Source organism: Heterocephalus glaber, unplaced genomic scaffold (genome assembly GCF_053883595.1).
Source record: "Heterocephalus glaber isolate CG9 unplaced genomic scaffold, H.glaber_assembly_v1.0 deba00000122, whole genome shotgun sequence".
In the NCBI taxonomy this organism is placed as follows: Eukaryota; Metazoa; Chordata; class Mammalia; order Rodentia; family Bathyergidae; genus Heterocephalus; species Heterocephalus glaber.
The window spans coordinates 25,621,617-25,693,705 of NW_028258138.1; positions in this window are offsets into that span (position 1 = coordinate 25,621,617).

Below are 72,089 nucleotides of genomic sequence, written 5' to 3' on the forward strand. Positions count from 1 at the left end.
ATAAATGCATACTAATTACTTAAATTTTAAAATTGAGTTAGACTTCTTGAAGTTTTGTTTATCCATTATGGGTTCTAACTATTGCATTAGACTTAAATTTAGGTATGCCACCAAGAACAAGTTGAAGGAAGTTTTGTTTATAAACTAAGCAGCACAAAATATTGGACTTCTGAAGAAAATGCATTGCTTGCCCTATTCTCTCCTATTGTCTATTAATTGTTCTACTTATTCTCTGAGTCACTCAATATAGTAGCAATTCTCATTCTATTATTTTCTTAAGCAAGAAATTGGGTTTTTTTCCCCCTTAACTTTATTGGTACATTTTAGGTATAAAATACAGTTACATTCATAATTGGGATCTTGTACCATTACATGAGTATCTTGGTTCTTATTTTTTTCCCCATTCCCCTGCCCTCCCTTCACCCCCTCCACCCTTCTCTATTTGCAAAGACTTTATTTCCATTTTTTTCCTCTTCTCATATTTTTTCCTTTCCCTTTTTCCCCTTCCCCTACCCCTCTCAATTACCCTGCTCTTTTAGACCTTTTCTTCCTGTTACACAATATCAGTTATACAGCTTTTAAATTACAATATTAAGATCTAGGAGACATTACCACAGATTTTAAAGAATTTAAAAGGATATAGAAAACATATTACAAAAATCTTTTTTGAAATAAATTTGACAACTTCTAAGAAGTACCTTGGAAGACAAATTAATGAAACTAACTCTGGAGGAAATATAAAATTTGAATAGCACCTATTAAAGAAAGTATATTCCTAGCATGAAAACCTACCTATATGACAACAGCAGGCTCATAACCATTTTAACTGATAAATTATATCAAATATTTAAAGCAGAAAAAAGAAGGAATGCTTCTCCCCTCATTTTAGGAACTCAACATTGTGCTAATCCTAAAACTGGATAAAGATAATAGAAGAAAAAAGTGTGAACAGAGATAGAAATTTGTTTAACAAAACAAACTCTTAGAAGTCAGATCTGGCAGGATGTAGAAAGTGGTTTTCTTATAGGGATGGCAGTGTTGGTTTAGCACTGGAAGATCCACCCCCAAAAGTCATCATTTTAACAGAGGAAAGAAAAAAGCCATATGATCCTGTCACTAGTTACAGAAAAAGTATTGGACTAAATTCTACAGCTGTTCATGGTAAAGCCATCAGGAGACTAGAAGTAGAACAGAAACTTCTCAACAGATTAAAGACATGTACTCCATATTTCTAGAATGCCTTATATGAATGGAGAAGATACAATACTTTCTCCTTAAGGTGGGAAACAAGGGCAGATATGGTTACTCTTTATCTGTCCATTAAACTTTGAAACCTAGTCCTCACCAAAATAGTCTGGCAATAAAATGACACAACTAGGATAGGATTGGCAAGGTAGAAGCAAAATCTTTATATGTAGATGAAATGATCATCTACAGAGAAAATACTAAGAAATCTCTAGGGGCCCCTAGAACTTGTACTTGAATTTAGCAGGATTAGAAAACACAAGATATATATAAAAATTCAGGTCTGTGTATACTTGTTATAAATGAAGAATTGGATATTGAAATTTAAAAGTTATGTAGGAGTACAAAGGACCTAGAAAAGTTAAAAAAAAAAAACTAAAACAGTGTTGGAAGACGTTTAGTACCTAATTTTAAGACTTCTTCTAAAGCTACAGTAATTAAGGCAGTGTTGGTGTAAGGAAAGACATATAGATCATTGGAATAAAACAGAGAATCTAGAAATAGAATTACACATATATGGTCCACTGAGTTTTGAAAGATTATTTAACATTAGCATTTTATAGACTATACACTCAATTCAAGAGCCGAGGAAGAGATAGTGTTTTCAGCAAATCGCACTAGAACACCTGGTATCCGTATATAAAGAATTAACCTCAATCCTTTTTTTCCTACATGAAAATAACTTGAAGGGATCTATGAATCTAAATAAGAAAGCCTAAAAGTATGAAACTTTAAGAAGAAATTATAAGGGAAAATATTTATGAATTCAGGGTAGGCAAGAACTACCTAGGATACAAAAAACATGATGTATAAAAGAAAAAAATTGATAAATGAGATTCCATCAAAATTTAGAACTTTAAATGACATCATTAAAATGAAAAGTAGTCCTTAAACAGACCATATTTACAATGCATATAACCTATGACCAGAATATATAAAGAACTCTTACAGCTCATTAATAGACAACCCAATTAAAATGTAGACATAAAAAGATGATAAATAGCCAGTATAGCACAAGGAATGGTGTGCAACTCTAGAATCAGATAAATACTAATCAGTACAATAATAAGATTGAATTATATATTCATTAGAGAGATGAAGTTAAAAGTTTTAAAAGCCTTGTCATGACTTTTTCTTTTTTTGGATTCTCCCCCTTTGCATTTAATTTGTCATGCCCAATGGATTCATTCTGCTGGGTTTCCTGGGGTTGTGATCCTCATTGTCTTTTCCTAGGGTATTGTCTAAAATTTTTTGGAATGCCGGTTTGGAATTCATGAAGTTCCCGAGGTGCTCTTTATCATGAAAGTATCTTATTTCTCCATCAATTTTGAAAGATAGCTTTGCAGAGTACATCAATCTGGGTTGGAGGCTGTTTTCCTTTAGGGCTTGACATATATCACTCCAAGGTCTTCTTGCCTTGAGGGTTTGCATTGAGAAGTCTGCTGTGATTCTGATGGACTTTCCTTTGTATGTGATTTGTTTCTTTTCTCTCACTGCTTGTAGAATTTTGTTCTTCTGTTGGATTTCTGGAATCCTAACTATTATATGCCTATGTGTAGATTTTTTTTGATCAAGGCTCTTTGGAATCCTATATCCCTCACTTATCTGTATGTCAAGTTCTTTTCCCCTCCTTGGGAAGATTTTTGCCATCACTTCTGTGAAGAGCTTTTTTATGTCATCTGCACTCTCTCCTGTTTCTTCATTGACTCCAATCAGTCTTATGTTATTCTTCTTTGCATCGTCTAACAACTGCTGGATTGATTTCTTGTGTTTCCTTACAATTTTAGAGCAATTTTTCTTTCCCTCTTCACTGATTGCAATCTTATTTTCTATATGTGAAATTCTATCCTCACATTGGTTCATTCTGCTGTGCAGACTTTTGATGGAGTTTTTAATCTCTTGGAAATCTGTTTGTACCTGTTTTATGGATTCCATTTGTTTCCTATGTTGGAATTCCATCATGGTCCTCAGATCCTCTATTTTTTTTAATCTGTATCCTCTCTAGATTTATTAATCATGTCTTGCACCATGAGCACAATCTTTGCTCTTATCTGAGTAATTATTTCTGATTTCATTTTTCCCAGATCCTCTTTTGTTGCCAGTTCAGAGAGTCCAGGTGGTTGAGTATCAGAGTGTTCCATCTCATTTCCCTTTGTGGTTGCTGTAGGTGATCTGGAAGTCTGTTTTTGAGGCTTGTTTTTGTGTTTTCTCATTTCCATGGGAGGGGGTGCTTCTGGGCCCCACACAGCTCACCTTCTCTGCCCTAGGAACTTGAGATGGAAGCAGGGATCTTCCTTCTGAGTGCTGGGACCAGCTCAGCTTCTCTGCCCTAGGAACCTGGGATCAGACGGGGGAGCTTCCTTCTGGGTGCTGGGACCAGCTGAGCTTCTCTGCCCTAGGAGCCTGGGATGCAGGTGGGGAGCTTCCTTCTAGGTGCTGGGACCGGCTCTGACATTACTTCTGTGAACAGTTTTTTTACATCATGTGCACTCTCTCTTGTTTCTTTGTTGACTCCAATCAGTCTTATGTTATTCTTCTTTGCATCATCTAGCTGCTGCTGGATTGATTTCTCATGGTCCTTTACAATTTTGAAGCAATTTTTCTTTTCCTGGTCAGTAATTGCAATCTTGTCTTCTATATCTGAAATTCTGTCCTCACATTGGCTCATTCTGCTGTGTAATCTTTCAATGGAGTTGCTAATCTCCTGGAAATCTGTTTTTATGTTTTATAGATTTCACTTGTTTCCTATGTTGGGATTCCATCATGTTTCTCAGCTCCTGTATTTTTTTTGTCTGTGTTCTGTCTAAATTTATTAACCATGTCTTGCACTATGGCCACAATCCCTGCTGTTATCTGAGAAATTATTTCTGATTTCATTTTTTCCAGATCCTCTTTTGCTTCCAGTTCAGGGAGTCTAGTTTCTTGAGTAGCAGATTGTTGCATCTCATTTCTCTTTGGGCTTGCTTTAGGTGATCTGAAAGTCTGGTTTTGAGGCTTGTTTGCATGTCTTCTCATTTCAATGGGTGTGGGGAGGGATGTGTGCTGCTAGCTCCCAGGAAAGTTCATCTGCTCTGCACTGGGGGCAACTTTGCTCCTTGGTGCTGGGGGCAGTGGTACGGTGGCCCAGAAGTTTCACCTCCTCTGTGCTGGGGGCAGCTCTGCTCCTCAGTGCTGGGGCCATTCTTAATTTTTATATTGATCTTTATTTATGCCAATATCATATTATGTTGGTTCTATAGTTGTTTTTTTTTTGGTACCAGGGGTCAAACTTGGGACTTTATGCTTGTGAGGCAGGCATGGCTGTACTGAGCTAAATCACTGGCTCTTGGTTCTATAGTTTTGAATTAGGTAAGCATTAAATTCTTTAAATTTATTTTCTTTGAAACATTTTTGGAATGATTTTTATCTCTAATTTCTGAAATATTTGTTATTTCCATATAAATTTCAGAACAAGTTTGTCATTTAGTGCAAAATCTTGCTGGATTTTCATAGGGATTATGTTGAATCTGAAGATAAATTTTTGTAGTTGTTTGTGTATTCTACTTTTTTATTCTGTATTATTCTAGTAGATTTTGTGGATTTTTTAGGATTTTCCTCAAATAGGATCAGGTCATCACCAAATAAAGAGAGGTTTACTTTTTTATATCAATATGGAAGACTTAATTCTTATTTCTTATTTCTTTTTTTTTGTCTTATTGAATTAGATAGTACTTCTTCTACAATATTGAATAGAAGAAAGTATAGCAGATGTCCTTCTTTTTTTTTTTGGTACTAAGGATCAAACTCGGGTTCTTGCACTTTTGAGGCAGGTAGCAGAACCACTGAGCTAAAGCCCCGGCCCCAAGATGTCCTTATTTTGTTCCTTATGTTAAGAGAAAAGTAGGTAATCTTTCAGTAAACATACTAGCTGTAGGGCTTTTCTTCATGCCATTTATTATAGTGAGGAATTTCTCTTATTCCTTGTTCCTTTTTAAAAATGTGTACATATTAATGAAAATTGACTGGCCCTGGTGTTGCATGACTGTAATCATTACACTTTGGGAGACTAATGCAGGAGAATCCCAAGTTTGAGGCCAGCCTGAGCAATTTAACGTTTTGGCAAGACCCTGTCTTAGAAAAAAAAGAAAGAGAAATAAAAATATTCACCTTATTGACACTACTTTTTGTTTTGAGAAGATTTAGGATCTATTTTCTTGACAATTTTGGGTATAAATTTAGTACCATCAGAATTTTTTTAAACCACCTAAAATTTTTAAGAATGATTCCTTAGAATAATTGATCTATGTTCTGTTCACATTTTACTTCAAACAATTTTACAGTTGTTTTGTTTTTATTAAGATACAGCCAGGTGAGGTGGCTCACACCCAAATTCCAGCTACTCAGGAGACTAAGGCAGAAAGATGGCAAGGTGGAAGGCCACCTGGACAATTCAGTGAGACTCTCTCAACTTATGCTGGACTGGGAATGTAGAGTGATTGCCTAGCCTGTCAAGTATAAAGTTATTATTAACTGCAGTTATCATAGTCAGATCTGGAGAACTTAGTCATCTTATAACACAAATTATATCCTTTGACCAAAATCTTTCCATTTGTTTCACCACCTAGCCTCTTGTGGCCACTTTTTAAAAATCACCTTTTATTACTTCAACTTCTTTATATTATACATGTAAGTGAGATTATGTAGCACTTTTCTTTCTGTGTTTGGCTTATTTTACTTATCTAGCTTTTTCTTTGTTCCAAGTGACTAGACATTCTTCTTTTTTAAGACTGAATGTCATTTCATTATGCACACATGTCACATTTTCTTTATCTATTGACCCCTTGATGGATTCTTAGGTTGTTTCCATATCTTGGTTATTGTGAACAAAGCTTCAGTGAATATGAGAATGTTGTTACCTCATTGATAGAATGATTTCACTTTCTTTGTATGCATATTTAGATGTAAGATGGCTGGTTTTTACATTTCATTCCATTAACATGGTGCATCCTATTGACTGATTTTCATATGCTTAACTATCTTGTATTCCAAGAATAAATCATATCTCTTCATCATGTATAGTATTTTTAATATGTTGCTGAATTTGATTTATTAATATTTTATTCAGGAGTTTTGCATCAATATATTTAAGAGATTCTGGTCTGTAAGTTTTTTTCTTGTAGTGTTTTTTTTTCTTGCTTTGATATCAGCACAATACTGGCCTCATGGAATGAGTTTAGGAGCATTCTTCTCTCTTCATTTTTTATCTTTAGAAAAGTTTGAGAAAGACTGGTCTTTGTTCTCTCTGGAAAAATACACCAATGAAAATTATCAAATCTTTGACAACATATATGTATATATAAATATATGTTGTTGTTGTTATCAGTTTACCAATTTGATCACTTTATGAGGTAAAGTTGTATTCAGATTTTCCTATCTTTTCATGATCCCATCTTGATAAGATTTGTGTTTGGAGGTATTTGCCCATTTCACCTAGGTTATCTAATTTGTTGGCATAGAATCTCTTACAGTATTTTCTAATAATCATTTTTATTTTTATAAGATTGATGGGAATGTCCCCACATGGATTTCTGATCTTAGGGCTCTCTCTCTCTCTCTGTTATTTCTGACCCTTTCTCTCCTCTCTTTTTGGAATTTTTATCATGCATATGATTTGCTTGATGTTGTCCCAAAGATCTCTGAAGCTGTGTTCCCTATTTTTCCAACAGTTCAGAGTAGATCATTTCTATTACTAATTTTCAGATTATGGCATTTCTATTGATCTATTTTTAAGTTTGTTGATTCTTTTTTACTTTCATATTTTCTATTGAATAATGCTAGAGAATTTTACTTTTCAGCAATCTTACTTTTCAATTTCACAAATTTCCATTTAGTTCTTTTTTATAATTCCTAATTTTAAATTGGGACACTATTTGATAAACCATTGTCATTATACTTTCCTATAATTCTTTAAACATGGTTTTATTTTGTTCTTTGAACATATTTATTATTGTTTCTTTGAAGTTTTTGTCTATTAATTGTAATCTGGTACACTCAGAAACATTTTTTTATGAACTGTTGTTTCGTCCTCTTTATATGTCATTTTTCCTTTTCTTTATTATATCTGAATTTCTTGATGTTGTTGATAACTAGATGTTTTAGATAATATATTAATCATGAATTTTGTTTTTTCCTTGTAGATTGTTGGTGCCAGTGTGCATGTGTGGGTGTGTTTGTGTTCATGCACATGCAAATTTAGTAACTTGGCTGGCTTAAATACATGGAGTCTGCTTTCTTTCACAGCATGCATCCTCTGATGTTTCTTCTCAGTTTTAAAAAAATATTATCTGTATTCTTAAGGCTAGCTTCCAGGGGGTCACCTTTATGACAGCACAGGTTAGTGACTAGCTAATAATTATTCAGAAAATGTGCCCAAAACCTTTGGGCCAGTAAAACTTCCACTGTCTTTGTATTGCTGTGTCTTTGACGTGTGTCTCAATATTCAAAATTTGAACACTTCATAAGTCTGTCCCAGCTTTAGATTTCTTTTAGGACTTCACAGCTTTCAGTGCATGCATTGGTCTCATGTTCAGCCAAGGATACCTGGGGGCTAGGGCCCTTTCTGGTTTCTCCTGCACATATGCATCTGTATAGCCCACTGGATCTCTGGGGACTGGTAGGAACTCATCAAGTCCCATGATGGGCATCTCATTCATTCATCTTATTAATTTTCTAGTTTGTCTGACATTTTGTTGCTTACTTTGACCAGGACTACTATCCTAAGATAATTCTCAATGTCCTTTTCTCTGTCATGGAGATTGTTATAGTTCTGGGCAACAGAGTTACTCAGTGCTCTGCTCAAAACCAAGTGGGCCTTCTTCAACAGCAAAACTGCTGTTTCTCACAGCTTGTCCTGCACTCATGCATCACTGTGTCCTCAGAACTGGAGGACAATGGAAAGAAAGCAGCCTTGGATGAAAAGTTAAAAATGCTACAGACTCTCATTGTTTTCCTGAATAAATTCCTTTCAATTTCTTTGCATGCCTCTGGAATTCTGAAGTAGTTGTCTTTGACAGTCTTTATGTTTTTGGGGAGAGTGTTTTCTGAGCCTCTCTCTCATCATTTTGGAAGTTTGTTGGTATGAAATGTTTAATTATTGATAAACATGATTTCCTCTTTAGTTTTCAGTTATGTGGTAAGTAGTTGAGATGCTAGATATTAAGTATGCTTTAAGCATGGCCCCATAAATATTATAGAGATGGTCCTTAACTTATAGTGGGATTACATCCTGTTGAACATATTGTAAAATGAAAAGTATTTAATACACCTTACACTTAATCTAAAGAACATCACAGCTTTAGCCAACACCATAAATGATAGAATGTTCATTGTTTATTCTCAGGATTGTGACTGACTGGGAGGTGTGGCTCACTTCTCCTGCCCAGCATATGGGAGTGTAAAAATTAAAAGTAATGTAAATTGAATCATCATAACTTTGAGACTACATATATTCTGATTCCAAAATACATTTATGTACATATATGTGCTATATGAACAGGGTTGATTTTTTTCATGTATTGGAATGAATGTTATGCCTTTATTTTATTTAATTTTTAATTTTTTACTTTTTGGTACCAGGGATCAAACTTAGGACTTTGTGCTTGGGAGGCAAGCACAGTGCCACTTATCTAAATCCCCGGCCCCCTATGCATTTACTTTTGAATACTGTCCTAGGTTATTTTGTGCTGCCCTAACAAAATACTAAATAGTGAGTGATTTATAAAGGGCAGAAGCTTATTTCTCCAGATCTGGAGCTGAAAAGTTTCAGATCAAGGTGTCAACATCTAGTGTCTGATGAGGGTCTTCTTGCTGTATCTGCAAATGGCAGAAAAACAGAAAAGAGGAAACATCACCACAGAAGCCCCTTTAAAAGTGTGAGCCATTCCTAAACACTTCCACTAAGACCAGTTCTCAGTGCATTGGGGATTAAATTTCAACATGAATTTTGGAGAGGACAAATACTTTGAAACCACAGCAGTTTGCCTATTTCAACTCTACAACAGAAAAGGATGGAACAGGAGATAAAACTGAAAGCTCTTGAAATTTTCTATAAAGTAGAAAGGATATTTGTGGTAGAGTGGATATCTCCACTCTCTTACTTAGTGAGAGTTTAGTAGTATGACATAAACAAGGCCAGCTACTACCAACAGAATATATAAACATATTTGAAACCAAAAGTTTTGAGGCATTTCAAGAGCTGACCTGACAAGCTTTTGTGGGCCAAATGTACAACAGTCATTTAATGAGAATACCTGATACTTTATACTATACTGTATAAAACAGGGATGTCTGAAGTTTTATAGATTCAGGGGTTGTATAATAATTTTATACATATTCTGAAAAGAAAGATTTCTATTTTAGGACACTCATCAAATTTACCCTCTCCAGTAATGAGTGTGGGAAAATAAAATACATCTAGTTAAGGTGGAAAAGCCTAAAGAAAGTGTCTCTGTTTAGGTAAAAGGAAATTTCACTGTAACAATGGAATTTAAAATTTAAATGTCTTAAAAGCAGTTGTAATTATAATTATTTCCACTAAGGTGTGCTAGATCTCTAAATATTATTCATGCTTTTCTTGTGTTACCAGATGCACTGTGCTGAATTCAACAATATTCACTGGCTTCCCCAGGGCTGCCAAGCCCTCTACCACACAGGAGGTTTTTGAGGTACAGCACCAATATACTACACACAAATTCAGCTAAAACACAAAAGAGGACAAGAGACCATTTTAAAATGTCAAGTGAAAAGGACAAATAATTGCATTTTGAATTGATGATTTTTATAAACAGACTCAGATATTGCCTTTGATTTTCTGGAAATAATTTGGTTTGTCTGAGAAATTCTGGAAGATTAACCTGATAGAAGGAAGTTTTCTAGGCAATTTTTCTTCTTTAATGTCCTCTTATTATTTATAATTAGTACTGGAAATATCAGTTATCTTTGCTTGAATAGCACATCAATTTGGCTCTATCATTACACATGACAACTAAAGTCCCTAGAGGTTTCTTCAATCATTTTGTGAAATTTGAAAAACAATTAACACAAAAGAGCAATCCTACATAAGTGTTTCAGGCAGGAGGTGTCACATATCTGGAAGCATAATAAAATTTTTGTGAGTAGAATGAAAAAATAATTCTTTTTATTTGCAGTATTGATCTTATTTCTTTCCAGTCTTAAAGTTACCAACCATAATCTTAGCTACTTTGCTAAAAGCTGTGGGCGTATTTAGTAATTTAATGATGAACTCTAAAGGATTTGTCAGAGTAAGCAAATTTTTCCTGTAGTCTACATCCGGGTGTTTTATAATCAGTTCTACACATTTGCCTTAGTCTGGAAGCATTTTCATGTATGCAAACAACTTCTTTTGGTCAGATAATTTCATTTGGGATATGGTTTAGAGTTCCTTTTTTAAAAAAACTCACTGTTTTCAGTTAAAAAGACACCTTACAATTTATTATCTCCAAACCATTGTGATTGTTAGCTCAGCAGCTTCTCTACTTAACTTGTTTTCATGATTTTGATTATTTTGAATAATCACTGTGATCAATGACCATTTGAATAATACTATAATTTAAAAAGTATTAGCTATAAATTTAAATTAACCTTAAAAAAACTCAGGTACAATAGCAGTTTGTCTTATACTGTTGACATAGTTTATTTGTGTTGGCAAAAGTAGTTAGTATTCAGTTAAACAGCTGGAAATCATAATAAAATTGGTGTTTACTGATAAGTAATCACAATGTATAGATTGTCTTACAAATGATAATGGTACTGGACTGAACTAAAAATGTTCCCCCCAAAATATTTTTTCATAAGTACAGTTGTAGTTTTTTAGTTTATATCATTATAAAGTATTTTTTACATACTCCAGATTTAAAAATATTTGAAAATCTTTTTAGCTATTATTAACCATCTTTTGTTTTGAGGAATTTTCAAAATAATTATAATTAAAGTACATTTTCAAGTAAGTGAATTTTTACTTACATTTGAAAAATTTCATGAGTGTGGGGAAAATGACGTGCTGTCACTCTATTGTCTTCTCTTCTGTTTACTATGTTAATGAGTTGAATAAATGTGAAATGATGTCTATACTTTTACTGAGATATGTTGTTTAAACAATTGATAGAATAATCAGGAAACAATTAGGACAATAAAGTTTTTACAATATTAGCTCAGAAAACCCTTTCATTTGTGAGATCATTTGAGATGATTTATGGCAAATGTTGTCTCCATAATTATTGCTTGCTAAATAATGGTGATTAATGTTTTTTCCTAAAATCTTAAATAAGGGAATAAGATTCATTAAACTCATTTTGTGTATATCCAAATGTAAAGGGATATAGTTTATTTCCCAAAATAGAAGTTTAGAGGAATTATAAATATAAAACAAATAGAACTCTTTGTACTTCACATTAAGTTGTTTAAAAATACTTCTAGAAACAAAAAGGAGTAATTATTGCATATCACATAATGGTAAAAATTAATGAGAAATTAGGATATGTGGGAAGATATCTAACCATACTAATTACTTCTTTACATGACACAAAGAATAAAATGAACATCTTCAGCTTTCAAGACTGCAGCAGCTTCTGCTGAATGGAAAACTCTGGACAACCTGAGGGTGGATTGATGGAAATTTATAAGCTTGTCAGTGGTGCTTGACTTGCATTCAGATGCAGCATTTCATCTGGTTTAGTTTAGACTTAGGGCATTAAGAAGTGTATTTTCTAAAAAGTGAAGCCTGTTTGGAATTTAAATAAGAGGTGTAGAGACTCTGCAAGGAATATTTACACTAGTAATGCTCAATATTTAATATGTATCAAAATCAATGGAAGAAAACCACCTCAACTCCTTGACAACAAGTGACACTAGAAATGTTCCTTAGGAATACTTTCTCATCAGAAGTACTTAAAATGGGCTGGGGATTTAGCTCAGTGGTTCCGTTTCCTGCCTCACAAGTGCAAGGACCCAAGTTTGATCTGCAGTACCAAAAAACAAAACAAAACAAAACAAAAAAAACAAGAGGTACTTAAAATGAATACAATTAATATGAATTCAAAAGATATTTTTGGGGAAGAGGAAATGCATGTATTGCAAAAATAATCTTTTCTTAAACAAGTAGTTGAGGCAGTTTGCAAGACTTGAATGAATTAAAAATTACTACTTATCTGTATTTGCAGAGAAAATTGGCTTGGTTTAGTGCCAAGGTTATAGGAAGGGGTCAGTCAACTAAATAAACTTATATTAAACTTTGCTACAAAGCTATTTTATTATTGAAATGAGAAATCCAAGCCAGTTTTGGAGCACGAATGGAGAAGTTTGGTCATGTGGAGGCCACAAAGCTAAGGGAAAAAGGGGTTGCATACACAAAACCCATATAATAGAGGTCCCAAGCACCTGACCACAAAGACTCCAAGAAGCTCAGAGGGAAACATTTATCTCACAATTTTATTAATAAGGCAGAATTAAACTTTCTTCAAGTAGGGGACAGTGATACTGTACATATAAAAACTTAAATTTGGAAGGAGTACAGCTGGAAAGAGAAAACTCTCAAACTGTTGGTGTACATGTAGAATTAGGGGGAGCAATGGTGAGGACCAAATCTTGGAAGACACAGCCTAATTCCCCTGAAAACTAATTGGCTTAAAAAATTCAGGCTCAGAGAAAATGTAAATTACAATAGGTTAGGAATAGGAAAAGTATAGGATTTGAGAAAAGTAATGAAGGTAATCTATAAATTTTTCTATGTTTCTTAGTAGTCATTGCAACTTATTTGCATTATCTACAGAGAAAAATTATTACAAGTTTCTTGGGAGAAGCAATTTCCTTTCACTGTATTTTAAGAATCTAGGAGAGAGTTTGACAGTTAGTAGCTTATTACTTTGTATTAACCTTAACTTTTTCTTTAAAATGCAAATACCCAAGAAGAATATATGCCATATTAAGTCACAAATACCTGAAGATTGCAAATAACTTTTTGTAGCTGTTGGTGGGAGGATGGGCTTAATTTTGCCAAGGGTGAGTCATAGAATCAGTAAAAGAATGTTTTATAATTTAGATTTCCCATCTGCAGAGTATTAGTTCCAATTCTCTGAGTTTAAGTTTGCCTGTATTGGAAAAGGAATGGAATACATGTAACCTCTATAGAAAGTTAATGAAACTACAATATAACTAAATCATAATTTTAGACATTAGGCACTTTAGAACATGTTTACGGTTGTGGAATTAATCCCTGTGATCAATGTTGTCAATAAACCTCTTTTAACAAGAAAAATCTGTGGATAGCTTTTATGAGTGTACTTTTTAACTAGGTCATGTTCATTATTAGTTGACTCAGGGAAAGCATTTTTTAAGAGAAGAAGCATCCACAGAGAAGCTTCTAATTTGCCCTTTGGCTGATATTAAGGTAAGTTGGAAGGTAACTGTTATTTTTCTAAGAGACGAACATAATACACCTACAGTGAATAGTCTGTAGTTTTAGAAATGAATACTCAGTATTTGACAAAGCAGGTTACATCATTAACATTTTAAAATTTTCTTCCTCTCATGTTTATTGCCTATTATTTTTGAAAGTGCTGCTTGTCCACTTCATTAACATTTTAATCATTATAGCCAAAGAAAGTGTTCTCCTGCAGAATATTTCTTCATGTGTGTTTGTTTTCTTTAATATTCTTCTTGTTTTTTTAATAATGTAAAAATCAAGAAAAGATGAATTGCATTTAAAAAGCCAAACAAATTACATAACTCAATACCAAATTGAAGAGTTAGACTGAAATATAATGAGCCTTGGTAACACAAAATCATGTCAAAATATAATCCATTCTTTCTAGCTGTAAATATTACTTTCATATTAAATTTTAACATTGGAGACATACGTAAAAGAAGAGAAATATCAGCTTTAGTGGGCTATGCATTTTGTATGTGTTTTCTTTTTTGAAGTGAGTTTGAAGTTGTCAAATCTATAATTTTTACTGTGAATTTGGAGAACAGATTGCTAGGTCCTTTCTAAAATCCACAAATACTGCAAATGTACATAAAGCATGCCAATGTATTTCTTTTGTTTGGTCTTTGTTAGAGGGATGTTTAATGTCCCTGAGAAGCCTTGAAGATGTTCTTCATTTTCTCTCTATTTTATATCCTACTCAGAAAATCCTTTGTTGTGACCATCTTCCAGTTAGAGAAGAAAAGGCAGGGTTTCTTATTTTAAATGGTGAGTGGGGAAATCCCTGCTGTGTGACAAATTTCTCTTTCACTATTGAACAGAGTCTTTGCTTTTCTGTGCTTCTTATTCTCATATTTGGAGTGTGAGATATTTTATGAGGATGCAGCATAAAAGAGTCTAATAGTTCATTGAACAGGGTATTGATTAAACCTGTATTAAGTTTTCTAGATATCATCATGGGTACAGACTCAGACTCTTAAAACATGGATAGGAAAAAATATGTTTACATAAAATATGTCTATCTCCCCAAATCTTTATCCAAAATAATTACAAAAGTAAGAAAAAGGGTAGAGAGCTCTGAGTGTGTAGAATAGAGAGATCTAGAAGGTGTTTACATTAGATAATATATCACAAATTGCCAACATGATAATTCACCTCGACTATCAAGTAGAAGCTGAAATTCAATTTTACATGAGACAGAGAGATTGTTTCCTTTTAAATGAAGGTGTTTCAGAATTTAAATCAGTCAAAGGAGCTACCACCCATATAAACTTACAATAAATAAAAGTTGTATCATTAGCTATTTGCCCCTCATCATTTTTAGGAAGAACATTTTCCACTCATATTTTATTGTCAGCTGTGTAACATAAACCAATATAGCTTTCCACTTTTTAATAAGTCTTGAGCATGAATATCTACTGTTTCTAACAGTTTAATATGAAGCTAAATATAGTATTTTTGTAACTAATTAAAAGAATTCTTAGCTTTGGTAACAATTTTGGTAATTTAAAAACTTACTTATATTTTAACACAATATATGTCGAATTTAAATAATCTAGGTTTGATATACTCATTCTTGACTATAGCATTCAAAGTCAATTTAATATAAGTATCATTTATTATTTGCCTTTTCAATTGAAAATTAGTTCTTTCTGGCTTTTATATTTTTGGTAACTATACATATATGTAAACATTTTATTTTTCTTTGTTTCTTTTCTACCTATAGGTGTAATTTTCTAAGTTTTCCAAGTATTATTTCTGAAGAAAATATACTTTCAAATTTCCCTATGCAAATATGATAACATTATCATCGATTTATTCTCAACTGAAATACAGAACATCACACGGATAAATGTATAAGGATAGAAAGCCTGCTTTTTCTCCTTTCATGACTATAAAGGATTTCTGTCAGATAGTAAAAATCTGAAGTTAGGATTTATTGGACAGAAGATGAAGAGTAATTTGTGGTTTTGTTGGGATTTTCATTATTTTTCTATTTAAAAATTTACCACACATTTTATGTGGCATTTATAAAGAAAAATACCATCCTTTTCTGTATGAAGTCATGAATACTATTTTATAGTGTGTTGGAGGAATCATGATTTGAATTTTGAATTAATGCAGAAAAACTAAGGAAATCAACATAAAACAGTGTTATGTTCATAGACTTATTTTGTCAAAATATGGCATCTATCTGAGGTAATATTTACACAGCACAGCAGTCAGAAGAAAATTTTTTTTCTGTAAGATCTTAATAAAAGTGTCCTAAGAGACAACTATTAAGCTATGTACAAGCCCTGTTTAGTTTTAACTTTGTTTCTTATTAACTCACTCCTTAACACTGCTTACTTAGCATTCTAAAAAAGGCTAGAAAATATACTTTTTGCTCTAGTTTTCATTTAAATTTTATAAATCACCCATTTATAGAAGTGAATAATGTGTTCTTTAACCCATTTCAATGTGTAACTCTGGTCATAACTTTCAGGAATTTAGAAAGGAGATTTTATATAAGACCACTAAATAACTGAAAGTACATATTAGCTATTAGCAAATGGAGGAAAATGGTTTGCAGAGTTTTGTTACTAATGACTGTTAGACCTTTGATTTAATGAAAGATTTTAAATACATAAAATGACTATCAAGCTCCAAAATCTTAAATACAGTAAGAGCATATTCTGTATGTGCCACTAAAGTTGCTAACTTTAAAGTTCAGAGGCTGTCATAAAGCCATGTGAAATTATATTTGCCAGATTGATTAAAGATTTTAAAAGTAATAAAATAATACAGGGTCAATAGAAATTGACAAAATGCAGTTTTCATGGTGCTCCAACAGTGGTAATGATAATAATACATGCATTTTGTAAATCAATTATTTTTAGATGAGTAGTAGAAATAGGTAGTTGTGGAAATGTCAGGCATGTGTAACACAATATTTTCATTGTAATGTTCAAAAAAGATCTGTCATACTATAAAAGCTGGTTTCTATTTTGGGTACATTGTTTTTGTTTTATGCAAAGTCCTCAAAATATACACCAGATTGTATCACTGTGGATAGCAAACAGCCACTAAAAATGGGATCATGATTGGAATGAGAATGATCAGACAACATCTAAAAGCAACGTAGATTTAAAAATAATAAAATTATATCTTTAAACCTACAAAGATTTTTGTTCTACAAAATAAGATTTTAAATCTATCAGTTAAGACGTTGGTCTTACATGCCGGAAACTGATTTTGATTCAAGGAAGTATTGTCCTAACTACTTAGTTTAGATTTTTGGAAGTCTATAAAATAGAAATGATATTGCCCTTAAGAACTTTCAAAGAATCTTAGGGACAGAAAAGAGATATTAAATGAGTCAATTTTAATTCAGCAAGGCAGCTTAATTTGGACTTGTCTAAATTCATGAATAGTCTTCTAGTTCTAAAAACAGTTGTATTATTTTTACGTGCACAACCAGGCAAACCAAATTAAGTAAACCCAATGTTGTCTTTTTAAAGTTACTTAAACTATTAGTTAAGAATAATTTACAATTACTTAAGTGTACAAACATAACAATATGTGTTCATGTTTAGATAGCAATTACAGTACTTCTGTGTAGAGACTCGTGGATTTGTAAAATAATGGTATTCTTCTAAAAGAAATGTTTTTCTTTGGAATTAATGTGCTTAAGATGCTTCTTTCTCTCTGAGTAGTGTAATGGTGAGTTCACTTAACCTATGACTACAGAAAAAATAAATTCCATGTAAATCAACTTTGAAATAATAAACTGCATAGTCAGTGCATTTCTAAATAAGATCAATTTACATATTGCTTATCCATACATTCTTTTGAGAACATTTTATTTCTTCATAGTTCTGTTTATGTCATCCTGGTGTGTTATATGATAGGAAGTCCATCTATAAACTTTCACAACAAAGAAATTCAAATAATTTGTTGTAAAAGGAAATTTTTGCTTTATGAAAATGTTCATATCTGAATGATTTTGAAAAATAATATGATCTTGATGTCATTTAAACACACATCTTAGCTCTACACTTTTATGGTTAGAGGTTATTTTCAAGATCATTTAAAACAGTGTTTTTGAAACTTTAATGCACACAAAAACTACCTAAAGAGTATTGTTAAAATTCTGAATAATTCAGGAGCTCTAGGATGGGCCCTATGATTTTTACATTTCTAATAACTTCCACACATCTCTTGACTGTAGGTCTACAGTTTGAGTTATAAGGCCCTTAAACATCTATCTAAATGCAGTGATTCTGAGCACAAACTTTTCCTTATAAAGTGCTTATTTGTAGCAAGATACATACTGCCTGTCTGTAACAGAAGTTATCTTTCTATATTAATATTTCCTTAATGTGTCAGAAGAAGGAAACCCAATATACTGATAACTAGATTTCAACAGCCTTTGTTTTCATCGGCTCAAGACTACTTCTTTCTGTCTTTTAGGACAACTTTTTCCTGATTTGTAAGCTAGATTGCAACTTTTAACATCTCTAGATTTCAGTGTTTTCTGAGATGAACTGTGGAATAAAGGGCTGAGCCTCCAGTGAATGTTCGAACATCTGTTGTATGAATAAAAGAACCTCCTCCATCTTTTGATTTTATCAATTAGTGGTGGGGGTCTTATATTAAAAAATGAAATGTAAGTTTAGATATTATTAGTAAAGCAGAGTTGCATTCTCTCTTTTCTTGTATTTATTCTTCTATTTGTCTCTTATTTTTTCAAAATCTAAGCACTTTTAAGCATTCTATAAAGTTTGTTTTATGCTCTTAGGTATAAACTAGTGACTAAACTGGAGAGTGATGAAGATGAATTAAATACATGGCATAAGTGATTTGAATTTGTTATATCAGGATATACATTCAGGCTAACAGTAGCCAAAAAATTTTGTTCACTGAATAAGTTGTCCAAATTTATGACTTGTATGCATTTAAAACTTCAATTTATGTTCACAATAAATTTCTGAGTTATCTAACTCAGGAGCTTCTGAGGATAAGCTTTCAGGCTTTTTTGCTGTGGATACATTTTTAGAGTAAACAATGAGGGAAGCAAAACTGTTGAGAGGGCAAAATAATTAGCAAGGAAAGTGACACCATGGCTTGCTCCCATCTCCTTTTTCTGACTGGCCAGAGCTGAGTCCTGGGTTAGGTATGTGGCATCTCTGGTATGTTGAACTTGGCAGGTGGAGAAGGATATACAGAAAGCTTCTTGTGGGTTTTAACAATTAAGAGTTTGTGTTTAAGGGAAAGCAGTTTTAAAGAGGTTTGCTCATGGTGGCAATTCAGCTAGTAGGAACTCAGAAAAATACTGAAATATTGTTCTTATTAAATGGCAATTTTTGTAGCTTCCTAAAGAGCATCCCCATCCATTTGGCTGTCTTGGCTTTTCTCCCAGTCCCTGACCATTTAACTAGTTGTTAAATAACTTTTAATATCACCTTTAACTTTTCTCAATTTAATTTACTTTTATTTTCATACTCTCAAAAAAGGAAACAACATTTAAGGAAGGAGAAGATGCTCAAGCTCTTTCCAAAACAGAAACAAAAACAGAAACAAAAACAAATAAACAGTGCTATAGAGAAGCAAATGTAAGTCAGCCAGTTGTGTGAATGATAGCTGAAGTTTCTTTGTTTCTGTGAAAGGAGACTACTAGAAAAAATTGACAAAACATTTGCTTTCCCAATCTACAGAGAAAACTCTTGAAAATGGAAAGTGAAAAGATTCACTTTCTAGACTTTGTTGTTCCCTTGAGAGGGGTGATTCTGGGATTGGAATACTAACATAATAATATGGTTTTTAAAACTTTACAAAATAATTTTAATTGAACTTGACCAGTCACAATGTCAGTTTTAGGATAAGTTAAATTGGAGATTTCCTATGTGATGTTATTTAAGGGGCAGCTTTTCTTAAGTATGTCCCCAAATCAGTGCCATGATCTTTAGAAATCATTTGTTTGGATTTTTTTCTTTTCCATTTGATTTGAATTTCCCATTCCATATGCTTCTGAAATCTTAGCAGCTACAGCTCATCACTCTCTGTCAGCTTTCCCATTGCTGGGATACAATGACCACAATTTAAAGCAGGAGAAGTTTAAATTCAACTCATGATTTCAGAGGATTCAGTGCAGGGTCTACAGGCTCCAAAGAAGAACATCATGGTGGAAAGGCACGGCAGAGCAAAGCTGCTTATGTGTCTGCAAAACAGAGCAGCACCAGAGACTCTCTGAACTGGCAACAAAAGAGGATCTGGGAAAAATGAAATCAGAAATCATTTCTCAGATAACAGCAAAGATTGTGCCCATACTGCAAGGCATGATTAATAAATCTAGAGAGGACATAGATAAAAAAAATAGAACTGAGGAACACGATGGAATCTCAACATAGGAAACAAATGGAATCCATAAAACAGATGCAAATAGATTTCCAGGACATGAAGAACTCCATTGAAAGTCTACACAGCAGAATGAGTCAATGTGAGGACAGAATTTCAGATATAGAAGATAAGATTGCAATTAATGACCAGGAAAAGAAAAATTGCTTCAAAATTATAAGGGAACATGAGAAATCAATCCAGCAGCTGCTAGACGACGCAAAGAAAAATAACATAAGACTGATTGGAGTCAATGAAGAAACAGGAGAGAGTGCAGATGACATAAAAAAACTCTTTGCAGAAGTAATGACAGAAAACTTCCGAAGCAGGGGAAAAGAACTTGACATACAGATAAGTGAGGCATATAGGACTCCAAATAGCTTTGATCAAACAAAAAAAAATCTACACATAGGCATATGATTGTTAAGATTCCAGAAACTCAACAGAAGAACAAAGTTCTCCAAGCAGTTAGAGAAAAGAAACAAATCACATACAAAGGAAAGCCCATCAGAATCACAGCAGACTTCTTAAAACAAACCATCAAGGCAAGAAGAGCTTGGAGTGACATATTCCAAGCCCTCAAAGAAAACAGCCTCCAACCCAGATTGATGTAGCCTCCAAAATTATCTTTCAAAATGGATGGAGAAAGAAGATACTTTCATGACAAAGAACACCTTAGGAACTTCGTGAATACCAAACCAGCACTCCAAAGAATATTACACAATATCCTAGGAACAGACATTGAGGATCACAATCCCAAGAAGCAAAGGAGAAGGAACCCATCTGGCATGACAAGAAATTAAATGGAAAGGGGGAGAACCCAACAAAAAGAAAAAGTCATGGCAATGACAAGTCAATACCTTTCAGTTATAACCATCAACATTAATGGTCTCAATTCACCAATCAAAAGAAATAGACCAGCAGAATGGGTTAAGAAGCAAAATCCAACAATAGGCTGCATATAACAAATACACTTAATTCAAAACATAATTCATAGACTGAAAGTTAAAGGGTGGAAAACAATACTTCATGTGACAGGATCCCCCCTCCCCCAAAAAAGCAGGAGTAGCTATCCTCTTTGCTAATTAAGTAGATTTCAAAACAACACTGATTAAGAGAGATGAAGAAGAACACTACATCCTTGTAAAGGGAAGAATCCAAGAGGAAGAGATGACAATCATAAATATCTATGCACCAAACACGAGTGCACCCAACTATATAAAACAAATATGAACAGACATGAAAAGTCATATATGCACTAATACAATTGCAGTGGGGAACCTCAACACCCCACTGTCACAAACAGATAGATCAACTAGACAATAAATAACTAATGAAATACTAGAACTCAATTGAACTCTTGAACAAATGAACTTAACAGATGTTTCCAGAGTCTTCCACCCCACAAAATCAGAATACACATTCTTCTCAGCTGCACATGGGTCATTCTCCAAAATAGACCACATACTTACACATAGAACATGTTTAAGTAAGTGCAAAGGAATTGAAGTTATCCCCTGTATATTATCAGACCATAGGGCAATGAAATTGGAAATCCATAGCAAAAGAAACTCAAAAAATTTCATAAACACGTGGAAATTGAACAACACACTTCTGAATAACCAATGGGTCATAGAGGAAATTAAAGAAGAAATTAGACAATTCTTTCAATTAATTGACAATGACAATACAACCTATTGGAATCTATGGGACACAATGAAAGCAGTCTTACGAGGGAAATTCATAGCAGTGAATATGCATATTAGGAAAACAGAACGAGCCCAATTAAACAACCTGATGCTGAACCTCAAGCTTGTAGAAAAAGAAGAGCAGGACAACTCCAAAGCTCATACAAGGGAGGAAATTATAAAGATCAGGGCAGAAATCAATGCAATGGAGACTAAGAGAACAATACAAAAAAATCAATGAAACCAAGAGTTGATTCTTTGAAAGAATCAACAAAATTGACAAACCCTTAGCCAACCTTATCAGAAAAAGGAAAGAAAAGGCTCAAATCCATGCCATTAGGAATGAAAAGGGTGAAATGACAACAGACCCAGCAGAAATCCAGAGGATCATCAATATCCACTTCCAGAACCTATATGCCAACAAGGTGGAAAATAGAAGAAATGGTCAGATTCCTAGATATGTATGAATTATTAAAGTTGAATGAAGAAGACCTAAAAATTCTAAACAACCCAATATCAATCAATGAAATTGAAAACATAATTAAAATCTTACCAACCAAGAAGAGCCTGGGCCCTGATGGCTTCACTGCTGAATTCTGCAAGACATTTAGAGAGGAATTACTGCAACTAGTGTTTAAACTCTTCAATGAAATTGAAAGGGAAGCAATACTCCCAAATTCATTCCTGGAAGCAAGCATCACCTTGATCCCCAAAGCACAGAAAGACCCAATCAAAAAGGAGAACTATAGGCCAATCTCACTAATGAACATAGATGCAAAAAGCCTTAATAAGATGCTGGCAAACAGAATGCAGAAGATCATCAAGAAGATTATACACCCTGATCAAGTGGGATTCATCCCAGGTATGCAGGGATGGTTGAACATATGCAAATCAATCAATGTAATACACTATATCAATAGAGCCAAGGACAAAAACCATATGATTATATCCATAGATGCAAAAAAAGCATTTGACAAAATCTAACATGCATTTATGATAAAAACCCTACAAAAAATTGGAATAGATGGTCTGTATCTCAAACTGATAAAAGCCATCTATGAAAAACCAACAGTCAATATCATACTAAATGGTCAAAAACTGAAATCCTTCACACTAAAGTCAGGAACAAGACAAGGATGTCCACTATCACCACTCTTGTTCAATATAGTTTTGTAAATATTAGCCAGGTCAATTAGACAAGAGAAAGAAATAAAAGGAATAAAGATAGGAAATGAAGAAGTCAAATTGTCATTATTTGCAGATGACATGATATCACTTTATAGAAGTCCCCAAGAACTCCACCAAAAGTCTTCTAGACTCAATAACCAAATTCAGTCAAGTAGCTGGATACAAGGTCAACACACAAAAATCAATAGCTTTCCTCTACACCAATGACAGACTCACTGAGAAAGAAATAGGGCAAATAATTTCTTTCACAATAGCATCCAAAATACTGAAATTCCTAGGAATCCTCCTAACGAAAGAAATCAAAGACCTCTTCTCTGAAAAATATGGCACTCTGAAAAGAGAGATTGAAGATGATATCAGAAAATGGACAGACATCCCCTGCTCCTGGGTAGGAAGGATTAATATAGTGAAAATGGCCATACTTCCAGAACTGCTATATAGATTCAATGCAATTCTAATTGAGATCCCAGCAGCATACTTCACAGACCTTGAGAAAACAATCCAAAACTTCATTTGGAACAAGAAGAGACCCAGAATAGCAAAAGCAATTCTAGGTAACAGAGACATGGCAGGGGGGATCACAATCCCCAACCTGCAACTCTACTGCAAAGCTACTGTGATAAAAACAGCATGGTACTGGCAAAGAAACAGACCTGAGGACTAGTGGAACAGATTAGAAGATGCAGAAACAACGTCAGACACACTCAGCCATCTCATCTTTGATAAAGGAGCCAAACACCCTCACTGGAGGAAAGATATCCTCTTTAATAAATGGTGCTGGAAAAATTGGGCTTCAACTTTTCAAAGATTAAAACTAGACCTATATCTCTCTCTATGAACTAAAGTAAAATCTAAATGGATTAAAGATCTAAATATTAAAATAGAAATACTGAATTGGTTGGAACAGAGGTTAGGTAGAACTCTTGAAGACATTGGTGTAGGAAAAGATTTTATGAACAAAACCTCAGTTGCCCGTGAACTAGCACAAACAATCAACAAGTGGGATCTCTTCTTATTGAAAGGCTTCTGCACAGCAAGAGAAACCACCAGCAGTGTGAAGAGATAACCCACAATGTGGGAAAAAATCTTCACCTGCTCTTCCTCGGACAAAGGTCTACTATCTCAAATCTATAAAGAGCTTAAAAAGATCAGACCTACCAAATTGAAAGACCCAATCCAAAAATGGGCATCTGAAATGAACAGACATTTCTCAGACAAAGAAGTAGAAATAGCAAAGAAATACATGAAAAAATGTTCAACATCACTGGTAATTCAAGAGATGCAAATGAAAACAAGGCTGAGATTCCACCTCACTCCAGAAAGAACAGCTGCTATCATGAAATCAACCAATAACAAATGCTGGTGGGGCTGTGAGGAAAGAGGAACCCTGCTGCACTGCTGGTGGGAGTGTAGACTGGTGCAACCACTGTGGAAATCATATGGAGATACCTCAAAGAACTAGGACTGGAAGTCCCATTTGACCCCACTATTCCACTGCTGGGGATCTTCCCTAAAGAATTAAAGGAATCATACCACAGTGATATATGTGCACCCATGTTCATAGCAGCACAGTTTGTGACAGCTAAAACTTGGAAACACCCCAAATGCCCATCAACTTGAGACTGGATAAAGAAAATATATTTTTTTTATAAAATGGAGTACTACTCAGCCATAAAAAATAAGAAATTAGGGACATTTATTGCTAAATGGATGCACATTGAGGCATTACTCTGAAGTGAAATAAATAGGACACACATGTATAAATACCGAATAGTTTCTCTCATGTGAGAACCTGAAAGTGTAAATAAGGACTGAAATGTATAATAGTTAATGTGAAATAGGAAGAAAAGGGGCAAAGAGGAAGGAAGTGGGAGGGGTAGGGGAAAGGATAGAAGGGCATGGAATTAATATGAGATAATGGAAAATTAGAAAGAAAATCTTTGTAAATAGGGAGGAATGGAGGGGTTGAAGGGAGGGCTGTGCAAGGGTGAAAAATAGGAACCAAGAGAGATTATGTAAAGTTGCAAATTTCCAACAATGAATGTCATTATATTGTATACCTAAAATGTACCAATGATTAGAATGAATAATCGATAATGCAAAATAGGAAGAAAATGTTCAAAGTGATAGGGGTAGTGGGAGGGGAGGAGAAAGGAAAGAAGGGAAAGGACAAATGATGAGAAATGGAAAAAATGGAAATAAAGTCTTTGTAAATAGGGAAGGGTGGAGGGTGTGAAAGGAGGGCTAGGAATTGGTAAAAAATAAGAACCAAGATGCATCATGTAAAGGTAAAAGTTCCCAGTGAGAAATGTAATTGCATTGTTTGCCTGAAATGTACCAATAAAAGAATTTACACACACACAATGAAAATTAATGCTAAGATTTTATTAGGAATAACGCACTCTGCAGTTTGAAGATTAGCAATACTGATTTCAGGCATTTTTTTTTCAAAATCTCTAGGGCATTTAACAGAATTGATCACACTCTTCTTAATTTTTTTCCTCTCCTAATTTCTTTGATATTATCTTGGGTCTTTGGCTATCTCTGGTCACTGCTTTTGTTCTCCCTCTCTCTCTCTCTCTCAGCTGAGTCTTTTTCCTACCACACCCCATATTGCTATCCTCATACCATCACCTCCACTCATGCACAATTTGCTTTTATTCCACTCTTGCTATTCAGGATTGTGGCAGCTTTTACTGCTTCACGCAAATGACTCCCAGTTCTACATCTCTGCTACCTAACTGCACCAAATTCTAGCTGCACATTTCCAGCTGGCTGCTAGACATCATTATTTACATGCGCTACCGTTTTTTTGAATTAAAAATCCCTCAAACTTGATTTATCACCTTCCTCCACAAAACAATTCATTATTCTTAAATATCTATTTTCTGCCAAATATAACACTTTTATTCCATTTGATTCAGGCTAAAAAATGGGGAGTATTGTTGGAGTTCTTCATCTCTGTCTAATTAAATACCTCCTTTCTCCATCCCCATTCTTTAATTCTCCCTATCGCTGCTTACAATTCACAGGCATAATACTCCTTCACTTTAGTTCAAGTGCTTTTGTAAGTTCTGCTTGTGTATTTAATTTACCCACATCAGGGAACTGAGAATCCATAAAGCAAGAATTGCGCCTTTCTACTTTTTAAGCCTGGGGAACATAGTATCATGTCATAAGTATAGTAGATATTAAATAGATACTTGTTAAATTATTTTATTAGTATTATCTACATATTATAGAAATAACTAAAATGATAGAGCATAAAAATAATGCCCAAACTTGATAATTAAACAAAGCATCAAAATATGATGATAATTTTACTGATTTCATTTGGAAAAGAGCCCTGATTAGACAATATAAGTTCAAATATTCAGCAAAATTTCTTTAAATTATTTGCCCTACAGTGAGACATATCTTGTCTCACAAGATTGACTTTAATAATTTAAATGTTTCTTTGGATTTTAAACTTGAAAGCTAAGTGTAGGCGGGTGAAAAATGATGATTCTGCCTGGAGTTGATAGGATTAAGAGACAACCCAGCTGAGTAAGCTTTTGCAGCTGTGATTCACTTAAAATGCAAAGGATAGACAATTGTATAACTAATGCTACAGACCGAGACCAATTTTAAATACTATAGGAGAGGGATTTAGGCTACTAAATACCACCTTGCTCATGTAGTCAAAAATAATTTCACTTGTCTTTGAAACAAGAATTGAAAATGGCATTTGCTTTAAAGCATCCCATGAAACTACTACAAAAACCAAGTATCTTTATTCTTCATCTAAATGAAAATCACATGATAAAATTGGAATTGGCACAAATGGATGGGAAGAACTTTGGGTACTATAATCTCTAAGGCTTGGGCTCTTCTTGGCTCTTATTATTTTGGTCATCATTTGTGTCCAACAGTAGAGTGTTATCAACCTCTGCATTGCAGTATGGATCATCTAGAGCCAGAGTTTCAGCACCTTCAATTTCAGTGTTATCCAGTTACAAATTCAATTCTGGACCAGCTGGGCAGAATGTTCATAACCTCTGCTCTTTCCTCCAATTCATATGTGGGATGTCGTGTCATCTCTCTAATCTTTATCCCTTTATCTTTGTTTTCTTTCCTATCCAGTTTAGATTCCATGTATTAATCATTTTTCTATAAATATTTTTCTACCTCTGGGCTAAATAGAGAGTGAAAGTGAAAATCAAGTTCAGTTAGAAAAAAATAGAGTATTTTATTATTATTTTTTAAAATTTCATATCTTCAACAATTTTAATGCTTTGCTCAAAACCAGCAAAATTGCTTTGCTTTTCTGTCTTTCATCATATTTCTCTGGTAAAACACCAACCCTGAATCCACCTAAGTGTTTGCTTTCTCTAAGCAGCTTGAGAGCAGTACTAGAGAAAATTGTGAATGCAGCATATCACTGCTCATCTGAGTTCCTTAACTGCTTGCTTGGACTCTGAATGCCTGTCCAGTGAGTCCAGTGGGCCCAGAACACTTTACTGCTTAACTGTCTAGGCCCACTCTGTGCAGAAAGTATTTCAAAACTTTTCTACTCTCCTCAGATTCCTAGACATAACTTTGTCACATTCTTCATGTAGTCTATAGAAACAACTAGATGAGTTTTTCCCAGTTTCCTTTATCAAATGTATGCTCTTCATCATAGATAGATTCATCTATTTTCATTTTCTCTTCTGTTCTACAAAACAGTAAATGAACTGTGCTTCTTCCACACTAAAGTCTAACCTCCTATCTCTTGCCTTCCAATCACATTTCTTCTACTCTTCTAAGAAAATTTATGAACATACCTGTTTTTCCCAAATCATTCAACCTTCCTCTTTTATTTTGTCCTTCACATCTACATTTAAATATTTCCTCATCTTAGGACAGTGATGACAAAAAAAAAAAAATGACTCCACATTCTAAGTAATAACTCTATTTCTATTCTGCTCCAGATAAAGGAGAAATTTCAGGTATTGATCAGAAAAAGTCAAATATTTTGAAAAAGTTGCTTTTTATTCTCTTGCATTTCTAAACATTTCTAAACTAATATGATCAGTGAACTACATGCTGTTAAAGCTAATAATTATTATTCAATTCTTATTGTCACTGACACTCATAACCTTAACCATTCCCTCCTCCTTCTGATATTGTTCTGTATTACTATTTTCACCATTTGACTATTGATGCAAATGTAGTATATGCACAGAGAAAATATGGTCATAGAATATTCAATAGCATTAAAGGGATAGGAAAAGTCACTTCTCCACAAGTCCACTTTTCAGAGTAACTTCAATAATTTCTGTTTCTAGATGTCCTAGTTGTTACCTCATAATCTTTTACAGTATACTTATGCCTCTATTTTATTATTTATTGATATATTAACTTTAAACAGTAGCAAATGATTTTGGGGAATGAAAGATGAGAAAATTCTCTCATTTATATTTTTTCTCTGTCATTCTACTCAAATTTTGTTGATTATATTTGAAACAAGATACTGAATGGAAACATCTCCTTTGACTCACAGAAAGGTCTTTTTTAATCAATGATTTTATTTATTTATTTATTTTCCCCCATTAAGTTTATTGGTACATTTTTGATATGAAATACATTTACATACATCATTGGGATCTTGTACCATTACATGAGTATCTTGGTTCTTATTTTTTTTCCCCTTCCCCTGCTCTCCCTTCACTCCCTCCACCCATCCCTATTTGCAAAGATTTTGTTTCCATTTTTTTCCTTTTCTCATATTTTTTCTTTTCCCTTCTTTCCTTTCCCCTACCTCTCTCACTTCCCCTGCTCCTTTAGACCTTTACTTCCTATTACACAATATCAATTATCCATTTTTAAAATTAAAATATCAAGACCTAGGAGACATTACCACAGATTTTACAGAATTTAAAAGGATATAGAAAGCATATTTCAAAAATATGTTTTGAAATAAATTTGACAACTTCTAAGAAGTACCTTAGAAGACAAATTATTGAAACTAACTCTGAAGGAAATATAAAATTTGAATAGCACCTATTAAAGAAAGTATATTCCTAGCTTGAAAACCTACCTATAGGACAACAACAGGCTTGTATACATTTTAATTGATAAATTATATCAAACTTTTAAAGCAGAAAATAAAGGAACACTTCTCCCCTCATTTTAGGAAATCAAAATTGTGTTAATCCTAAAACTGGATAAAGATAATAGAAGAAAAAAGTATGAACATGGATAGAAATTTGTTTTTTCACTGATTTTACTAGACTTTGGACTATTTAATGTACACAAAAACATAAAAAAAGCCCAGAGACAGACACATTACTGTTTTTTAATATAATGGTGATTGCATTACATCAAGATTTCATACATGGTAAAATATGGACCTTATAATGATCAAAAGTTTCCAAATTTATGTACTTGCTACATGTTAAGGTCAAAATACAAGTTAAGGATTTGGTCTTTTTCTTCTTTTTTTTGTTTTGAATTTATATTAAATGTTTTATTTAAAGGCTGTAACATGAAAAAAAGGACACAACACAGATTACATTATGATGACCAAGGCAGTGTTGTACTTGACAGAAATCAAAACAAAACAAATACATACAGTAAATATACCAGTGCTGAACACAGTACTTGAAATTTAACCCAAGCTACATATGCATAAAATGATCTGACTATGGGATTATGCAAAATAAATTTTTTTAGAATACCAGAATGTCAACCATTCTGAGTATAAATTGACTTATTTCCCTGAAGAATATTTTGAGATAATTTCTATGACATGAAAAGAACTGATGTAACACTTAAATACTACAAAAATAGTTGAAAACGTATTTGTAATGCAGTTCTCTATAAAATATACAGTTAATCTTATTACTTAAAGAATTGAAAAGCAAAAGACCACCCTGAATAATGGTGAAAACCTCAACAAAGAAAAATGTTCATCATTTGGATATCATTGGCAGAAAACTGATAAGATTTTGTTGAGGGGAACAAGGAAGGTATCTAATGAAGCCATTCATGTAAAATTTGTTCAAAAATGTTCATAGAGTTGTAAATTTCTGCTTGTAACATCTTAAAATATTATACCATGAACACACTTTCTACTATTTAACTGGAGGACAAAAGAATATCTTGAAGAAAGTGTTTCTCAAAATGAGGTTCAAAAGTCCAAAAGAGTTCTAATGTTGGCTCAGTAATAAACATGGTAAAGAAACACCCTGGCTGATTATTCTACACTTTGAAATGCCCTACAGAAAAGAGCAACATTTAAAAACAAGATCATAAACATATTTTTGAGATGTTAGAATTCTCTATAAGTTTATGTTGTGAATACTGCCTTTTGTTTTAAAACAAGTTCCAAGCATTAAGAGAAACATACATGCCTCAGAAATGAACAGGTAAATGTCTATAAACATTTTCCTTTGATGTTTTCATTAGTTTCAAACTAAATTATATGAAGAAAAGACAATACATAGGTACAAGCTTTGGAAAAGTAATATTTCTCATGAAATGGGGCATCTAAAAATGGTTAAAAGATAATTTCTTAAATGTTTACAAATTTTAAATCATTCTGAATTTAAAACTAGATCATTAACTAAAATTAGGATGCTATATATCATCCTTCTGCTTTAGTACATTTTTATGCCAAGGATTTGAAAGGTAACCATCATCATCTAAATGTAAATAAGTTATAATGGTACAATCTTAGTTTAATTTAATTTTAGTTGATCTAGTTTTAAATTTAGAACAACTTAAAATTCATATATCGTATTTTCTTCATATGAAAAAGATACAAGTATATGTGTTTTTATTCACAATTGTTGCTATTTTTTGTATTTTCCTGAAGACTTCATAAACTGACCCCAAAAGGCGGTCAGTTTCAAAAGTGTGGTTGGAGAGAAACTAGCATAGGTAAGATATTTTACTGAAAAGAAATTGTTTTCTTGTATTATAAGTAAAAAGAAAAAAATATTAGGCATTATGTCCCACTCAACAAATACAATGTATATACAAGTGTGATTAACAACCAATTGCCTCATTGTTATTTAATTCAGTTCATAAAAATCTAATCTATGAACAAAAAATTCCATATTCTCTACTATAGACTATAAGAATCAAGTATTACACCTAAATATAGCTTCAAAACAATAAATTAAAATTAGCTTCCAGACATCTCTGAAATGGTTAATTCTATCTAGGCTGCTCAAAAGTTTTTCCAAGCATTAAATGGGAACATAAGCATAATGCATCATTAAAAAATGAAGATCAGACCCCTTCTTCTTCATACATCGTAAGATAATCGATATACTCAAAACCTCCAAATTCATATCCATAGAGCTCCCTTACGATGTCCTTATCATCTGGGGTGAGCTGGACAGGTTCATTAGCAAATTCAGGATCCAAGTTGTCCAAACCAAATCTCTCAGAGATATTTGGTTTAAAGGGAGGGACCACCTGCTTTTGCTCCATTATGTCCCAGCCCACATTTTGAAAGAATGGATGCTCCTGAACATCAGCAAAGCCTCTGTGAGGATGACAACCCAGTCATTCTTTTGGGTCCCTGTTCAGAAAACTCTCTAGGATACTTGCAGCTTGTACAGACAGAAAATGAGGTATGACAATGTCTCTTTCCAAAATTGCTTGCAAGACATACTTGATTGAGTTTCATAAGGGTTGTCAGAGCTCTCATCAAGATGAAATGGAGACTCTCCGATCATCATGATATGTATCAGTATTCCAAGATTCCACCAGTCCACACTGTAACTGTAATCTTCCCCTCTTATAAATTCTGGAGCCACGAAATTAGGAGTGCCACAGAAAGTGTGGGTCGTGTCACCTCACTGTAAGCCTTCCTTACACAAGCAATAATCAGTGAGTTTATTGTGCCCTTCTGAGTCCAGTAATACAATTTCCAATTTTAAATTTCTGTGAATTATTCCTTGCTGATGAAGATAGTTGACTGCTAAACTGATTTCTGCAGAGTAAAACCTGGCATGTTCTTCAGGATGCATTCTTTTTTGCTGCACATGAAACAGTAGATCTCCCCCATTGACATAGTCTAGAACAGGAAAAGTCTGCTTTCTGTCTGGAAGCAAGCATGCAGTGCAACTAGAAACGGACAATTGGATGTCTGCTGTAGAATGTGCTTCTCTCTCTGTACCTGATCAACACTGACATGCTCTTTTTTCACTGTTTTCATTGCATACATATGATTTGATTTTTTCAGTTGGACTAACAGTACTTTCCCATAACTTCCTCTGCCAATCACTCGGAGCAAATCAAAGTCCTCAAGACCTAAACCAGATGAAGCTTTGCCACTTTCCCCAGTGTTCTCTGCCTCATTCATTCTCTTCATCAACTTGTTCTAAAGCCTCATGAGTTGAAAGGTTATGTGGGATTGCTGTGTGTGCAGAGTCTGAAGCCATGGATTATGGATCTACTGGCATCGTGGGCTCTGATGGTAAAGAATGCTGCCCACATTCAATTGTGACAAGTTTGTGGCACTTCTTGTGAACTGAGAGTTTACAGTTGGTGCACTTATACACCTGGTGGCCAAGTCCCCCTACATGGTCTGTGCAGACAGCACAGCGAGCTCTCCTGCTGAAGTGTTTGGCCTGAAAAGTGTGGCCATTCACATAATATAGCTTTCTCCAGCAGCCTGGAGCTTTGTGGTGGATGGCTTTCTCTTCTCCTGGACAAGGCACTTCAGGATGTTCTAGTATACAAGCCAATGAACGAATTAAGAGCTCAGAATCTTTCTTTAGCTCAGAAAGCCTAATGGCCTCTTCTAACTCCAACTGAGGTGACACAGTATATGGGTCTCCTTCCTCCTCTACCCAGTGTGTGGTAAAAAGCTGTTTATTGTCCAAACACCACACATCTTGATCTTTCATGAGACCTTGTCATGATGTCTCTTCCCAGAATCAGGGCAGATCAGGTAGAGGTGTGGGTGGTGGAGGTGCCTGAAAAGAAGGGACCATAGATGGGTTGGCTGCCCATGGAAACAGGCAGGCAGGGCTCAGAGAATGAGAGCAGCCTGACTGCCTGCAGGGACTACACTGGCCAGAATTCTGCAAGGCTCTTTGTGAAGTTGTTTCCAATAGCGGTGGCCAGACCTGGATGGATATACACCAGACTTCTCAGTGACTCTCAGGGGCTGGTGGCTGTGACTTCAGTCTCCCCCCTGGACTTTGACTCTCTAGGTTTTCTGTGCCCGGCTCTGGGGGGACCTGCCCAGAGCTACTGGGTGTTTCTGGGCCTGGTGATACTTGCCCTGTTATTCCCAGTTTCTGTGCCATTGGTATTTGAGCTTAGGGAGACTTCACTGGGGTACCTTGATTTTGGTAGGTCACTGGTGGTCACTCCCAGGGAGACCGTCCCTGGGGTGTCTGTGACAGTCGTGTGGCTGCTGCAGCATGGTCTGTGGCATCAGGATGGAGTCAGCCATCTTCTTAATCTTTCACAGATACTTTCTCTACCTGGGATCCTGAGGCTGTGGCTTCTCAAAGTGGAGAAGCAGCTAAGCATGTTCTCTGTTGACCATCTCCAGGCAAGTGAGCTTGGAACATGGCTGTTACTAGATTGTGATACCCATTAACAAGGGTTCCAAGTTCTATTTGGAGATGTTGCCAAGGAAGTGAGCTCATGTCTTGGAGTTCCATAACCTGAGTCTCCATGTAATAGAAAAGGCTATAGCCCTGTAGGGATAGAGACCCCTAGGCAGGGAGAGATGAGCCCCTCCCCAAAGGAGTTCAGCTAACTGGCAGAACAGGCTTAACCACTCATAAAAAGCTGACAGTCTGCTGAGGTTGCACCTCCTCTTCATTCTGTACTCTGCAAAGCTTGGTTTGCTAAGATAAAAAGGAAAAAGAACCTTGGCCCTAAGACATAAAGGGCCCCTGAAAAGACCCTTCCCTGTTGTCCCTAGTAATGAGCTAAGTTAATCATTAACCAATCAAGTAAAGGTCTGCCCCTCAGCCCAGAGGCAGGATAGGCCCCCAACTACTATAAAATCAGCATCTTGAGCCCCCCTTCAATGGTGGCTCCGTTTTGGGCACCACTGCCTGTCTCTCTGAGAGAAGGTAGTTGTACTCTTGCATGCTTGCTGAATAAAAGGACAACTTTGCTTCTAAGCTTTTGGTCTCTATGTGATTTTTCCACAGCCTTCTGCATTCTCAGAAGAGTCAGGCCCAGGACTGTGGGGACTCTCCCCCGTCTCTGCCTGTGACAACCATTTTTTCTTCATACTAAATAAATCAGTGGCCACCTGTTTTGTTATTTTTATCTAAGTATCTATGAATTTTTTTTTATTTCTCATCTATCTGTTAGTTTCTCACTTTTGCATTACTGGGGCTTGTATTCTGCATCTCCTCAGTGAACTATATACTCAGACATTTTACTTCAGATACCCACTAAGGGTCTCACTAACTCACCAAATTGGTCAGGCTGGACTCCACCATGTGCTTTTCTTACCTCAGCTGTCCAGAGTCCTGAGACTGCAGTCACACACCATCCTGCCTGATCCAGTGTGCAACTACAGTGGTCTGGTGTGCCTTTATTGCAGAGATTTTCTTCACTTTTCTAATGAGCTTCCATTTTCATCAAGGAGCCTGAGAGAGGCCCTCTTTCTGTTGCTCACTTCTGCTCTATCTTCTGGAGCTCAGAACAATGTCCTTTATGACCCCTTGCACCTCTGTGCTATGGATCCAAATACTGTTTTAGCACAGCCACTGGGAAAGTGGTGCTGCTGGAACCCATGCAGCTCACCACCTAGGCATGGGGGTGGTGGTGGCTCTGTTCCCCCATTTTTTTTTTGCTATTTTACACTGTGAAGTGCATCTGAGGATTTTATGTGGCCATGGTGTCCCTGGGCCTACCCTAGAAAGTTGTATAACAAATTTCTTCTATGTGAGGGTCAACCTGATACCAGCAATGTTGAGCTATTCAAATCTTGATTTCAGGATCTGCAAAGAGGTGAACCTGAGGAACATAGCTTGTACAGGAAAGTCCCCTTCAGAGCACCACTTGTTTACCCTTCATGACTGTGTGGCCAGCTGGGAGCAGTAGCATTTATCAGGAAGGGAGTATCAGGTCAAGTGTTGCCAGCAAATTGTTAACTGCTTCCAGAAGTGGTGGAGGATGCTTGTAATCCCAGCGCCCCAAGACTGAGGATATGCATTTGATGTCAACCTCAGCTACATACTGCATTCAAGGCCAGCCTGAAATACATAGCAAGATCCTGTGCATGGGGCTGGCATGGCTTCCACACCTCCATCACAGGGGCTCTCTGATGTCCAAGAGGAGGCAGCACAGCTCCTTGTCCTCCCTTCACTCCCAGATCCTGATGTCTTCACAGAAATCAGCATCCTGGTTCAATTATCACTGCATGATGAACCATCTCAGAATACAAAGACTTCAAATATCTTCAATATTAGGGACCATGAGTCTGGTTGCATCATAGCTTCTTCAGCTGACCCTGTCAGCATCATTCTTGAAGCAACATTCTATTAATGGACATTGTCAGTAGTATGCCTTGAAAGAACATCTACAGGATGGATACCATCGCTGCTGTGGATGATGAGAGGCACAAAACTTTCTTGTTGAGTTCAGAAATATGGCAAAGATTTATCTTCTCACAATTTTTCTTCAATATCACAGTAGAAGTTGTAGCTGTGCCTCAGAGCTGAGCCCAGTGGCTGCTGGACACTGAGGCCTGAGCACCTGTGTGTGGTGTCAGGAGTGCTATGGACCCCTGCTGCAGCTGATGTGTTTGTCCAGGGGCTGGTACCTTCCGGTGCATGGCTGGCATTCTTTGCCCCCTCTAGGCCATGACTTCAGTCCAGTTTGTAGAGGTTTCAGTCCATAATCAGCCATAATCAGCCAACTCCAAGGCAGAGATAACAAACAGGTGTGGCAGAGCAGAAACAACATGGGACACACAGGCAGCAAAGGTAACAAGCCCCACAGAAAGGTCTTGAAGTGAAGGGAGATTTTTTCAAACTGGATATGAATTTGAAGTTTTGATTTAGACTAAAGTATATCTTTTCAACCTGAAAGTCCACTAGTATAAAAATTAGGTTTATTAAAGACATCATAGTACAGCTTTACATGCATACCAATGTTTAAGTCACACAATTAACCTAAGCTAAATCCTGGAAGCAGCCTTCATACTCATCAACAGATGATTTGATAAAGAAAATGTGGTATCTATACATAATGGAATACTACTTGGCTATAAAGAAGGACACATTTGAGACATTTATAGGAAAATGCATTGACCTGGAAAATACAATATTGAGTGAAATAAATCAGACACACAAGCTTAGATACTGTGTAGCCTTTCTCATTTGAGCAAGGCAAAGTAGAAAGAGGACAATAAATGATGAGTAGGAGGAGACAAGGAGATGGATGTCTTCCAAATGGGAAGATGCCCAAAAGAATGCAAGTGAGAGGAGAAGTAGAGGGGAAGGGGAAATAAGTAGAATAAAGATTCAATATGTACAGAAACCTGTACATGAATGCAAACATCATACATCATAAACATGAGATAAGATTAATAATATCAAGAATGAAAATTGAAAAGGGGGATTTAGAGGAAGGAGGGAGGGAAGGGGATTAAAAATGCAAGTTATATTATGTGCATGTACCCACTCCCCAAGATGACTGTATACTGCATGCACTGCAAACATGTACTAATAAAAAATTAGCCTTGTATTTATAAATAACAATGACAAGTCTCAGCCAATGTAAACTTTATATGCCATAAACCTGACCTAAAGTTAATAATAACAACAATAATGAAAATGGAGAAAGGGAAATTAGAAGAGGAGAGAGAGAGGGAGGAGGGAAGAGGAAGGGGATTTGCAAAAGAAACAAGCTGTATCATGAACATGTATCCACTCCCCAAGATGACTGTAAACTGCATGTACTGAAACATGTACTAAAAAAAAAGCTAAGGGATCTTCTCAGACATTAGTGATGGAAGGGAAGTGAGATTTCACAGAGCATGATTGAAGCAGTTTGTAGAAAAAAAGGAAATTATTTCTTTGATTCTGGCTAACTTAGACTCCAGCTTGCCAATTGCATCACATTTGATTTTTCTATTGGTAGCATTAATACCTTTAGATATGATATGTAAGTTTCTGGTTCTTTGTCTATGTAGGAAGAAAAAAATTAACACTTTTCAAAATTCATCTTATTAACCTTCACTGTCTGCTGTCAACTATATCTTTAATGTAAAAGTATAAAGTTGATAACATATTATGCAAATATAATTATTTTAGGTATTTTGTCTATACATTGATTCAAAATGCTGAAAGTAAAGTTTGTAATACTTTGAAGATATAAGTGGTATTTGCTATAGAATCAAGTAGTGTAATTGACTTCACAACTGATGAATATAATCCTATGATATTAAAATTTCTCTAGGAAGAATTTTCCAGATGTTAAGGTTAAATGTATTGTATTTCAATCATTTGCTTGAAATGATGCTCAAATTTAGTTTATTTCATATTTGGGTCTTGAGCTACTTGAACAACTTTTCTGATGTTTCTAATTGACTTTGTCTGTTTTAGAAATGTGATTTATTATCCACTTAAAATTTTATTATACATATTTGCAGTACATGATTCTTTCATTGTGGGGAGTTGACACATGTATATAGCACATCTTTTTTTTTTGGTACCAGGAATCAAACTTGGGTCCTTTGCTTGCGCAGCAGGCGACAAAACTACTGAGCTAAATCCCCAGCCCTATAACACATCTTAATTCTTTTTATTTTTCCTTCTTCTGCCCTCCCTTCCTCTTCCCTTCATTTCTTTGCCCCCTTCTTATTTGCGAAAGATCCATCACCCTGTTTTCTATTGTCTATCTTTTATTTTGCTCTTTCATTTATTTATACTTTGGGATATCCATTTAAGAGAAATCACATGACTCCTTGTTCCTGGAACCCAGATGTGTCTGGAGATGCAGCATCCACCTTGCAGTGATGAAAGGATCTTGAGCACAGTGCAGGAGAAATATTGAGGTATCTTAGGCTCCAGATGACAAAGGAAACACACTAAGGTGTGCATTCTGATCCAGCAGCTGGAGCTTTGGGCCAACTTTAAAGAAATCCTCTGACCCTAGAGCACCAGATCACAAGGACCTTGGGGAATATCTTGGCCAACTCTATTGGTTTTGAGGGCAAGTAACAGAGCTCACAAAGAAGAAGGCACTTGTTTCCCTGCATCCCATCGCTATGGGTACAGAAATGAAACCAGATCATTGAGAAATCTGACAAAGAAAGAGAAAGAAGACAGAGATGGAAAACATTATTATCCTGACCCCGAAGAATCCAGGACTAATGGACAAAGCAGACAAATATACAGGCAATTAACACAATGTGTTAAGTGCTAGAGGGACAGATAGAAATAGTTCACTTGGTAGCACCAAGGAGCAGGGCTGCCCTAAACACAGAGGAGGTGAACCTTCTGGGCTGCCATACCACCACCCCTAGCACCAAAGAGGTGAGCACATCCCGCCCCCATTGAAATGAGAAGACACATAAACAAGTCTCAAAACCAGACTTCCAGATCACCTAAAGCAACCCCAAGGGAAAATGAGATGGAACAATCTGATACTCAAGGACCTGGATTCCTGGAACTGGCAAGAAAAGAGGATCTGGAAAAAGTGTAATCAGAAATAATCTCTCACATAACAGCAGAGATTGTGTCCATAGTTCAAGACATGATTAATAGATCTAGAAAGGACACAGATAAAAAAAAAAGGAGCTGAGGAACATGATGGAATCCCAACATAGGAAACAAATGGAATCCATAAAACAGATGCAAACAGATTTCCAGGAGATTAAAAACTCCACTGAAAGTCTACACAGCAGAATGAGCCAATGTGAGGACAGAATTTGAGATACAGAAGATAAAATTGCAATTAGTGACCAGGAAAAGTAAATTGCTTTAAAATTGTAAGAGACCAGGAGAAATCAATCCAGCAGCTGCTAGATGATGCAAAAAAGAATAACATAAGACAGATTAGAGTCAATGAAGAAACAGGAGAGAGTGCAGATAACATAAAAAAACTGTTCACAGAAGTGATGGCAGAAAACTTCCCAAGCAGGGGAAAAGAGCTTGACATACAGATAAGTGAGGCATACAGGACTCCAGCTAGCCTTGATAAAAAAAATCTACACATAGGCATATAATTATTAAGATTCCAGAAACCCAACAGAAAAACAAAGTTCTACAAGCAGTTAGAGAAAAGAAACAAATCACGTACAAAGGAAAGCTCATCAGAATCACAACAGACTTCTTTTTTTGTTTTTATTTTGGTACTGGGGATCAAACTCGGGTCCTTGCACTTGTGCAGCAGGTGGCAAAACCATGGAGCTAAATCCCCAGCCCCCCCACAGACTTCTTAATGCAAACCCTCAAGGCAAGAAGAGCTTGGAGTGATGTATTTTAAGACCTAAAGAAAACAGCTTCCAACACAGATTGATGTAACTTGCAAAACTATCTTTCAAAATTGATGGAGAAATAAGATACTTTCATGACAAAGGGCACCTTAGAAACTTCATAAGTACCTAACCAGCACTCCAAAAAATTTTGGACAATATCTTAGGAAAAGACAATGAGGATTGCAACCCCAAGAAGCCCAGCAGAATGAATCCATCAGGCATGACAAGAAATTAAATGCAAAGTGGGAGAATCCAACAAACAGAAAAAGTCATAACAATGATATGTCAATACATATCGCTTATAACCATTAAAGTTAATGGTCTCAATTCACCAATCAAAAGAAATAGACTGGCATAATGGGTCAAGAAGCAATATCAAACAATATGCTGCATTCAAGAAACACATTTAATTCAAAAAGAAACTCATAGTCTGAAAGTTAAAGGGTGGAAAACAGTAATCCATGTTACAGGAACCTGAAAAAAAAAAGCAGGAATAGCTATCCTGTTTGTAGATCAAGTGGATTTCAAACAAAAATCTGAAATACTTCTAGTCCCAAGAATTTCAGATAAGGGACAGTCAACCTGTATATACAAATCTATTGTGAACATGTGTTTTCATTTCTCTTAAGTAAAAATTTAAGAATAGGACTGTTTGGGCTGGGGATTTAGCTCAGTGGTTCTGGCACCTTCCTTGCAAGTGCAAGGTCCCGAATTCGATCCCTGGTACCCTGGTACCAAAAAACCAAAACAAAACAAAACAAAAAATAGAAAAGGACGGTTGGTTCTTAACAGTAATATGAGAAATTGAGAAATTTCTGTATTGTTTTCCAAAATGGTTTTATCATTTTACACTCACCTTAGCAGTATTAGAAAGTTCTAACTGGTTCACACCTAAGCTGGCATTTGTTCTTTTAAAACCTTTAACTTCATCTCACTAATGAGTGTATAATATGATCTTGTTATTGTACTGATTATTAATTTTGTGATTCTAGTGTTACACATGTTTCCTTGTGCTGTACTGGCTATTTATCATCTTCTTGTGTCTACTTTTTAATTGGATTGTCTGTTAATGAGCTGTAAGAGTTCTTTATATATTCTTGTCATAGGTTATATGTATTATAAATATGTTCTGGTTAAGGACTACTTTTCATTTTCTTAACATCTTTTATAGTTCTAAATTTTGATGGAATCAAAAAAGAAAGAAATCACATGATATTTATTTCTTCAACATTATTGAATCAAAATGCATCTATTTTCCTACAAATTAGTCAAATTTGTCTTTATGGTAGAGCACTACTCTATTGCATAAAAATACCATATTTTCTTTATGTATTCAGTTGCTGTTGGATATATAGGGTTCTTTCAAGATTTAGCTATTGTGAATTGTGTAGTGATAAACATGAATATGCATATATCACTCTAATATGATGCCCTTAACTCTTTTTGGAAGATACCTAGAAGAGAAATAGCTGTGTTGAATGGAATTTCTATTTTTAGTCTTTTGAGGAACCTCCATACTGATTTCTACTATGGTTGTACTAGTTTACATTCCCACCAACAATATAGAAGGGTTTCTTTTTCTCCACACCCTCCCCAGCATTTTTTATTGATTGATTTCTTGATGATGGCTATTCTTTCTGGAATAAGACAGAATCTCAGTGTTGTTTAATTTGCTTTTTCTAGTTACTGTTGATGAAGGATTTATGGGGGGTTAGGAGTAGTAACAGGGCGACCAGTAAGAAAGGTACTATACTAGTCCAGATAAGATAAAGATGACTTCAACTAGTCCTAAAAGAGGTGGAAGTAAGTGGACTCAGTGAAAATGCCCAGTCAATGTGCATGTGGTTTTTTAGTTTTGTAAGTTGTTTTCTAATTTACACTCCTCCAATAGTGTATGAGAGTCAATAATAATGATGTAAAATTGAAAATTGTTTTTGAGATTCATACTTCAATTTTATAAATGATGAAACAAGGCTCACAGATCTTACGTTCATTAGTCTGAGATGACATGTTCTTTCCCTGGGAAATAACCTCAGGCATCTACCAATGCCTGGCTATCATTTAGCACAATGTTCCCTCAGCATTCCTCTTCTGTCTGACACCCTTCGGCAGCATCTCTGCAGGTAACATATGCATGTGTACATCCTCCACTGATCCTGGTAGGTTGTAAGATCTGAGGCCAGGCTGTACTGTTTCACAGTTCTCAGCAACACTGGTGCTTAACAGAGTCATCCATGACCACATGAGCAAGGAACTGAAAACAAATCGATCATTCATTATGTTTCTTTTTTCTGTCACAATGTCCTTGTCTTCTCTAGGCCACAGGATTTTTGAGATTCCAAATGTTGTATGTGACAAGAACTTGTAAACTATGAAGTATAAAGAAGTGTTACTGTTTCTAGTTGATTGAGCTCTAACTCAATAGTGATATGCTATGCATACTGTTTGAAAAGTTTCCTATGTATCAAATGTATGAACTCATTTTTCTCTCAACATTCCTATGAATGTAGGGCTTTTACTGTACATGTTCTTCAGGTTAGAAAATGGAAGGGAAATTACATACTAGTGGGTAGAATTTAAATCCAGGTAATTTGACTCAACAGTCATATATACAATAAAATAATATATAACATACAGCATAATGTCACTGTACTATATTAGTGCTCTGTAAAGTTGGAACTATTAAACCAGTCAGAGCACATAAATTAATACAAAGTATATACCAGACACTGTGCTAAACATGGGGTACAATAAAGAAAAGGATGGGATCAGTCATAGGGTGCAGGTGGAGAATTTTTTTCTTTAAACCAGAAAAAGTATCATGCCTGAACAATTGTGATGAACTTTTATTTAATTAGCATGTGTGAATTCATAATAATCAGTTCACATTTAATATAGAGTAGTTTACATTTTATTATAATTATTTTATCAATAAATGTTTATTATTGGGCCACATTTTTTCTTTTAGAAAAATAACTTTGAGCTTAACATTTCAAGGACATTAAACAATTATCTTTTCTTTCTTAGTATGGGACTATTCAAAGATATTCAAGATTTTAATCATGTGCAAAGGCCTCAGATAATGGAACATCACTTCTCAGTTTAGTAGAGAGAGTGACTTTTACTTAAAGAATATGAAAATAAACTGTATATGCAGTTGGGTTTAATTTCCATAATCATAGTAGCATGAATATAGGTTTTAACAACTTTATAGAACATCTCATCTTACCTGCCAAATGGAGATATAGTTTTTCATATATTTAAAAGATTTTCTTCAGTTACATGTTGCACAAATTCAATCTTTTCTTGCACAATTTTTTTCTATGACACAACCAATGATTATGCAAAGCCATTTATGTAAGGGAATTGCTCAGTGATGTTATCAGCCAAAATTGTAGGCTGAGGTCAAGTGATGTCAAGTCATTATTTAAGGAAAGAAAGACAAAGGGAAAAAGACAAAGTGTAGAGAAGAAATTTAATATATTTTGGCAACATGAGTAGGAAGGTCATCAAAGGATATGAAGCTACAGTGATGTCATTATAAATTGGCTTCAGTTCACAAGTGGCAGGGTGGCAGTTAGCCAAAAAGGCACTTTGTATTGTTTTTTTATATATTTTTATTTAGCTACCCATATCCAGAAGTGAAGATTATAGCAGATAATTTTATGGTGGATGGATGGATATTGTGGTTACTAAATTATTTCAAATTTTGTTTCTAAAATGCAAAGATTTTTTTTTGTATTAAATTCTTTTATTGGTACATTGTAGGTATACAACACAATTACATTTCTCATTGGGAATTGTACCTTTACATAATGCATCTTGGTTCTTATTTTTTCCCCATTCCTAGCCCTCCCTTCACGCCCTCCACCCTTCCCTATTTACAAAGACTTTATTTCCATTTTTTCCATTTCTCAGCATTTTTCCTTTCCCTTCTTTCCTTTCCCCTGCCCTTCCCACTACCCCTACCCCTTTGGACCTTTTCTTCCTATTTTACATTATCGATTATTCATTCTAATAATTGGTACATTTTAGGTATACAACATAATGACATTCATCATTCGAAATTTGCACCTTTACATAGTCTCTCTTGGTTCTTATTTTTCACCCTTGCCCAGCCCTCCCTTCAACCCCTCCAGTCCTCCCCATTTACAAAGATTTTGTTCCTATAAAATGCAATGATTTTATGTTAGTGAGGGGTCTCCTTTGTAAGCTGCTTTTCCTTTGTGCTTGCATGCAGTCTTGTAGGCCACTCTGCATTCTGAATAGGTCCAGATGCTGCAGAGGTATTTGTTTGATGGAGTGTTATAGATATACATTTAGACTTCAGATCCTATATTTAGGAAAGATTCAAAGGATATTTAAAAATTATGAAATAATCATATTTCTTCAGCACCTTGTCCTATTTCATGGGTTATGACTTTGCCATGCTGTAAAGATGGAGCAAGGAACGAGCTGGAAGGATGGTTTCTTTTCTGTTTCTCTTTAGCTTGCCTTATGTACTTTATTCCTGAAAGGACCCTGGGAACCTGAGTAGCTTTTACTCTATCAGATCTATCATATGTATTTAGCAGCTGATAGCCTCTTGTTTATTAGAAGTATTATTAACAAAGAAGTGAAATTATTTTTTGATTGCAGAATTATGGAACAAATGTTTCCAATAGAAATATAATGCAAGTCACAAATATGTCATACATGTTATTTTAAAGTTCCAAGTAGCCACATTAAGATTTTTAAAATTAATTTCATAATACATTTTCTTTAATACTCTATATCCAAAAGTCTGTTTTTTAAATATATAATTAAAGCCAGTCCCAATGCTGCAGCTGGTCTGATGGCTACAACTGATTCTTACTGTTTTTCTTCTACCCATTCTAGATTCTTTTCATCCTTGTTTAGCACTTTGCTAACCTAGGTGGTTTATATGGTGGGTGATCCTAACACTCACCCCTGAGGACCATGACTGCTGGTTATCATACTCTTTGCAGGCTATGCACCAACCCAACTCTTTGCTGTCAAGTCTGGACACAGGTATTCATTTGGCCTTTCTCATGAGTAGTTCCTACCTCCAAAAGCCAAGCAGCCAACCTGAAGTGTGTAGGTGTCTGCTAAATACTGAATGTGTCTATTCCAAAATATAAAAAGAAGGGTGGAGAAAATGGTTACTCAATTGTTCCACACTCTTATTGCAGCCATTGTACACTGCTTCTAGTGAATTGATTATCCTGTGTTTCCATTCTGACATGGAATCCCAAATGGGTTCCTTGATAATCAAGGTGACCTAAAATTCTGGTTAGATCCTGGGAGGGATGCACATTTTCTTGAAAAGAAAAAAAAATCTCTGTATTATCTTCAAGTAAGTGAGGCAGTACTAGTCTTTAAAAAAAGAGAAATGAATACTTTGTGATGGACCCAGAAGTTTTAAAAAAAGCTAGATATTCAAGGTTTATTTTTTTTTCTACAAAGACCTGGATATTCCTATTCCAGGTTTACTAATTCAGGTACTGGTCTTGATATTGCTAAATTGCCTATTTTACAAATGAATCTTCTCTGGAATTCTGCTAAGTTTATAGTTCATTTCTGAGAAACAGCCTCAGCTGTCTTTTCCCTCCAACTATAGTAGAGCAGAGATTTTTCATATACTGCCGAGGAATCCCCCTGGTTTTACACATTACCTTAAACTCGTGATTAATTATTTCTCACTTTTCACTGCCATTCTCTAATGAATTGATAACTCTTAGCAACATTTCTTCCATATTCCCTATAACTATTATTTCCCCACAACTCTCTAAAACTCAAGATGCTGCCCCTAAATAGTGCTTTCTCCTCTCATTCCATGTAGCTCAGGTGAAAATTTGTATTGCTATGTTATGTCAGGGTCTAGTAACATTCCACCTATCACCAGTGATGGGGTTCTCATTGCTAGCTATCTGCAGATGACTGAGCTCCAAAATCCCATTTTAGAATCTGCTTTCTCAGGGTAACTCCTGAATTCTATTGTTTTAGGTTAGTGCTCTTGCAAACATTCTTGGAGATGGAGATTTACATGCAGGAGTTTTATTGGTGAATGTTCTCATAAATTAGATTTGAAGGTATTGAAAGAAGCTGGATTAGGCAGAGGAAGAGATGATTGAAACTTCCTTGTAGTTACAGAAAAAAAAGCTATCTTGCCATGCTGTCAGTAAAGCAGTCATTGAATGGGAACTCCTTCTATGCAAGGGTATTACCTTGGGCCATGTAATAACAGACAGCTATCATCTATTAGCAGCCAACACTCCCAGAAGTTTGTGCATTGGTTTTGAAGGATGCTTGTTGGTGGCATACTTCAGATATACTCTAATATTTCAGGCATTGAGGGATCAGATTCCATGTTAAACATTAGAATGCACAAGCTAATGTTCTCTGCCCTTGTTCTCAAGGCAGGGAATATGAATATCTCTCCAGAGGTAATATCTGGAAATTTTAAGTTCCACACTTTCTGACCCAAATGCCTTTCCCCAATGTGAGTACAAGGATGATAAAAATATGCAGTAAATATTTAAATTCAAAAAGTTGCCATGAATCCTCTTCAAAATACTCCCCCTTCCTTTGAATCCACTTATTCTCTTGTTGTTGCCACTTTCTGAATCAGTTCTGAAAGTACTCTTTTTTGTGTGTCTTTATAGGGTGTGAAAAAAATATAGTGAATTCTGCTGTCAGGTGACATCCAATGGAAAGACTCCACATTGGCTGAACCCAATACCAGTCTAGAGGGAAGGGAATACACAAATGCATCCTATCCACTAAGGCAATCCGGTAAGTCTCTTGGGCCATGGATCTGGTAGAAGATGGATCTAAGTGAGCAAGGAGCAGATTTTCAGCAAACTCAACTTTCTGGTGGTGTGTTAAAATAACAACAAGGGAGTTGAGGAAAGAGACAGATAACAGTTTTGAGAGAAAGAGAAAAAATAATTTTTTTCACGTCCTTAAAAACTTTTTCCAGTGTTTTCTAGATATTTCATTATTTAGATAGAAATCCTGACAATATGCTTAATTTCTCCCTCCTTTCATCTCTTTACCACAGCCAGTAATGATACTTTACAATTCATACTGTGTTCCAGAAATGATGCTAAGTACTTTTACATGCATTATGTCAAATATTTTTGTATCTGGGAGGTACTATTTAACTGATGAGCAAGTGAAGCTAGGGAAGTTAGTTTCTTCAAGGTTCTATAATAGCAGATCTAGGTGCACCTCCAGGAAGTCTAGTTAAAGGATGTGTTATTAGCCACCATAATGTTTGGCAATCAGCCAAACTGCAAACCAAAGTATTGATTTTGTCACTCTGTCTTCATGTCCATCTGGGCATGCAAAGTCACCCCAGTGGATGCAGACTCCTTCCTTCTTCTATATTTAATTTATGCTCCTGCTTCTATTTATTTGTTTATAAAAACAAATAAAGTTGTTTATCTTACTCTTTGCTTAACTCTTCTTGTTTTTTTACCTTTTGATATTAGGATAAAGTCTTTAGGCCTTCTGAAGGCATATGAAATTTGCCATGATCTGGAATTAGTCCATTGATAGTATATTTTTTCCATCCAATTTTTTCAATCCTTTCCTTTGTCTGTCTCTCTTTCTCTACACACACACACACACACACACACACACACCAACATACTTTTCTTTAATGATTTAGACATCATTATTTACTGACATACTAGATTATTTTATGTTTTTCCCAGCTTACCTTTATTGCCATCTTGTGTAGACACTACTAATTTATCTTTTAATTACAGTGGAATAGCATCAGATGGGGATTTAACTTATGCAAATTCAACTCTCTGTACTTGTCCATAAGAAGAATAATTTAATAGGTGGCAGAAGAGTGTTCAGCTGTGAATGTACTCACATATGAATAGCCTATGAATAACTAAAGAAAGAGTATTGTGAGTTATATTGAGAATTTTCTTTCTTCCATTTTTAGCAAAGAAAACAAATGTAGTGCTTGAGCTGGTAGGCAGGTGGATGATGATGACTTTCTGAAGGTAGTCTAGGAATAAATATAGTACTGAAAATAATTTAGAGAACTTTGAAGAGTTACAGAGAGATAAAAACATTTCTCCCTAAGATGAAAATGTTCATAAGAAATAGGTAGAACTAGTAAGTTTATGATTTCATATTTTTGCTAAAGCTTTTCAAGGTATAAAATGTGCTGTAATTTCTAAATTAAATCTAATGAAATACATGCTCTATAGTTTTGAATGCATAGCATATTAATATGCACATTTAACAGAATGAAGTCCTATGTATAAAAACGTGTATGCTGTGTTTTGCAGAAAATTCAAAGATTTTTATGGATGACTTTGTAAGATCTGTTTTTTTCTTATGCCATGACTTAAGAATTGAATTTAGTATACAAGTTGATACATCAGCCTCCACTTGCTCTATTTTCTAGTCACTAAGCCTCACTAAACTTATCGTGCTTAACTAGGATACTGTATCCTCCATGGGGGTCACATATCAGAATTTCAAAATGAAACCTTTTGAAATACCTGAAATAGAATGATTTCTCAAAGATCGTGACGTGTGTACTTGCGGAGTAAGGGAAGAGTCACAGAAATCAGTGACTCTAAAGAGACATACTACTGATGGGACAGTTGTTTTATGTGTAGATTGTATTTTTTCTCTTTTTGGTACTGGGGATCGAACTCAGGTCCTTGCGCTTGCAAGGCAGGAGGCAGAACCACTGAGCTAAATCCCCGGCCCTACATGTATATTTTTACTAAGTTTATTGGTACATTTTAGGTATACATTATGATCACATTCATCATTGGGAATTTGTACCTGTACATGGTATATCTTGGTTCTTCTTTTGTCCCCATTCCCCTTCCCTCTCTTCCACCCCTCCACCCCTTCCTATTTACGAAAAACTTTGTTTCCATTTTTTTCTTTTTTTCTCATATTTTTTTCTTTCCCTCCTCTCTTTTCTCCTACTCCCCCCCCCCCATTTCCCCTTCCCCTTTGGACCTTTTCTTCTTATTTTACATTATGTATCATACATTTTGGTTCTCATTTACACTTTCAGTTTCTCACACCAGATAAATTATTCAGTATTTAACATGTGTGTCCTATTTATTTCATTTAAGAGTATGGCTTCAATGTGCATCCATTTAGCTATAAATGTCTCTAGTTTGTCATTCTTTATGGTCGAGTAGTACTCCATTTTATTAAAAAACTCCCATCTTCTTTATCCAATCACCAGTTGATGGGCATTTGGGCTGTTTCCAACATTTAGCTATTACAAACTGTGCCATTATAAGTGCGGGTACTCATAATCACCATGGTATAATGCTTTTTTTCTTTTGGGAAGATAACAGATAGAGGAATAGCTAATGGGACCTCTAATCCTAGATTTCCATACTGATTTCCACAGTGGTTGCACCAGGCTACATTCCCACCAACAGTGCAGAAATGTGCCTTTTCCCCCACAGCCTTGAGGGCAGTTGTTATTGGTTGATTTCTTGATAGCAACCATTCTTTCTGGAGGGAGGTGGAATCTCAGTGTTGTTTTCATTTACATCTCTCAGATGACCAGTGATGTTGAATATTTTTTCATACATTTATTTGCTATTTCTACTTCTTTGAGAAATGTCTGTTCATTTCAGATGCCCATTTTTAGTTTGGGTCTTTAAATTTGGAAGGTCTGATTTTTAAAATGTTCTTTATATATTCTGTTTTTTAAAGATTCACATATCATTTGTTGTTTTATGGGTGGCATTTTTTATTCATACAATGTTCTCAAATTCCATTGATGTTGCTGTATTTGTCAGAGCTTTGTTTCTCTTTATGCTGCATAGCATACTATTCCATTGCATAGATATACCACATTCTGTTTAGCCATTCTTTGTTGATGGATCATTTGGGTTAGTAGTCCATTGTCTGAGGAACAGCTGGTAAAAAAATTTTCCCACATTGTGGGTTGTACATTGTATATTGTAAAAGTAGAAAAGACTGAGGCACAGGATCACATGGCTTGGAAGAGACCTTAGCTTTTTCATTGGAAGTGTTTATTCTCAGCACCCATTATGGTACCTAGTGGAGAAGAAATAGTCAATGTTTGCTAACTAATGCTCCTTGGATTTCTTTTTGTTCTGGGGAAATGAACCTGAACCTAGGATGTGTCACAGTTTGCTTAGTTGCATGTGACCTCTTTTGGCTTGATGATATTATTGAGGTTTTCCTCTAAGAAGTGGTTATCATTGTTGGAAGAAGCTGATTGCTTATTTCATCAGAGGAGTGTTTCCAGAATGATGCCTAAAGCTTGTTTTTTCTTTGCTCTTTCTTTAATGGAGTTTGTTTATTAACAGCTCTTCTTTTAAAAGAAGAGCTTTTTCTTATTTATCTATGAATAATGTCCTCTTGCTCCTGTGGTCAGAGCTCTGGCTGACTGTCTAAAATAAATGGTGACACTGCTTCTGCTCATCTTCCCCCATTTTAGAAAGAGCCAAGTAATGTGATGCTCTAGCTTTTCTTGGGGCTAATCTCCATGGTTTGGCCCTTTTTTCCCAACCTCTAATCACTGTGGTGGCTATCATGGGAACCCTTTCATTTTCCACTTTAGCCTCTGCTTTGGGCCTAGGTGAGTACTAAGGATGTGAGGTGACTATACACTAATGCCTGCCAAATAGTTGTTAGAAACTATTTGGGCCAGGGATTTAGCTCAGTGGTTCCACCGCCTGCCTTGCAAGTGCAAGGACCCAAGTTCGATCCCTGGTACCAGTACCAAAAAAAAAAAATAGTTGTTAGAGTGTGTAACTTGTTTTACAATGGATTGTGTTATATTCTTAGCTATTTTTCTCACTAACTTTTCAACTTACCTAGGCCAAAAGTAGCAAACTCAGCTGCTGTGAAGATCAGTCAGGTAGCTGTGGTGTTTCAAGCTGCCAGAGATGAGAAAACAGGCTCATGTCAATGACCATGGAAAGAGAAGTATGTGTTTCACTCATAAGTACTGAAATTTAGATGAAAAATAAAAAGTTTCTCTAGAAAAATAATCAATTTTAAATTTGTCTACAGGGCTGATTTAAATCACTGACAAAGTCATCAGTGATATGGAGGTTCCAATGACAAATTTGTTCATTTTATCTGGCATTTAATAAAATGAAAATTAGGTCTCTGTCTGCCAAATGAAAATGTGCATAATGCAAGGTAATCATTGAGGAACCAATATATAAATCTTCAGACTGATAGGGGCTTACAAACAGAGCTAAATGAAGTTTAGGAAATATAAAAAATTTTGGGAGGGAGTTGTTTTTTAATTTTGGCAAACAGTAAAAAATGTTTATTACAACACAGTACATGATTGGGGTTAAATGTTAACCTATAAATGTTTGTTTTCAGTAAAAGAAACATCTAAATCACAAGGCACTTGTGTGCTCATAATGTTCTTTTTTACGCCCCATTATCTTTATTGGTACATTTTAGGTATACAATAGAGTTACATTCATCATTGGGATCTTGTACCATTACATGAGTCTCTTGGCTCTTACTTTTTTCCCATTCCCTTGCCCTCCCTTTACTCCCTCCACCCTTCCCTATATGCAAAGACCTTCCTTGTTTCCAATTTTTTCTCTTCTCATATTTTTTCCTTTCCCTTTTTTCCCTTCCCTTATGCCTCCCAATTCCCCTGCTATTTTAGACCTTTTCTTCCTGTTACACAATACCAGTTATACAGCTTTTAAGTGACAATATTAAGATTTAGGAGACATTATCATAGATTTTACAGAATTTAAAAGGATATAGAAAGCATATTACAAAAATCTGTTTTGAAATAAATTTGACAACTTCTAAGAAGTACCTTGGAAGACAAATTAATGAAACTAACTCTGGAGGAAATATAAAATTTGAATAGCACCTATTAAAGAAAGTATATTCCTAGCTTGAAAACCTACCTATATGACAAAAACAGGCTCATAAACATTTTAACTGATAAATTATATCAAACAATTAAAGCAGAAAAAAAAAGGAACACTTCTCCCCTCATTTTAGGAACTCAACATTGTGCTAATCCTAAAACTGGATAAAGATAATAGAAGAAAAAAGTATGAACATAGATAGAAATTTGTTTAACAAAACAAACTATTAGAAGTCAGATCTGGCAGGATGTAGAAACTGGTTTTCTTATAGGGATGGCAGTGTTGATTCAGCTTTGGAAGATCCACTCCCAAAAGTCATCATTTTAACAGATGAAAGGAAAAAGCCATATGATCCTGTCACTAGTTGGAGAAAAGGTATTGGACCAAATTCTACAGCTGTTCATGGTAAAAGCTATCAGGAGACTAGAAGTAGAACAGAACCTTCTCAACAGATTAAAGACATGTACTCCATACTTCCAGCAAGAACACCTTGTATGAATGGAGAAGATACAATGCTTTCTCCTTAAGGTGGGGAACAAGGGCAGATATGCTTACTCTTTATCTGACCATTAAACTTTGAAACCTAGTCCCCACCAAAATAGTCTGGCAATAAAATGACACAACTAAGATGGGATTGGCATGGCAGAAGCAAAATCTTTATATGTAGATGAAATGATCATCTACAGAGAAAATACTAAGAAATCTCTAGGAGCCCCTAGAACTTGTATTTGAATTTAGCTGGATTAGAAAACACAAGGTATATATAAAAATTCAGGTCTGTGTATACTTGCTATAAGTGAAGAATTGGATATTGAAATTTAAAAGTTATGTAGGAGTACAAAGGACCCAGTAAAGCCAAAAACAAAAACAGAAACAGAAACAAAAACAAAAACAGTGTTGGAAGACGTTTAGCACCCAATTTTAAGACTTCCTCTAAGGCTACAGCAATCAAGGCAGTGTTGGTGTAAGAAAAGACATACAGATCATTTGAACAAAACAGAGAATCTAGAAATAGAATCACACATATATGGTCCACTGAGTTTTGAAAGATTATTTAACATTAGCATTTTATAGAATATAAACTTGACTCAAGAGCCTAGGAAGAGATAGTGTCTTCAACAAACAGCACTAGAACACCTGGTATCTGTATATAAAAAATTAACCTCAACCCTTTTTTTCCATACATGAAAATAACTTGAAGGGATCTATGAACCTAAATAAGAAAGCCTAAAAGTATAAAACTTTAAGAAGAAATTATAAGGGAAAATGTTTATGAATTCAGGGTAGGCAAGAACTGCCTAGAATACAAAAAAAATGATGTATAAAAGAAAAAAATTGATAAATGAGATTTTATCAAAATTTTGAACTTTAAATGACATCATTAAAATGAAAAGTAGTCCTTAAACAGACCATATTTCCAATGCATATAACCTATGAACAGAATAGATAAAGAATTCTTAGAGCTCATTAATAGACAACCCAATTAAAATATAGACATAAGAAGATGATAAATAGCTAGTATAGCACAAGGAATGGTGTGCAACTCTAGAATCAGAAAAATACTAATCAGTACAATAATAAGATTGAATTATATACTCAGGGAGATGAAGTCAAAAGTTTTAAAAGCCTTGTCATAACTTTTTCTTTTTGTTGGATTCTCCCCCTTTGGGTTTAATTTGTCATGCCCAATGAATTCATTCTGCTGGGTTTCCTGGGGTTGTGATCCTCATTGTCTTTTCCTAGGGTATTGTCTAAAATTTTTTAGAGTGCCGGTTTGGTATTCTTGAAGTTCCTGAGGTGCTCTTTATCATGAAAATATCTTATTTCTCCATCAGTTTTAAAAGATAGTTTTGTAGGGTACATCAATCTGGGTTGGAGGCTGTTTTCCTTTAGGGCTTGAAATACCTCACTCCAAGCTCTTCTTGCCTTAAGGGTTTGCATTGAGAAGTCTGCTGTGATTCTGATGGGCTTTCCTTTGTATGGGATTTGTTTCTTTTCTCTCACTGCTTGTAGAATTTTATTCTTCTGTTGGATTTCTGAAATCCTAACTATTATATGCCTATGTGTAGATTTTTTTTGATTAAGGCTAGCTGGAGTCCTGTATGCCTCACTTATCTGTTTGTCAAGTTCTTTTCCCCTCCTTGGGAAGTTTTCTGCCATCACTTCTGTGAAGAGTTTTTTTTAATGTCATCTGCACTCTCTCCTGTTTCTTCATTCACTCTAATCTGTCTTATGTTATTCTTCTTTGCGTCATCTAGCAGCTGCTGGATTGATTTCTTGTGTTTCCTTACAATTTTAAAGCAATTTTTCTTTCCCTCCTCACTAATTGCAATCTTATCTTCTATATGTGAAATTCTATTTTCACATTGGTTCATTCTGCTGTGCAGACTTTCGATGGAGTTTTTAATCTCTTGGAAATTTGTTTGTATCTGTTTTATGGATTCCTTTTGTTCCCTATGTTGAGATTTCATTATGTTCCTCAGATCCTCTATTTTTTTAATCTGTGTCATCTCTATTTTTATTAATCATGTCTTGCACCATGAGTAAAATCTTTCCTGTTATCTGAGTAATTATTTCTGATTTCATTTTTCCCAGATCCTCTTTTGTTGCCAGTTCAGAGAGTCCACGTGTTTGAGTATCAGACCGTTCCATCTCGTTTCCCTTTGGGGTTGCTGTAGGTGATCCAGAAGTCTGTTTTTGAGGCTTGTTTATGTGTCTTCTCATTTCCACAGGGGGTGGGGGAGGTGCTTCTGGCACCCATGTGGCTCACCTTCTCTGCCCTAGGAGCTTCCTTCCGGGTGCTGGGACCGGCTCAGCTTCTCTGCCCTAGGAGCCTGAGATGGAGGCAGGGAGCTTCCTTCTGGGTGCTCAGACTGGCTGAGCTTCACTCTGCTCGTAATGTTCTTAAAACCTCTGTATAGAACACATATGCAAGAATCTTCTTAGATATTTTTTCTTGTACAGAGAAGTTACTGATTATGCCTGGAATGATAGCAAAAACCCAAGCATTCAGAGATAAGCAGCTGGGATGGAGAAGAAGCAGAGCAAAAGAAATGAAAAAATTTCATCCATCTTTGTTTTAATCTCAAAGAGTGAAAGACATCCTTAAAGTGCATGGATAGAGAACTGGTTATGCAGTAATATATAGACATAAAATAAACTGCTAGCTAAACTACTCATTAAAAGAGGTAGATCTCTATGAGCAAAGGAAAAATTCTATAAGTTAGTGAGAAAGGAAGGAAAAAGTGAACATGATACAAAGTTTCAAATGTATCCCACTTTTTAATCTTTCAAAAGATGTAGAAAAATATATAGACATATGGAAAGTTTTAAAAGTGATTTTAGGAAGTGTTGATGACAGTTATCCATGAAGAGTCAAACTAGGTATATAGATTGGAAAATGATTCACTTTTCAGCATACAAACACTTCACATGGGGTGTATTTATTTGCGTGTGTATGCACTCAACAACAACAACAACAACAACAACACAACCGTGTCATGACAAAGTCAATTTGATAAAGTGTTGAGCTCAATGTCAGAAGAGATTTCATGCTGTACACATTGGATGTCATTGCCATAAACACCATGGTTGAAAGAGGTTATTTTTTAAAATTAATTTTATTGGTACATTTAAGGTATAAAATATGACATTCATCATTGGAAATTTGCACTTTTCCATAATCCGTTTTGGTCAGGGAAATGTCTACTACCTAGAATACATTAAGAACTTAAAAGAGTCATGTGGAAGATGCCGAATCAGCCCACTGCAGACAGGCAGGTCTGTGCATGCCTTACCAAGGTCACGAGTCCTGCAGAAGATGCCAAATCACCCTGCTGCAGACAGGCAGCCACCTGGTTCCACACTACAAAGATGCAGAGGACACCAGACCACCAGACCAAGGTGCTGAGTTCCGCTGCTCCCAGCCCAGAGGCAGGGCCTTCTGAGCCACCGTCCCACTGCTCCTGGCTCAGAGGAAGGGGCTTTCAGGCCACCATCCCTCCCAGTGCTCCCCGGGCAGAGGGAGGGGCTTCTGAGCTGCTATCCCACTGCTCCTGGTCCAGAGGAAGGGGCTTCCTGGCCACGATCCCTCCTGCTGTTCCCAGCCCACAGGAAAGGGCTTTTGGCTCACCATCCCTAAGGCTGCTCCTGGCCCCTGTCCCACCTCTCCTAGCTCAGAAGAGGTAATCCGTGCAGGCGCTAACAGGCCCCCGCCCCAGTCAAAATGAGAAAACACATAAATAAGTCTCAAAACCAGACTTCCAGATCACCTACAGCAACCCCAAAGGGAAATGAGATGGAACACTCTGATACTCAACAACCTAGACCCAATGAACTGGCAACAATAGGGGATCTGGAAAAAATGAAATCAGAAATAGTTTCTCAGATAACAGGAGAAACTGTGCCCCTAGTTCAAGACATGATTAATAAATCTAGAGAGGAGCTCAGGAACATGATGGAATCCCAACATAAGAAACAAATGGAATCCATAAAACAGATGCAAATAGATTTCCAGGACATGAAAAACTTCATTGAAAGTCCACACAGCAGAATGAGCAAATGTGAGGATAGAATTTCAGACATAGAAGATAAGATTGCAATTAGTGACTAGGAAAAGAAAAATTGCTTCAAAATTATAGGGAACATGAGAAATCAATCCAGCATCTGCTAGAAGATGCAAAGAAGAATAACATAAGACTGGGCTCAATAAAGAAACAGGAGAGAGTGCAGATGACATAAAAAATCTCTTCACAGAACTAATGGCAGAAAACTTCCCAAGCAGGGGAAAAGAGCTTGACATACAGATAAGTGAGGCATATAGAACTCCAAATAGCCTTGATAAAAAAGAATCTACACATAGGCGTATAATTGTTAAGATTCCTGAAAAACAGCAGAGGAACAAAGTTCTCCAAGCAGTCAGAGAAAAAAACAAATCACATACAAAGGAAAGCCTATCAGAATCACAACAGACTTCTCAACACAAACCATCAAGGCAAGAAGAGCTTGGAGTGACATATTCCAAGCCCTCAAAGAAAACAGCCTCCAACCCAGATTGATGAACCCTGCAAAACTATCTTTCAAAATGAATGGAGAAATAAGATACTTTCATGACAAAGAGCACCTTAGGAACTTCGTGAATACCAAACCAGCACTCCAAAAAATTTTACACAATATCCTAGGAACAGACAATGAGGATCACAACCCCAGGAAGCAAAGCAAAGTGAAACTATCTGTCATGACAAGAAATTAAATGGAAAAGGGGAGAACCCAACAAAAAGAAAAAGTCATGGCAATGGCAAGTCAATACCTTTCAGTTATAACCATCAATGTTAATGGTTTCAATTCACCAATCAAAAGAAATAGACTGGCAGAATGGGTCAAGAGGCAAAATCCAACAATATCCTGCATGCAAGAAACACAATTCAAAAGGAAACTCACAGACTGAAAGTTAAAGGGTGGAAAACAATACTCCATGTGACAGGAACCCAAAAAAAGCAGGAGTAGCTATCCTCTTTTTAGATCAAGTAGATTTCAAACCAACACTGATTAAGAGAGATGATGAAGGACACTACATCCTTGTAAAGGGAACAACCCAAGAGGAAGAGATGACAATCATTAATATCTATGCACCAAACACTAGTGCACCCAACTATATAAAACAAATACTAATGGAAATGAAAAGACATATATGCACTAATACAATTGTAGTGGGGGACCTCAACACCCCACTGTCACAAATAGATCAACTAGACAAAAAATAAGTAAAGAAATACTAGAACTCAATCGAACTCTTGAACAAATGAACTTAACAGATGTTTACAGAGTTTTCCACCCCACAAAATCAGAATACACATTCTTCTCAGCTGCACATGGGTCATTCTCCAAAATAGACAACATACTCACACATAGAACATGTCTAAGTAAGTGCAAAGGAATTGAAGCTATCCCCTGTATATTATCAGACCATAGTGCAATGAAATTGGAGATCCATAGCAAAAGAAACAATAAATTTCATAAACAGGTGGAAATTGAACAACACACTTTTGAATAGCCAATGGGTCACAGAGGAAATTAAAGAAGAAATCAGACAATTCCTTCACTTAAATGACAATGACAATACAACATATTGGAATCTATGGGACACAATGAAAGCAGTCTTATGAGGGCAATTCATAGCCATGAATACGCATATTAGGAAAACAGAAGGAGTCCAATTAAACAACCTGATGCTGAACCTCAAGCTTCTAGAAAAAGAAGAGCAGGACAACTCCAAAGCTCATACAAGGGAGGAAATTATAAAGATCAGAGGAGAAATCAATGCAATGGAGACTAAGAGAATGATACAAAAAATCAAAGAAGCCGAGTTGGTTCTTCGAAAGAATCAACAAAACTGACAAATCTTTAGCCAACCTTGTCAGAAAAAGGAAAGAAAAGGCCCAAATCCATGCAATTAGGAATGAAAAGGGTGAAATGACAACAGACCCAGCAGAAATACAGAGGATCATCAATACCTACTTCCAGAACCTATACGCCAATAAGATGGGCAACACAGAAGAAATGGACAGATTCCTAGATACCTATGAATTACTAATGTTGAACGAAGAAGACTTAAAACTTCTGCACAACCCAATATCAACCAATGAAGTTGAAAATGTAATTAAAAACTTATCAACTAAGAAAAGCCCAGGCCCTGATGGCTTCACTGCTGAATTCTACAAGACATGTAGAGAGGAACTGCTGCCACTACTGTTTAAACTTTTCAATGAAATTGAAAGGGAAGCAATACTCCCAAATTCATTCCTGGAAGCAAGCATCACCTTGAACCCCAAAGCAGACAAAGACCCAACCGAAAAAGAGAACCATAGGCCAATCTCACTAATGAATATGGATGCAAAATTCCTTAATAAGATAATGTCAAACAGAATGCAGAACATCATCAAGAAGATCATACACCCTAATCAAGTGGGATTCATCCCAGGGAGGCAGGGATGGTTCAATATATGAAAATCAATCAATGTAATACACTACATTAATAGAGCCAAGGACAAAAACCATATGATTATATCCATAGATGCAGAAAAAGCATTTGACAAAATCCAACATGTATTTATGATAAAAACCCTACAAAAAATTGGATTAGATGGTCTCTACCTCAAACTGATAGAAGCCATCTATGAAAAACCAACAGCCAATATCATACTAAATGGTCAAAAACTGAAATCCTTCACACTAAAATCAGGAACAAGACAAGGATGTCTACTATCACCACTCTTATTCAATATAGTTCTGGAAACATTAGCTATGGCAATTAGACAAGAGAAAGAAATAAAAGGAATAAAGATAGGAAATGAAGAAGTCAAATTGTCATTATTTGCAGATGACATGATACTCTATATAGAAGGCCCCAAGAATTCCACCAAAAGTCTTCTAGACTTAATAACCAAATTCAGTCAAGTAGCTGGTTACAAGGTCAACACACAAAAATCAATAGCTTTCCTCTACACCAATGACAGACTCACTGAGAGAGAAATAGAGCAAATAATTCCTTTCACAATAGCATCCAAAAAACTGAAATACCTAGGAATCATCCTAACAAAAGAAATCAAAGACCAGTTCTCTGAAAACTATGGCACTCTGAAAAGAGAGATTGAAGATGATATCAGAAAATGGACAGATATCCCCTGCTCCTGGCTAGGAAGGATTAATAGGGTGAAAATGGCCATACTTCCAAAACTGCTATATAGATTCAATGCAATTCCAAGTGAGATCCCAGCAGCATACTTCACAGACCTTGAGAAAACAATCCAAAAATTCATTGGGAACAAGAAGAGACCCAGAATAACAAAAGCAATTCTAGATAACAGAGACATGGCTGGGGGGATCACAATCCCCAACCTGCAACTCTTTTACAAAGCTACTGTGATAAAAACAGCATGGTACTGGCAAAGAAACAGACCTGAGGACCAGTGGAACAGATTAGAAGATGCAGAAACAACGCCAGACACACTCAGCCATCTCATCTTCGATAAAGGAGCCAAACACCCTCACTGGAGGAAAGATAGCCTCTTTAATAAATGGTGCTGGAAAAATTGGGTTTCAACTTGCCAAAGAGTAAAACTAGACCTACATCTCTCACTATGCACTAAACTAAAATCAAATGGATTAAAGATCTAAATATTAAAATAGAAACTCTGAGCCAGTTGGAACAGAGGTTAGGTAGAATCATTGAAGCCATCGATATAGGAAAAGATTTTATGAACAAAACCTCAGTTGCCTGTGAACTAGCACAAACAATCAACAAGTGGGATCTCTTCTTATTAAAAGGCTTCTGCACAGCAAGAGAAACCACCAGCAGTGTGAAGAGACAACCCACAATGTGGGAAAAAATCTTCACCTGCTCTTCCTCAGACAAAAGTCTACTATCTCGAATCTCTAAAGAACTTAAAACGATCAGTCCTCCCAAATTTAAAGACCCAATCCAAAAATGGGCATCTGAAATGAACAGACATTTCTCAGACAAAGAAGTAGAAATAGCAAAGAAATACATGAAAAAATGTTCAACATCACTGGTCATTCGAGAGATGCAAATGAAAACAATGCTGAGACTCCACTTCACTCCAGAAAGAATGGCTGCTATCATGAAATCAACCAATAACAAATGCTGGTGGGGCTGTGGGGAAAGAGGAACCCTGCTCCACTGCTTGTGGGAGTGTAGACTGGTGCAGCCACTGTGGAAACCAGTATGGAGATACCTCAAAGAACTAGGACTGGAAGTTCTGTTTGACCCCACTATTCTACTGCTGGGGATCTTCCCCAAAGAATTAAATGAATCATACCACTGTGATATACGTGTTACCATGTTCATAGCAGCAGAGTTTATAATAGCCAAAACTTGGAAACAGCCTAAATGCCCATCAACTGGAGACTGGATAAAGAAAATGTGGTTTTATTATAAAATGGAGTACTACTCAGCCATAAAAAGTAAGAAATTAGAGACATTTATAGCTAAGTGGATGCACAATGAGGCAATACTCTTAAGTGAAATAAATAGGACACACATGAATAAATTCTGAATAGTTTCTCTGGTGTGACAAACTGAAAGTGTAAATAAGGACTAAATGTATAATAGGTAATGTGAAATAGGAAGAAAAGGGGAAAAGGGGAAGGAAGTGGGGGGGGAGCTAGGGGAAAGGATAGAAGGGAATGAGATTAATATGCAAAAATGGAAAAATAGGAACAAAATCTTTGTAAATAGGGAGGACTGGAGGGGTTGAAGGGAGGGCTGGGCAAGGGTGAAAAATAAGAACCAAGAGAGACTATGTAAAGGTGCAAATTTCCAATGATGAATGTCATTATATTGTATACCTAAAATGTACCAATGATTAGAACGAATAATCGATAATGTAAAATAGGAAGAAAAGGTCCAAAGGGGTAGGGGTAGTGGGAGGGGCAGGGGAAAAGAAAAAATGATGAGAAATGGAAAAAATGGAAATAAAGTCTTTGTAAATAGGAAAGCGTGGAGGGGTGAAGGGAGGGCTAGGAATGGGGAAAAAATAAGAACAAAGATGCATTATGTAAAGGTACAGTTTCCAATGAGAAATGTAATTGTGCTGTATACCTACAATATACCAATAAAAGAATTTAATTTAACAAAAAATGATTTGGTTGAATTTACATGAAGAAGCAAGGATTTCATGAGAAAGCATCATCCTTCAATTATGTGAAGACACACATATACTAATATATAAACATGTATATATATATATATTATTTTTTCTATCTATGGTGAAAATTTAAGTACTTGAATTGTATAAAATCTCAATCAACCTTAATGCAAGAAGACAGCCATGTTGGGGTTTTTTTTGTATTAAATTATTTTATTGGTACATTGTAGGTATACAACACAATTACATTTCTCATTGGGAATTGTACCTTTACATAATGCATCTTGGTTCTTATTTTTTCCCCATTCCTAGCCCTCCCTTTATGCCCTCCATCCTTCCCTATTTACAAAGACTTCACTTCCATTTTTTCCATTTCTCATTATTTTTCATTTCCCTTCTTTCCTTTCCCCTGCCCCTCCCACTACCTCTACCCCTTTGGACCTTTTCTTCCTATTTTACATTATCGATTATTCATTCTAATCATTGGTACATTTTAGGTATACAATATAATGACATTCATCATTGGAAATTTGCACCTTTACATAGCCTCTCTTGGTGCTTATTTTTCACCCTTGCCCAGCCCTCTCTTCAACCCCTCCAGTCCTCCCTATTTACAAAGATTTTGTTCCTATTTTTCCATTTTCTCATATTAATCCCATTCCCTTCTATCCTTTCCCCTAGCCCTCCCACTTCCTTCCCTTTGCCTCTTTTCTTCCTATTTCACATTACCTATTATACATTTAGACCTTATTTCCACTTTCAGTTTCTCACACCAGAGAAACTATTCAGTATTTACACATGTGTCCTATTTATTTCACTTAAGAGTATTGCCTCATTGTGCATCCACTTAGCTATAAATGTCTCTAATTTCTTACTTTTTATGGCTGAGTAGTACTCCATTTTATAGAAAAACCACATTTTCCTTATCTAGTCTCCAGTTGATGGGCATTTAGGCTGTTTCCAAGTTTTAGCTATTACAAACTGTGCTGCTATGAACATGGATGCACATATATCACTGTGGTATGATTCTTTTAATTCTTTGGGGAAGATCCCCAGCAGTGGAATAGTTGGATCAAATGGAACTTCCAGTCCTAGTTCTTTGAGGTATCTCCATACTGATTTCCACAGTGTTTGCACCAGTCTACACTCCCACCAGCAGTGGAGCAGGGTTCCTCTTTCCCCACAGCCCCACCAGCATTTGTTATTGGTTGATTTCATGATAGCAGCCATTCTTTCTGGAGTGAAGTGGAGTCTCAGCATTGTTTTCATTTGCATCTCTCGAATGACCAGTGATGTTGAATATTTTTTCATGTAATTATTTGCTATTTCTACTTCTTTGTCTGAGAAATGTCTGTTCATTTCAGATGCCCATTTTTGGATTGGGTCTTTAAATTTGGGAGGACTGATCATTTTAAGTTCTTTATAGATTCGAGATAGTAGACCTTTGTCTGAGGAAGAGCAGGTGAAGACTTTTTCCCACATTGTGGGTTGTCTCTTCACACTGCTGGTGGTTTCTCTTGCTGTGCAGAAGCCTTTTAATAAGAGGAGATCCCACTTGTTGATTGTTTGTGCTAGTTCACAGGCAACTGAGGTTTTGTTCATAAAATCTTTTCCTACACAGAAGTCTTCAAGGGTTCTACTTAACCTCTGTTCCAACTGGTTCAGAGTTTCTTTTTTAATATTTAGATTTTTAATCCATTTTGATTTTAGTTTAGTCCATGGTGAGAGATACCGGTGTAGTTTTAATCTTTGGCAAGTTGAAGCCCAATTTTTCCAGCACCATTTATTAAAGAGGCTATCTTTCCTCTAGTGAGGGTATTTGGCTCCTTTATCAAAGATGAGATGTCTGTGTGTGTCTGGCATTGTTTCTGCATCTTCTAATCTGTTCCACTGGTCCTCAAGCCTGTTTCTTTGCCAGTACCATGCTGTTTTTATCACAGTAGCTTTGTAAAAGAGTTGCAGGTTGGGGATTGTGATCCCCCCAGCCATGTCTCTGTTATCTAGAATTGCTTTTGTTATTCTGGGTCTCTTCTTGTTCCCAATGAATTTTTGGATTGTTTTCTCAAGGTCTGTGAAGTATGCTGCTGGGATCTCACTTGGAATTGCATTGAATCTATATAGCAGTTTTGGAAGTATGGCCATTTTCACCCTATTAATCCTTCCTAGCCAGGAGCAGGGGATGTCTGTCCATTTTCTGATATCATCTTCAATCTCTCTTTTCAGAGTGCCATAGTTTTCAGAGAACTGGTCTTTGATTTCTTTTGTTAGGATGATTCCTAGGTATTTCAGTTTTTTGGATGCTATTGTGAAAGGAATTATTTGCTCTATTTTTCTCTCAGTGAGTCTGTCATTGGTGTAGAGGAAAGCTATTGATTTTTGTGTGTTGACCTTGTAACCAGCTACTTGACTGAATTTGGTTATTAAGTCTAGAAGACTTTTGGTGGAGTTCTTGTTCTATATAGAGTATCCTGTCATCTGCAAATAATGACAATTTGACTTCTTCATTACCTATTTTTATTCCTTTTATTTTTTTCTCTTGTCTAATTCCATGGCTAATGTTTCCAAAGCTATATTGAACAAGAGTGGTGATGGTGGACATCCTTGTCTTGTTCCTGATTTTCATGTGGAGGATTTCAGTTTTTGACCATTTAGTATGATATTGGCTGTTGGTTTTTCATAGATGGCTTCTATCAGTTTGAGGTAGAGACCATCTAATCCAATTTTTTGTAGGGTTTTTATCATAAATACATGTTGGATTTTGTCAAATGCTTTTTCTGTGTCTGTGGAGATAATCATATGGTTTTTGTCCTTGGCTCTTTTGATATAGTGTATTACATTGATTGATTTTCATATATTGAGCCATTCCTTCATCCCTGGGATGAATCCCACTTGATCAAGGTGTATGATTTTCTTGATTATCTTCTACATTCTGTTTGCCATTATCTTATTATGGATTTTTGCATCTATGTTCATTAGTGAGTTTGGCCTATAGTTCTCTTTATCAGTTGGGTCTTTGTCTGCTTTGGGGATCAAGGTGATGCTTGTTTCCAGGAATGAATTTGGGAGTATTGCTTCCCTTTCAATTTCATTGAAGAGTTTAAACAGTAGTGGCAGTAGTTCCTCTCTAAATGTCTTGTGGAGTTCAGCAGTGAAGCCATCAGGGCCCGGGCTTTTCTTAGTTGATAAGTTTAAAATTGCATTTTCAATTTCATTGGTTGACATTGAGTTGTTCATAATTTTTAGGTCTTCTTTGTTCAACTTTGGTAGTTCATATGTGTCTAGGAATCTGTCCATTTCTTCTGTGTTGTCCGTCTTATTGGCATATAGGTTGTGGAAGTAGGTATTGATGATCCTCTGTGTTTCTGCTGATTCTGTTGTCATTTTACCCTTTTCATTCCTAATTACATGGATTTGGGCCTTTTCTTTCCTTTTTCTGACAAGGTTGGCTAAGGGTTTGTCAATTTTGTTGATTCTTTCGAAGAATCAACTCTTGGCTTCATTGATTTTTTGTATCGTTCCCTTAGTCTCCATTGCATTGATTTCTCCTCTGATCTTTATAATTTCCTCCCTTGTATGAGCTTTGGAGTTGTCTTGCTCTTCTTTTTCTAGAAGCTTGAGGTTCAGCATCAGATTGTTTAATTGGGCTCGTTCTGTTTTCCTAATATGCATATTCACTACTATGAATTTCCCTCATAAGACTGCTTTCCTTGTGTCCCATAGATTCCGATATGTTGTATTGTCATTGTCATTTAAGTGAAAGAACTGTCTGATTCCTTCTTTAATTTCCTCTCTGACCCATTGGTTATTCAGAAGTACGTTGTTCAATTTCCACGTGTTTATGAAATTTTTTGAGTTTCTTTTTCTATGGATTTCCAATTTCATCGCACTATGGTCTGACAATATACAGGGGATAACTTCAATTCCTTTGCACTTACTTAAACATGTTCTATGTGTAAGTATGTGGTCTATTTTGGAGAATGACCCATGTGCAGCTGAGAAGAATGTGTATTCTGATTTTGTGGGGTGGAAGACTCTGGAAACATCTGTTAAGTTCATTTCTTCAGGAGTTCGATTGAGTTCTAGTATTTCATTACTTATATTTAGTCTAGTTGATCTATCTATTTGTGACAGTGGGGTGTTGAGGTCCCCCACTACAATTGTATTAGTGCATATATGACTTTTCATGTCTGTTAGTATTTGTTTTATATAGTTGGGTGCACTCGTGTTTGGTGTATAGATATTTATGATTGTCATCTCTTCCTCTTGGATTCTTCCCTTTACAAGGATGTAGTGAACTTCTTCATCTCTCTTAATCAGTGTTGGTTTGAAATCTACTTGATCTGAAAAGAGGATAGCTACTCCTGCTTTTTTTGGGTTCCTGTCACATGGAGTATTGTTTTCCCCCCTTTCACTTTCAGTCTATGAGTTTCCTTTTGAATTAAGTGTGTTTCTTTTAGGCAGGATGTTGTTGGATTTTGCTTCTTGACCCATTATGCCAGTCTGTTTCTTTTGCTTGGTGAATTGAGACTATTAACATTGATGGTTATAACTGAAAGGTATTGACTTGCCATTGCCATGACTTTTTCTTTTTGTTGGGTTCTCCCCCTTTCCATTTAATTTCTTGTTGTGCCAGATGGGTTCATTCTGCTTTGCTTCCTGGGGTTGTGATCCTCAATGTCTGTTCCTAGGATATTGTGTAAAATTCTTTGGAGTGCTGGTTTGGTATTCACGAAGTTCCTAAGGTGCTCTTTGTCACGAAAGTATCTTATTTCTCCATCAATTTTGAAAGATAGTTTTGCAGGGTACATCAATCTGGGTTGGAGGCTGTTTTCTTTGAGGGCTTGGAATATGTCACTCCAAGCTCTTCTTGCCTTGATGGTTTGTGTTGAGAAGTCTGTTGTGATTCTGATAGGCTTTCCTTTGTATGTGATTTGTTTCTTTTCTCTGACTGCTTGGAGAACTTTGTTCTTCTGTTGTGTTTCTGGAATCTTAACAATTATATGCCTATGTATAGATTCTTTTTGATCAAGGCTATTTGGAGTCCTATATGCCTCACTTATCTGTATGTCAAGCTCTTTTCCCCTGCTTGGGAAGTTTTCTGCCATTAGTCGGGTGAAGAGATTTTTTTTTTGCCATCTCCACTCTTTCCTGTTTCTTCATTGACTCCAATCAGTCTTATGTTATTCTTCTTTGCATCATCTAGCAGATGCTGGATTGATTTCTCATGTTCCCTATAATTTTGAAGCAATTTTTCTTTTCCTAGTCACTTATTGCAATCTTATCTTCTATATCTGAAATTCTGTCTTCACATTTGCTCATTCTGTTGTGTAGACTTTCAGTGGAGTTTTTCAAGTCCTGGAAATCTATTTGCATCTGTTGTATGGATTCCATTTGTTTCTTATGTTGGGATTCCATCATGTTCCTCAGGTCCTCTCTAGATTTATTAATCATGTCTTGCACTAGGGGCACAATTTCTCCTGTTATCTGAGAAATTATTTCTGATTTCATTTTTTTCCAGATCTTTTGTTGCCAGTTCATTAGGTCCAGGTGTTTGAGTATCAGAGTGTTCCATTTCATTTCCTTTTGGTGTTGCTGTAGGTGATCTGGAAGTCTGGTTTTGAGACTTATTTATGTGTTTCTCATTTCAACTTGGGCGGGGGGCTGTTAGCACCTGCATGGATTACCTCCTCTGAGCTGTGTGAGGTGGGACGGGACCGGGAGCAGCGGTAGGGATGGTGACCCAAACACCCTTTCTTGTGGGCTGGGAGCAGCGGGAGGGTTGGTGGCCTGGAAGCCCCTTCCTCCGGACCAGGAGCAGTGGGATGGCAGCTCAGAATCCCCTCCCTCTGAGCCGGGAGCAGTGGGATGGATGGTGGCTGGGAAGCCCCTTCCTCTGGGCCAGGAGCAGTGGGACAGAAGGTTGCCCAAAAGCCCTTTCCTCTGGGCTGGGAGCAGCAGGAGGGATGGTGACCAGGAAGCCCCTTCCTCTGGGCCAGGAGCAGTGGGACAGAAGGTTGCCCAAAAGCCCTTTCCTCTGGGCTGGGAGCAGCAGGAGGGATGGTGACAGGGAAGCCCCTTCCTCTGGACCAGGAGCAGTGGGACAACGGCTCAGAAGCCCTTATCTCTGGGCCGGGATCAGCAGCTCTCAGTACCTTGGTCTGGTGGTCTGCTGACCTCTGCACCTTTGTAGTGTGGAACCAGGTGGCCATTTGTCTGCAGCGGGGAGATTCAGTGTCTTCCGTGTGACTGAGGACCTTGGTAGGGCATGGGTAGACCTGCCTGTCAGCAGTGGGCTGATTAAGTGTGTTCTGTGAGACTCAGGACCTCAGTAAGGGGTGCCCAGGCAATATTGATTAAATGTTGATCAAAACAGAATATTGTTGAAACCCTAAATAACTCTTTCACATGATGGAAATATGGAAGAGATGGGATCCTCTCTTTCAAGTCTTTTTGTAGAGTCCTATTCCCATTCACAAAGACTCTGCTTTAATCATGATAATAATCATCCTCTAAAGGCTTACTTTTTTAATACTGTCACATTAATTTTTGAGGACACATTAACACTATATTATTGTCTTTGGTTATTTTACCTTGTCTCATAAATTCTGATAAAAGAAGTCTCCTTTGCCATTTATCTGACTCTCTTCACTTTTCTTTATTCACATTTTAAGTGTAAATTCTGTAATCTCTATAGCTTCTGCCAGTCTTTATCTAGAGAATTCTTTGCCATGTTGCTGTTGTGTGATACAAAAAGAATGTTCTTCTATTCAATGTCTTTCTTTTCCTCTGTTTCATAGTCTTCCTCTCCTTCTTTATATTTCCTTTTATCTTTCCCCTTTCATCCTTCTTTTATTTATTCTTGAGTTTAGCTTTATTTTTATACTTTTCTCTTTTACATTATCTCTTCTTCTCTTTCTCATAATCTCTCACATTTTGCTTTCATTTTCCTCTCTCACTCTTTTTTTTTTCTTGCAGTACTAATATTTGAACATAATGCCTTTATACTGAGCTATGTCCCCAGCCCTTTTTAATATTTGAAACAGAAGTTTCCTAAGTAAGTTGTCCATGCTGGGCTTGAACTTGGATCCAATTGCCTTAGCCTCTCAGAGTACTTTGATTACAGGTGTTTACTACCATGCCTAGCTTGCATCTTTCTTTTTCTCTCTATTTCTCTCTCTCTCTTTTTTTCCTTCCTTCCTTCCTTTGTTCCTTTCCTTCTCTCTCCCTCTCTCTCTCTCCCTCTCTCTCTAAATTGAGAATGTATTATCTAGGAGTTACAGTGTCTTATAAATTACACAAAGATAATACAGGGTTATAGTTTCATCAAGTCATATTCTTGAATGCTTAATTATTTTTAACCAATAGGTTTCACTAGGAATTAAAAAATTAGAATTATAATTAAATCAAAAGTAAATTTGTAACATTTCTACTCAGGTAACAAATAAAACAATATTGTTTTAAATATAGTGTCAGGTACTTTTCAGAATAATAAAATCACTTATGCTCATTTTTGTATTTTATTTGCAAAGGTAAATGCTTGTATTTATTCATTAACTCTTTAAATTCTATGTATTGCTTAAAATTAAATGATTCCACTAGACACTAGGTTTAATAGATTTTTGCTAAGTCAATTTTCTATTTTTTTCCTTTCATATAAAATAATCACCTATGTATATTATTTTCATGTATTATTATGCAGAAATCCTTTATTTCCACTTTTTATTTTAACATATTGTCAAAAACATGAAGGGTCTTAAATTCTACCCAACTCACAAGCTAAGAAGTTAGTCTGTTACATTTTTATGTATATTACTAGAAGGCATACACTGCAGGGTCAGAGACAAAGAATAATTTTAGCATCCAGGACATCAGCAATGTCTCACATCAGAATAATTTCTCTGAGACTGGGTCAAACTGGTCAAGATTGAAAGGGCCATCATTATCAGAATCCTATAGGAAGAAAAGTTTCAGTTGTTATTATGAGTGGCCAGTGCCCTGAAAAGATTACTGAAATAATAAATCAATTAAGTAATGTAATAGAGACCAGCTTTTTGAAAAACATCTTAGTAGTGTTTTAGAAGGAGGAGTGATGAAAGGCATAAAATTATAAGATTTTGGGTCTAGTTTTGGTGGTTGTTTCAATAATAGGGATTAGCCAGGATCTGACAATGTTCACGATGTAATAGGTTAGGATTAGTGCATACAGCAAAGTGAGGGGTTTGAGGTAAATATTGATAAGTAATCAACCATCTGATAAGCAAGTATTTTGCCTTTCTGCGAGGAGCTGTTTATTCTGATGAGTAACCTATTTTCTTGAGAGAGGACTTTCAAGAGTCCTGGGTAAGAAGCAGGGGATTTTAGGATTGTTGCAATTATCTTATTAGGAGAGTATTTCCTGCAATTATAAAGTCATGTCCGTATATGTAGTCTTAGTTCTTGATCCTATTAATGCATAAATATGTAGTTCTGGCAGTAATCCAAAGACATTATTTAATTGATTAAGTGGAAAGATGAAGGTGCAACCTAATGAAGTGGAAATTTAAGCCAACTTGAGGAGTAGAGGTGAGGTGTAGTGGTAGAATGACAAACCTATGAAAGAATGAACAAATGGAATGAGTATCAGACCTGAAGAAGGTGGGATAGAATTGTTCAGTTACAAGACAATACAGAGTTAGAAACAGTTTGTGTGGCTAATCAAAGGCAGTAGGACTACTTAGGCATATGTAGTATATTAATAAACAATTAGACTTTGTTTTGAGTTTCCGGCATGGGGCACCTAATACTTTGGTATTTCTTGAGTGATGAAATATCTTTGTTATGTTAATATGATAAGGATTGTTGGGCCCCTTTATAACTTCAGAATGGAAGTTGGCACCAGAAAGGCCAGCCTGATCTCAAGGGAGGACAAGAGTTCAGATATTGGGTTCATTCATGGCCAATGTCAATGAAAACCTAACCGAAACTCTGGGCACAGTAGATGATTCTGGTTAGTGAATACACAGACTTGCTGGAAGTTGATGTGCCTGTCGTCATGAGAGACTGCACAAAAGTTCTGTATCCCCTGCCAGACTTCATCATTTGAATTTCTTTATTTGTCTTGTCATCTTATGTGTGTCTTTCATGATAAAGTATATACTTTCCTGAGTTCTGTGAGTTGTTCTAATAAACTGTTGAACTTGAGGGACATAATGGTTGTAGGGGAGGGATTTGTAGGCAGAGAAATAATAGGATGAGGGCCTCATTGGGTCTTCTGGCTAACCCTGACTAGAAGAAGTTAAAATTGTACTAGAGGAATTCCCCTAGGAAGCAGCTCAAGGGCAGAGACAGAGAAAAACCAGATAAAAAGATGCAAGGTAGCACAGGTGGCATTAGGGACTTACCAGAGAGAAAGAGCACAGGCAGAGCACAGAGAGAGCCAGTGAATAAACAATAAGCTGCCCCCACATCCAATAGAATGGAGGGAAAGCAGCAGAGGGAGGGAGAGGTGCTGACTAACTTTGGGGAATGCTCTTATTCAGTATGTACTCACACCTATGAGAATAAATACATATATGTATCCACTCTAGGGTCACAATATTTATCACATAATCATAGACTACAATAGATATCCACATACCCCTTACCAACTCTAAGCTAACCATGAATAAGTCACCTCATTGCTAATCCACTGCCCACCTCAGAGAGAAGGCCCTGGAAAGTAGGTCAAAGACAAATAGACAGAAGGAAGCCACACATACACCACCAAAAGAGAGGACTGTAGGAAGAGGTACTCGGAAGCCAAATAGGTTATGGCAGGTTCCAGGCAGGAGGAAGTGTCCCTGAACTCCGAAAAAAGCAGCCGGGAACAAAGCGCCCATGGGTCGCCCATCTTTCCGGAGCCCCATCCCCTGATTCTTATCAGGGTAGCTATCTATATTCTCCTTTATCTTCCTTTCCAATAAAGTCTTCCTATCCTTAAACTTTATATCTTTAATGGTTTACTGATGACGGAGTTTGTGAGTCCCTGTGAGCTCCCAGGTGGGCTTCCTGGTGAGTAGCAGTACTCCTCCCCCAGAAGGGACATGGGGACCCCTTAGGTTAGAATCTAGTCAGCCAGAAAGGCAGGTAGCCTAGGACTCTCCTCCACCAAAGACTCATAGGTGTTGTCCAATGTCAGAGCAATCGTGGCAAACTGAACCCCAAATCTGTGAAGTTGTGAGTTGCACTACAGCCAGTTAATGTCAAACCATTTTGAGTGAAAACAGAGCAGCATAGAATTGAATAAATAAATATTTTTCCTATATATATTTATTTATTTTTGTAGTGCTGAGAGTCAAACTCAGAGCCTTGCACATGCAATCAAATACTACCGCTGAGCTACATCCCCAACACCAACAATTAAAGAGGGAGGACATGTCCAGCTTAAAATGTTGAGCAGATGTAGGAAGTAGGGACTGAGAAATATGTTCCTAGTGAAAAAAGAATTTAAAAAAAGAGAACCCCAAGTTCTGTTTTTACTGAACTCTTAAAAATTAAAAATAAATATTTAAAATTAAAAATTTGTTAGCCTCTTATTTCCTTAAGAGTTATCACATTATTTTCAATTCAGAAATATATAGTACAATTTTAGGGTTTTTTTTTGTGGTTCTGCTTCTCTGATTGGTTCAGCCTCTTAATAATGACTCAGTATAACCTCTAGTAGTGAAAAACTTTAAAAACAGAAAGCTAAGGATGGATTTGAAGCATATCAGCATACTTTACAATTGATATAATTTCCTTAGATATTTTTCTGCTAAATGGAGAGAGGAAAAATTTTGTGTACAAAATTTCTAACAGCTTCAATTATTGGAGGAATTCTGTTCATTTTACTCCTGGATCTGTAAAAAGCATATGTCCCCTAGATAATGGAAATAAAATAATAATGAAATTGCTAGAGCTGAAATGTTCAAATTGCATACTTTAGTTGATGAAAACATATCAGCAACAGATTTTTCCTATTTTATTTTTATTTAGATAGAAAAGTGATACACCAGCTATCTCATATGAGACGAAAAGATAAACATCACCAAACTCTTTTCTTTGATGTCACCTTAGAAAAATGACAGAAATTGAAGAACATTTTATACTTTGTCA